This window comes from Punica granatum, chromosome 7 (assembly GCF_007655135.1).
Source record: "Punica granatum isolate Tunisia-2019 chromosome 7, ASM765513v2, whole genome shotgun sequence".
Lineage (NCBI taxonomy): Eukaryota > Viridiplantae > Streptophyta > Magnoliopsida > Myrtales > Lythraceae > Punica > Punica granatum.
Genome location: NC_045133.1, coordinates 18,397,507 through 18,458,454, shown reverse-complemented (window position 1 = coordinate 18,458,454; position 60,948 = coordinate 18,397,507). Strand labels below are relative to the sequence as shown.

Genomic DNA, 60,948 nt, shown 5'->3' with positions numbered 1-60,948 from the left:
TTTATCTTATTTTTTCTCCCCTATAGGTTGCCCACTTCTGCCCACAGATGTAATGCTCGCTCTTCCTTGTACCTTGGAGACCTGTCATAGGCACCTTGCTCGATTGTTTGATAAGCGCCCATCAAATTGCCAAAGCACTCCGCACGGCCCCGACCCGTTCTGCTTCTACATCAGGTGACCTCCGGCCTCAAGCGTCCAATCCTTTGCCATCGACATTTATCCCCGCCCAGGGAAGCGCTTAGCTCCCAACCCCGCTTCGGTGGTCTTTGTCCCTTTGCAAGACTGTTACAGACACGCCAATGACACTCCCGCCTTCTACTTGCCCGCTTCGCTTTTCCTGTTGGATCCTGCCAATGTTACACCCACTTTACTGATATTTTCTTGTCGAGCCCCATCCCGAGCGCAAAGTTGCCCCCTTTAGTGACTCACTACCTGCGGCCTGTGGTCCTCCATCCACAATGCAGTCCTTTACGTCCCTGCCTCATTTCCTCACCCTGGTGCTCAGCCGTCTCCTCTAAACTGCCGAACAGAGATTCCAATCTCCACTGATCATGCCTTCTCGCACACATCAATTTGCTACAACAATGAGAAATTCCCCCTTGCTTTCTTTTGCACTATCCTTCTCTGCTTTCCTACTTCATCAAAATTCATGTGCGATTTTATCCCTACGAAGTGGTCTGCAGGAGGCCTCTATCAGATCATTTGGATCGTTCATGCATGCTTATCACATATTGTTACTTCATCTGACCGTGATTAAGACACACATATGTGAGTGTTTGAGAGTAACCATCTAGTTATGCTTCGTTCTGATTTGATTCAACGTAAACTTGTTTTTAGATTAAGTGGTAGGGATTGTGCCCTGCTTTGGTGAACCCATGTACACCAATCCATTTGTTTATGCTTATATATATATTTTTTCGCGATTGGAATATTAATGCAATTTTTCATACAAAGCATGTTGATTATGCATCTCTCCGAAAAAAAAAAGTATGTTGTGTTAGAAAATCGAATTTCAAAAACCCCAAAATCGCATATGCTAAATCATCGAGAGATTTACCGAATTGGAAGCGTACCTGAATTCGTAGTGTGTAGATCGTGAGCAAAGGACGGGTATGTGATCTTCCAAGTCAATATAGGGGCTGTGTTAGTGAGTAATGGAGCCTCAGAAGACTACCTATTAACGTACGATTTGTGGACCATAATCTCTTAATTGCATCTAAGTGCCTGAGATTATGTTATTTTTTATTCAGCCCATCATAGAACCATAAATTATGTTGCAGTATCTGCACATTAATTCCCATATATAATTACGGCCCATTGTCTTAAACTTTATTAGATCACTTAATCGAGCCTACAATTAGATAATCCATAATACATAATGATTAGTACATATGTCGGTCCCACATCGTTGAATAAAATTCAACAATCTCCCACTTGGACCGACATATATTTCACCGAAGAGTTATGTATTACAATTAATCTTATGAGTACTCTTTAATTGTTATCCTTACAAACATCTCAAACAATCTGGTCCATTGAACATATCAATATAGGACCAAAACGATCTTCGCCACATATGTATTGCGACTAGACCCATCAATGATCACTTATATTAATATATCCAACGACATAGATCAAATGTGGGTGCGCAACATGAAAATTACATGTAATGTGATCTGAACATGCCTATTTCCAACTGGTCCACTGTAATCCTTAGTGAAATCAAACAGAATTAATCCAGAGTGAAATAAACTGTAAACTATAGTCTGTATAAACTTTATTCTATAAAAAATATCCATAATGTAATATTACAATCAAAATACAACCTCCCACTAGACCATAATAATGTACACTTCAAAGTCTGCCAAATTAGGGAAATCAAGAATTCCAATAGACACAAGACCATATCCATTATTTGGAAATATGGTATAAGCGCTTTTGCCACAAATTAATGGAACTCTCATCAGGTAATTTAAGCTTCGTACCCCATGAAATTGCATGAAAGATTTCACTATATGAGGCAATAGTATTAACCAAATATAGGTTATCACAATCAGATAAAGGACTGGTACAACTAACATTTGAACCAAGAAATAAACTAAACTTGTTATTTCTGAAAGAATAAGAATAACTAGATTTGTTCAATTCAGAAATAGAAGTCTAATTTCATCTAAAAGACGAAACAACATAAGCCTCTTTCAGGTCTAATAAATACCAGTCCTTAATAATAACAAAAACTCAAATTTAACTGATTTATCATTGCCTCATATAGACGTATCTTTCAGCATCAATTGACGCTTGACATTTCAGATAGCCCTGCAAGGACACACTTATGTGAATAGTGATACCTTAATCTATCCAACAAGTGTGTCTAGGTACAAGAGATAAATTAACCATAGAAAAAACCAAAAAAATGAGAAATTTGTCTTTCATACCACACTAGGCATGATACTTAGTAAATTCATTCTTTTTGTGTCCACTAACCTTGCAAAAGAAACAAGTAAAAACCTTATCATGTTCCTTTTGCTGTGAAGCACTCGCAGCTTCCTTATCCTTATTTCTTTTCTAGCGCTTGTCTAGAGAAGTTGATGTCAAGTGAGTAATTTCTATCTTTTCTTACTTCAATATGTTATCTTCTTGCGCAAAACAAAGAAATGAGCTCATTTACTTTAAATTAATTGAATTGTGCAAGAAGATATACTGAAAACCAGATCCACTAGTAAGTCGTCAAAAAACTCTACCTTAAGTGCCTTTAGTATTGAAACAAGATTAGACTTCTCCTCTCTTTTTTTAATGATGTACTCCCTTAAGTTCCCCTTGCCCTTATATGTTATTGAGATAAGATTTGCTAAAAGCATACTCATCTCAACATTTTCGTTTCTCTCGAAACACTTGTCAATAGCAATAAGGAACGAATTGGCAATACCCTCCTCAGACAAAATGCCTCCCTAAATTTTCTTGGAATTATGCACTTTATAATCATTAAATTTAGGCAATCGAAAATGATCCCACCATTCAAAGTCCTTTTTGTCCTCAAGGGACTTGCAGTTGTTAGAGCGACAAATTGTACCGTTCGAAGTGTTAGTTCACATCTATACAACTGAGAACTATCAAAATGTTCTCATTGTAGAACTCAAAACTTGTGCCATTTAGCACCAGGATGAAATTAAGTGCAACATTAATGGAGGTAAATAAGTATCAACTGACCGGAGAACAAATAGGGGAAAAATAAAAATCTGCTCACTCAATCAATAAAACCAAAAATAAAAAGATAAATAATGGCAAGTCTCATTACAAGATACTCAGCACAATATTGACAATCCGTCTATGGACAGAAAATATTAACTTGTAAGTGGTACTCTTTGTGCAGTAATCAAACATAAACAATCAGTCTTGTCAAATAATACGCCTTCCTACGAGCCAACTTACTATTCACATGGAAAACCTTATGATAGTCTCGTATTTATTATCGCAGGGCATGTAAGGAATCCCGCCAAATGGTAACCTTCTTACGGACCGATCACTATCCGCATGAAATTCCAAACACACAAAATACATTTTATATTCTAAACATATTAATCCACACAAGAGAGCTCACTATGGTGAGATGTTGCTTCAACTAACCTATTCAAAATATTAGGTATTCCAGAAAAATTGCCATTAAAATCGGTCATAAATTAGATGTGAAATGCCCAAAATCAGGAATGAACCGAAGTTAATTAATCTGAAATGAATTTAATTGGCCCTAAACTAGACCGAATGGGCTTGAACCGGTTTAAAAAATGAAATGAACCGGACAGATTCTGACCAAATCAATCAAGCTGGTCAAGTCTTGACCACAGAGTCACAGTGGGCTGGATCTTTTAAACTTATAAAGGATTTTCGCTTTTCTTGTGATATAATTTCATGTAATTACCCATGTTATGCAGATTGAATAAAAGGCATACTTCTGATATAGAGACTTGTCATTTTGTATTCGCCCATGATACATAGCTTGTGAAACATTGTCTGTCATCTGGAATATAATTAACTAATACCATATATGGTAACACTTGACATTAAATCTGGACATATACTATCAAATAGCCTTTATCCAATGATTGAACATTCTACACATCATACTACTTCCTTATATCCAATATATTTTAATTTGAAAATTAATTTGATATAGTGATGAAGAAAGATATAGTGTGTAATACATATCAGCAATGCACGCGCAACACACGTGCTATAACACTAGTTTTGATTAAAAAAAAAGGAATACTGACTAAAATAATATATATTGGAGTACGAATCAGAGTGAAACTGTTAAGAAAAATTTTGATGATATTATAATACAGTCAAAATTATAAATATAATCAACACTAAAATTATTATAATGCAATATATTTAGAAAATAAATAGGACATACTCTTTCGGAAATTATTTTGGAGAGATCAAAATTGAAGAGCGAAAAAAGAGATTATTAAATAAAAAGGATAAAAAGTTATAAAATGGATTCTTTTGGAAAATTATTCAAGAACTATTTAGATTCACTTTTGTTTGTTACACTTGCGAGGTTAGTTTAATAATTTCAAGAGTTTTTTGACGATCAATGTACTATTTCAAAATGAACAGATATATATTAGTTATTTGAAAGTATTTAAAAAAAATCCTTAAACAATGATGTAATATATATACATTAAAATAATTATAATCTAACTTGTTTACAACATAAATAGCCCATTCAATTTAAAGTTGACTTTCAAGAAGATGTGCTTGGAAGGGATGAGAAAATCATATGAGAGTTCTAATAAAATATATTAGAAAGAATTAGAGGGATAATAGTAAAAGCTTATTTAAGTTTATAGAGATTTTTTGAAATATAAAAGAGTTCGGGAACTTCTTTTTTATCCTAAGGGAGGACGTGTGTCCTTAATAAGTTAATATGGCCCCCTTTAGTGTTATCACTATAAAATTTTTGGCAAAATATAATAAAAATAAAGAAGGAAAAAATCAAGAAAGCGCCACATGGCTTCTATGTACAAGAGATTTAGTTTATTAAGAGATACTCAAGATATAATCATATTTACACAACTATATGAATTTATGTTGTAATATATGAAACATTTTGCTATTTTATAGAATTGTTGTATGATTTCAGTGATATTAGCTGATGTAGGATTTTCACTGAGAAAATATCATCACATATGGGTGACCTTCCCATATTAACACACAGAGGGAGATTTCCTATAGGGAAGAAATATACATTATACATATATAGATTTATTTATAATACGTGTTACGTCAGATTGTATGTTTATATGAATTAATATTATTTATAAAATTACTTGCTATTAAAATTATTAAAATCTTTATAATTTTCTACGTTTGCCAGTGCAAGGTGCGAATTTTTACCTAATCTTTTTAAAAGACACGTTATCAATATGATGTGATATATTTTCAAAAATGAGAATCAATATTCATATGTTAGAATGACTAATATTTATGTTTTTATGAAATAATAAATTAATTTGAAATATTTAGTGACGAAAAAAGTAGTCAAGGATCAACTCAAAGTAAAACAAATAAATGGATGAATATAAGAAGTTATAATATCAACGTTTTTCGGTGAGACTGCAGGGACATCAACTTACTAACAATCCCATTGAGGAATTGATTTGACCCTAATTATGAGAAATTAACATCGAATTTTCAAGTATGTGTAATCATGGCTGAACCCGGACAAAAAGAAAAAAAAAGAAAAAGAAAAGAAAAGAAAAGAGAAAAAGGGCAAAATAAAAATAAAAATAAAAGAGGCCATGGTTCTAGGAGCAGCTTTTTTGCTGGCAAAAGAATTCTAATGGGCTCTTTGTCCAGTTTGCCTATTGAAGCTTCGGCCTATAGGAGAACTTAAGGCCCATGAAAGGCACCCTTCGTTTATTACTTCCAACCAATAAAAAGGAAAAATATTATGAATTCCATGTCATGAACATAGATATGGAATGTACAACATAATGGAACTCGAAGGTTCGTTTTGTGCTTGGAGATTAAAAAAGTTATAAAACCCGACCGGATCCTGTCAAATCAGTACATGTTTCTGTTAGCCACATTTTATTATGGAAACTCGAACCAGCAGCTTCTCAATTAAGACCGAGATGAACTGGAGCTGAACTTAATTTGGCAAACGAGACAGATTTGTGGGCATAGCAAGAGGCTTGGCTTTTCTTCACGAAGAAAAGTGGTCGAAGTGTGTACACAGAGACATTTAAGCGACCGTATACTGCTTGACAAGAATTTCAACCCCAAAATTTCAGTTTCTGGTTCGGCCAACAAGTGAATGAGGATATAAAACAAATGGTCAGGGGAGAAAACCTTAACATTTCGTTGATGATATTGAAAGACTGAATACGAAAAGTACGTAAAGTTTCAATTGATCCTTTGAATTACATGCGGATACACCCGGTCTTATTGCCAGTGGCATGTTGACGGGCATCAAAGAAAAAATACTAAATATCAGGCTTGGAGAATTACGTTGATTATTTGATCTTATATTATTGAGTCATATACGATGGATCTGACAGTTCTTAGCGGCTTAAACTCATAATACAAGTTAGTTTTCTGAGTAATTGCTTAAGTTCTATTATGTAGGGTAGGCACATTCGAGAACAGCAAGGCAATAGGTCTGATTGACCTGAGGTTGGGACATGGGATTGAACTTCGACTAGGATGAAGTGATGGCTATGATCGATGTGGCTCTATCGTGCACCGGTCTCTCCTGCAGCTGGGCCTTCTATTTCCTTTGATCCCCAGTAGTACGATTATTGGTGATATTGAGAATTCAGATTGAAGCTATGTTGAGGCATTTCATGGGATGACAAAGAGGATAAGCTGCTCAAGACGGTGAACAAAGAAAACAAAGGGGATAACTTTGTAGAGGAACATTTGAGAGCTTCGCAAGTGAGGTGCCAAAGGCTGCTACTCCACTTCCACTCAGGATCTCTAAACAATACTCTTGAATTCTGATTATTGGCAGAATCGGGGCTAACTCCGATTTGTGTTTACAGGCATACATGATGCCAATTGTAACGGCAAAAGTTCGAATATAAACCTTTATCGCATCAAAAGTTATCTCACCATATGTTGTAATGTAATTTGAATTGCTTGCTTATTGTGAAACTCTGTTGTATTTTCGTCGATAAAATTCATCGACCTTGATTTTCCATCATTTGAAAGGTAAGGTGAAATCGATGTCTCCTGCAATCATTCTTCTGTAATTCGAGTTTAGCCGGTACAGTTTTCTGACCTCTGTTTGGAGAGTCTTCTTATCATACGAAGAGATTTAGCCACTTCGATCATGGTCGGCCTCTCTTCGGGATTCCTCATGAAACATCTCCTCACGAGCTCCGCACACTCTTCTATCTGCTGCTGCATACTTCCTCCTCCTGCAATATGAGCTGCAGAGAAGAACTCGTTCATGCTCCGAGGAATCCAATTTTCAGGGTCGTACAAGTCCACGACCCTCCTCGCGGTCAATACCTGCAAGATCACGACTCCGAGGCCGAAAACATCGCTCTTCTCTGAAAAGCGAGCCCCTGTTGCCGATTCAGGGGCCATGTATCCATAAGTTTCCGCCACGATATCCTCCCTGATATGGTCCTCCCCCAGTGGAATCAACTTGGAGAGAACAAAGTCGCCTAGCTTTGCGCTGAACTTGTCGTCCAAGAATATGTTGTACGGTTTTATATCTCCTTGGACGACCACCCGAGACGTCCCGTAATGCAGAAATGAGACAGCATTAGCTACCTCATTCAATATCCTCAACCGGCTCTCCCATGGTAACGGTAGCTCGCTGTCTCTAGATATGTACTGAGACAAGTCTCCATTCTCAGCGTACTCATAGACCAGGAGCGGAAGTTCGGATTCGGCACAGTAGCCCAAGAGCTTCAGGATGTTCTTGTGCTTACCCATCTGCGAGGCGATCGCTACCTCGTTGATTATCTTCTCTAGGACCTTTGCCTTGTCGATCAAGGAAGTGTTGAACAACTTCACCGATATGAACCGACCATCGTGACTCCCTTTATACAGGGTCCACAGGGAATCACGCTTGATGAACCTGCTCTCGTCGAACCCGTTTGTCGCGTCGTCGAGCTCTTTGTTAGAGAAGACGCGCAGGGGAAGGGATTTCCCATCGAATGAAGCAATAAGTTGCCGTAAGATCAATTCCCCGTTCCTGAAGGAGAAGCCTTCGTCTTGTTTATTGAATCCTTTGATATGTGAGTTCCCCATCTCAAAATTGATAGGAGCTGTGAATTTGACTGAAGTATTGAGCAAAGAGAGCCATTTGGCTTGCTTTCAATAACGCGTTTATGGCAGAGTTGACTTGACTAAAAGACATTGTCGACAAAGCCAAAAAGATGCTCCATCCAGAAATACGATGGAATGCAGTGATATACGCGATTACCTAAAACACATTTTTAAACCTTCATTAACATTGATGAATGAGTACTTTGACTACCGTATCGTGATAGTTGGTTTAGATCACAAGTCAAAAGAGGATTATAGTTTGTAACTCTCTATACCCCACCCTTCCATAATTTTTCTTCATCGGTTATCCAAACCAGCGGTTGAGGTAATGGCCAAAGTTTCCTCGCACGTGGACACGTGCCACCTGTCTACATTTTGGTGGTCAACAATTGGCCACGTGACCATACCTTTTGCGTCGGAATCGGCATGAAAGTTTGCCACCACATCGAGAATTGGTTTTTGGTGATTTGAACCTATTAAGTCCGTGTTGAGGAAGGGCAAGCTCCTTGTCACTTCGGTCGATCTCTCGATGGTGACTAAAGGAGTTAAATGACAAGGGCAGACTCACCTAAGACTCCTAGCAAGTGCAAAGGAACGAGAATGGAAAATGGAGAAACTACTGTGATATTATACTTTTACCGCTTTCATATGCGAACCTTTCCGCATCCTCTATCTCCTATTTCGGCGCGTGGTCTGGGAGATTCGATGAATAAAGAGAGGGAGAAGGTGCCCCGATTACCGGTGCGAGTAGATGAGCTTTTAATTGAGAAGCCTGGACCCAGCGTCAAATATGGCCCGGCCTATACGTGGTCCAAGCTCAAATAAATGCACGAAGGGCCACTTCTAAGCCTCCGCACATCCTTTTTATCCATTCACAGCATAAAAGTAAGATAAAAGGCTTTTTTTTTTTTGTCGAGGGAAATTAGAATATAGGTTCTTCTTCTTCTTCTTCTTCTTCTTTCTCTTTTGTTTGGCACCGAGGAGAGAAGGAAACGTGTTTAAAATCACCCACTCAAGCAAATTTGGGTCAACTACTTCATGATTTTTCAAGATTGTCCATCCTACATGAATTCTCACACTCACAGGCAATCGCACCTTTGAAACGTTATGAACCGGGGAGATCACCTAAAATAATGTATGCATGAAGATATCGACATATCGTATCAATATATGGATTCTATACGTTGAGAAAAAGGCGCCATTTTCGTATGTTTATTCATTCAATTTATACCTTGGAGTACTTTGTCATCATATTTGGATACCTAGACAGGTTGACAAGTTCCACAGAGATGGCAATTCTAGGGCACCATGACAATTGTGATATGTTCCATTGGTTGACAGTATGAATACATGACTGAAAATTTCGATGTCAAAATCATATACATAGTCTGAACATTACCAAATTATTGAATGTTTATTGATGTGTTCAATTATAAAATTAAAATTCGAAACTTAAATTTCTTTTTAAGACACGAATATCCTCAACCTATTGACTGAGACTAATCTTATTTCGTTATTGACTTTACCATTTATCGCAAACACTTATCCAATGGACCCTAAAAGTTCAATATGCTTCTAAATCATATCTTCCTGATTAAGTTTCAGCCTCCATATCTAAGTGGAAAAAAAAAAATTAAATTTTTGTTCTGCGAGTAAGAAAAAGGTCCATACTCTCTCTCTCTCAGGTGTCTCACTCTCGGCACTTTGTTAATATCGCCGGACAAACTGGAGTTTCTCATTCATATCACATCCGTTCTTTGGTTCCTCAGCTCCGATTCCCCCCCACATTTCCTTCGATCTCACCGCCCCCCCATTGATTGCCATCCCCAACCCTTCAAATCCTCCATCAAAACTTCATTTCAAGAACCCCAACTCAGCTCCACTCCAAGAAATCAATCAATCATTTCCCCATCCTCCTCCCTCCCTCACTTCCGGGAGCCCAGCTGCTCGTCCACTGTTTAGGGATCTGAAGAGGGTTTCCCCGTCAAGAACCTGCCCTGATGGCCTCATTCACCGTTCCATGTCCCAAATCATCTTCCCTTCTCCGTTTTGGGTCGACCCAGCAGCAGAGCTCCAACCAGACCCACAGAATATCGTTTGCCCGTTTCGGGTTTCAGGTGACTGCCAACTTTACGTGATTGTTTCCCATTATCTGATTTATCTCCAGCTTTTCGAAGCAAATGATGAGGAATTTTTTTTTCCCTCTTTTGGTAATAAAGGGTCATTGATGGTATTGCAATAATGTGTGTAGCGTGTAGAGCTGAGAATGCTTGAACAGTATAGGGCTCAGAATCACCTTCAAAGCTTGTCTCTTGTTGACGTGCTTTTTCGAGAGATGTCTTTTCTCCTTTTAGCTCGTGAATTTTTTGTAGATATATGGCAATGACAGTTGAAGTTCTTTACCTGTTTCATTCTTTTTTCCATGTTGAATCCGAAAGGGGGTCGTGTTCTGTGTAGTACGTAGTTCCCGGCCCTTCGTTCAGCAGTCTCTTTTCAATCAAAATGGATGTTATGGAAATTCTGCAGTCTTTTTGCTGCACGTGTTAATCAGCACTCCGTTACTTGCAATATTGAGGGTCAGTGTGAGTGTGTGAGTATGCCTTTGTACTTTGGAGAGAAGTTAGTTTACGGGGAAAGTTATTGGCTATTGTCGACGGTTTTAATCGTTGGGTGTCCGTCCTATCTAAATTTTTGTTTCATATTTTGGGTTTTTGGTTTGATAAGCTGTCTAGAATTTGTTTAGTAAGTTTTACCAAATTGATTATTTAAGCACGCAATGCCATAGTGTTTTGGGAGACGGTGATAAACTGCTAGCTCACAAGCGGATCAATCTGGAACATTGGAAAGTCTTGACTTTTAGAATATGTTGACCAGGAGATGTTGAAAATTGATATATATATATATATATATATATATGTATGTATGTATATCTAGACATATAATTTCTCCTCTAATCCCACTTCTAATGTGAGTTGAGAATAAGATATATGCCTTTTCCTTTATGAAGCATTCCACATCCTCTAGTTTCTTATTAAACCTTTGCAGAAAGGAGGTCTGTATATGTGTCTGTTCCTCATCATGGAATAGTTTTTCACGGTGTTTCTTAATCCTCCCATTTAGTGACTTGAAACTTAAGCTTATCAGTTGCTATTTTGAAATGAATTGTTCCCACTGATTCATCCAGTTTGCTACTTGAAAGTAAATTTTGGTTTCACATGTTAAGGGTGTATGCTGCAAATATATCCTCTCAGCCTGTAAAGACGGAAATCCGCACTCATGATAGAAATTGGTCATATTCATCTTGTTTGTGATACCACTGCTCATTGTTTGTTATCCTGCAGGGTACTGAGAGGACACAATCTGCTGCCTGTAAGGCTCAGGCAAAGCTTAATGAGGTGAGGTGATCACAGCAAGTTGTCATTTTACATTAGAGTTGTATGTTATAATCATATAATCTCATGTACTAACAAAATCATTTGACATTTTTAACTTAAGGTCACTGCAGAGAAATCCTCTAATTCTGCAGTCGGGGACAAGAAGCAGGATGCTTCACTATCAAAAGAAGCCAATGGCTCAGTGGGGAAGCTCAAAAGTGCAAATGCTGTTCCTGATGCAGCGGCTATCTCGGCATTCATGGCTCAAGTATCTGATCTTGTCAAGTTAGTAAGCTGAACTTTCTGGTTCTATATTTTCACAGGAAAAAAGTACATGTCCAGTTTATAAGTTTTTTGGTTCTTCTGGTTCTGGCCCTCTGGTTTATCTTTTCTAATAAAATTTCATAATTTCATATGAAGTCATTATACTGGCCTCACACTTATTGCGAAGCTTAAGAATTTCATCAACTGGAAACTTAGACCACATTGGAAGAAAAGCTAAATATGTCCTGTCCAATGTTCTCCTCCCTGCTGTCATTATGTCGTGCTGTGACCACCCACATTGGTCACCTGAACAGGTGTTGCTTTCTAGATATATAGATGGAACCACAGGCTTGTGGAGCATGATCCTCTGCAGAGGAGTCTCATTAAATAATTTTGAAAATTTTGAGCTGCCATTCGCTATAAACCAATTTCATCTGCTATAATCAACATTATGGGAACATTCGGTTATTTTGGACAAGAGCCTATATGATTTTTCCTTTAAAACTGTGACACGTGCAATTCATTGTTATAACTGCTTAAAAAACTGATCCCGAGATTTTTGCAATGCTCTTTTTATCGGCTCCGTTTGGGAGTCCCTCTTCAAATGAGAGAGAGAGAGAGAGAGAGAGAGAGAAGCTATGATCGTTCTTTTTCCATATCACTCAACAGACAATGCATTGAGAATTGGTGTTTACATATATACGCTTCATATGATCAGGCTTGTAGATTCAAAGGACATCACGGAACTTCAACTGAAGCAAATGGGCTGTGAGCTTGTAATAAGGAAAAAGGAAGCATTAGAATCACCACCAGTGGCTCCTGCTGCTTCGTTCATGATGCCCCCTAATTTCCAGCAAATGATGCCAGCTCAGCCATCTTTAGCACCTGCGGCTGGTCCTGCTCCAGCTCCAGCTAGCTCAGCTCCTACTCCAAAACCTGCTCTACCTGCCCCTGCAAAGTCTAGTGGGTCTTCTCACCCCCCTTTCAAATGCCCAATGGCTGGAACCTTTTACCGGTCTCCAGCCCCTGGGGAGCCACCATTTGTCAAGGTATGAGTCGCCCGAGTTTCTTGAAATCTATCTACATCTTCCTTTATCATTTTTCCTGTGAGTGGAAAATGCATCTGGCCACTTCTGGTTTTCCATTTCTCAGTGAGAATACAGTCTCCACTTGATGATAGAAGAAGAGAACAATTTTCTGTGCTATTGTGTCGGAAGAGATTTAATTTCCTCAAATTCTTTCAAATTGTTCCAGAGAAACTGACAAGTTTAGTGCTTTCATCGAAGAAAACTTAAATTCTTTTGATAGTGGAGTCAAAGGAAAAAAAAGGACATTAGAGGCAGGAGAAGTTTGCTAATACTTCACTAGCTAAATGTAAAAAACAAAGACTAAATCTCTGGAAACCTGGAAAACTTTAAAAGGCCATGTTCCAACAATAATGGAGGCAAACTACCTCGTGAAATCTGTTTTATTGGCTGCAACTTTACTTGAATAGACCCTATCTGTACTCTTTTTGTTCTCTCTTTCCCTAGTACATTAAAATAGGAAATGATCAAAATTGTAGAAACCTAAAATGCACCTTTTTAAATTAGAAATTACAAAATTCGCCATATTTTTAGTGGAAAGGAAGCTAGGAGTTCCTATGTGACCACAGCACCCTCTAAGATTTGTCTTTGATATGTCTTTCAAGAGCGATCTGCAATTTCCTTCCTTTCGTGGATATCTGGTGTATATGAAATGTGATTTTGGATGTAAATTGTTGAAAGTATAATTTGTCTTTCATCATACCTTTAAGTATAATTTTCCTTTCATCATATTTTAAGTTAGGCATGCAAATATGTAAAAGTCTAATTTGTCTTTCTAAAACGATCATTTAATCAGGTGGGAGATAAGGTGCAGAAAGGCCAGGTCGTTTGTATCATTGAAGCGATGAAGCTGATGAATGAAATTGAGGTAACTCTAGGCTTTTATCCCTTTCTCTTTTGTCATGGTCAGGCTCTACCACTCATCAATTAGAAGAACACATCCCAAATTGATTGCCCAATCTCCTTGTGTTTTCTCAGGCTGATCAGTCAGGAACAATTACCGAGATATTGGCAGATGATGGAAAATCTGTCAGTGTTGACATGGTAATCTCTCTTTTCCTCCCTTTAAGAAAATAGAGAACCTTCGGTGATAATTTCACATTCAATGGTGTATTTGGGTTAACGTCGGGTCTTTTGCTTCATGCAGCCACTCTTCGTCATTGTTCCATGAGCAACAAGCAAGCTATTACCATTTCTACACTTTCTCCGATGGTCGAAGTTTCAGATTTAGTCCCCAAAGTTCTCAACCTGCTGGTGTTTGTTACTACTTTTCATGTGCAAAAGACTAGTAGTTTGAAGTAGTTTGTCCTTTTTTCCCCCCTTCTATTCATTTTGGATTTTTATCCAATAGAGGCATAAGCTTTTTCCTTGGAGAATAGGAACCCCCGGGCATTTTATCTTCTTCTAAACGTTGGGTGACTCAACTTGTTTCCAACTGCAATTTCCATAATCGTGGACGAATCGCAATCGCTTGAGCCTATGGAGATATTCTGTACGAGGCTATCTAAGTCCAAATCTTGACGACGTTATGTGCTTCACTTTTTCAAGTAGAATAGACCGCTACTCCCTATGTCGTACTGCGCTTTCCCTTGCCTAGATGTTCGCCTCTCTTATGTTGCATTGCGCTTTACCTTGCGCAGATGTTTGCCTCCCTAAGTCAAGTAACGGCGACCTAAAGACTCATAAATTGTTGGGTCACATTTGGTTGCTCGGATATGGGGTGTGATAGGAGTTTTAAAATATTAAATTCATATTTGGTGACAGTAGGATGGCGATTGAGTTCAGGATTCATCGGATAGAAATATTAAGGAGCTAATTCCAGCGGGGGATTGGGTTAAGGGTGGATACAGATGAGAATTTGGGCGAAAAGACACAAACGCCCCTGCCCCTCAAATTTTCAAATACTGCCATTGGAGGACTTGTGGAGAGGGAGTCAGAAGAGGGGAGGTGTTGGCCGGCATCAAGCCTTACCGCCCTCGATTCATCCTTGTCCCTTTTCGAGAAGAGGGGAGGAAAATCTGGATTGTGGTGGTCGGATTCAATCGAAGTCATCGGTGATCTCTCTGACCACAGGCAACCTTGACTGGGGCTGTGGTGGTCTAAATCAGGTTGATCACCGGTGATTTCATCTAGGCAGTGGTGGTCGAAATCGGGTTACCACAGACCTAATATGCTTCCTCTCTCTTCGAGTGAAGAGAAAGGCCACTGTGGGACCGTGGTTGCTTGATGTCGACGACCACTGCCCTGGGCGAGGTCGCCGATGACCTCTGGGTCGATCAATGATCTTACTAGGGGTGGTGGTGGCCTGTCTTGTTAATCTCTGTTCTATTCTTTTTTATTTATTATTTAAATTTAAAACTAATTTTTGAAATTAATTTTTATTTTAAAAATTTTAAAAATATTATATTATGGGTATATTGGTCATGTTCTCTTTCTTATACTAATCTCATGTCTTGGAATGAATCAAACACTTGATTAGAATTATGAAAATCCTTGGGATTTTAATTTCCATCCCATCATCCAATAAATCCTATTCAATCTGTGCAATTAAACGTTAACGAAGAACTCCATACTGAGGGTTTTTCAAGTACAATCCCCTTCCCTCCTCTCGTTTCGTTTCCCTCTATATTCAGTGTGACTGTGTTCTTTATTACCTATTAGAATTTTTATTTCATTATAATAAACCCACAAGTCTCCCTTATAATCGGAAAATACATTTTTTTTTCCTTAAAAAATTTGCAACTGATTCGATCCATTAGCTTGTAATCCAATTTTCTTTCCACAAGCAAGCTAGTAATCGGATAAGGGAAAATTATGTTGCCACTCTTTAGTCCTAACCGATTGGTTTGGGACTTTTAGTTAGTAAAAAAGGTCGGAAAAAGGTGGATTTTGGTCTTCAATCTTTACTATTTGGAAAATAGTATTTTTGGTTTCTAAATATATAAATAAATAAATAATTTAACCAATGAACTACACCATAAATAGACATTTTAGCAAGGGGAATTTCTTTCAAAATGTTACGCCTTAAAATCAGACGCTGAGGTCGTGACCTCTGTAAGCTTCGAGATCAAATTACCATAAAAATTCCCAATTCCGGAAAAATATTGAATGTTTCGGAAAAATCCCCAAAAAATTATAGAAAATAGAAAATCCCGATACGAGTTCATACGCGCAAAAATTGTTGAAATCCGATCTCGGAGTGGGCCAAACGAGCTCAAAGAAGTTGCTGGTGCGTGCTGTTGAAAACAGCTCCAGGATGCTCATCGGGCCAACTTCGAAGAGTAAGTTCTCCCTCCACAGACCTCGAAATAACCCACCTAGATTGTCCGAACAACGCTCCTTGGTCATCTTATTGGTGCTTGGCAAGGGCAGGACTCGGTTCTGTTCAGCACAGTGGCGTCCTCGTCATTGGGATTCTCATTGCTCGGTTTGATCAGGAAAGAAGCATGAATATGTAATTCGCAAGAAAAAGCCATCTTGACGAAAAAGGAGGACTCGGACGCGTTCATTAAGGAGAGAGGGAGACTTCCATTCCTCCTTGCTCGACTCAGGCGTTGACTTGGGAACAAGTAGAAGACTTCAATCAATTGGGATGCAAAACGCTAAATAACAACTGAAGATACAGTTGTTTCTCATCTCCTAGTTTACCCCTCTCGATCTCATAATCTGATCGTCTCCTTGATCCTCTCCCCTTAGCGCGGTTTGAGTTCCTCTTAGAGTAGAAAATATATTCGATCCACCTTTCTTAGAGACGGTTTGACAAGGTACGCTCCCTTCCAATAATTTTCCTTCATAAACTAGCTAGCTAGTTATGGCTGAGTTGCTCGCTTTAAGTTACCAGTGTCCGACCAACATTCACTGGTATTTCTTAAATCATACATGTAACTGAGGCAATAATTGGGTATTCTGAAGCTTTATATGGGAGTAGTTGGGATGATAAAAGTATAATAGAGGTATTAGGAGGCAAAGGGGTTCAATTGAACCCCGATCAAGTTCAATTTTCACTAGTTAAACTCCTTTATCTCTATTATAATCATCCGAAAGAAGAAATATATATATATGAATGAAGATACAGTTCATTATCCTAATTATTTGACTGACATGGATGGAGATGAGAAAGAGAGCCAAAGGGATGAGTCCCCCCAATTTTTAATCGTTATATATTTCTATCTTTTCCTTTTCCATCAATTGTTTTGTTTCTATTTATTTATTTATTTTTATTGTGTTCATCATTTGATAATATCATAATTTGCTGAGATCGGTAACATAATAACCCGTTTAGTAAATTTTATTATGAAATTTAGGGCTAATTATCTGCACCATCTAGCTTATGGGAGCAGCTGAGCAATCATAATATAGATGTGTTTTTCCCTTATATGTATAGATATGCACATCCATAAGCTTTACATACGTTACATTACATGCATGGAGTACTTTCTATTGATATATAAATGTGGAACATTCACTTCGACATCAAGCCCCGTTGAAGTCAACCGATCAAGCCCCTTTCGAGTTTATTCAGTCCGCATCGTTACTCTCCAATATTGTGTAACTTCTTTGGCTGTGCTTTCTTCATCTTTCCACGTATATAGCATGGCGGAATCGATACTCCTAGGCTTCACACAGAGCTTATTGGATAAGGTAGCCTCCCGGGTTGCTAAAGAAGTTGCCTTGGCTTGGGGCGTCAAAGATGAGCTCCGTAAACTGCAAAGAACTCTCGTCTCTATTAGAGCGGTCATTGCACATGCCAAGCAACAACAGTCCCATGAGCACAAGCTAAGAGTCCGGCTAGAGGATCTTAAAGATGTCTTGTATGACTCCGAAAATGTTCTGGATGAATTTGAGTGTGAAGCACAGCGAAAGCAAGTCATTAAGCATGGAAACCTGCTCGGAAAGACACACCACTTCTTTTCTTACTCCAGTCCACTTGCCTTCCGTCTTAAGATGGTCCATAAGATCAAGGAGACAAGGAAGAGATTAAACAAGATTACAGCCGAGAAGGATGCCTTCAATCTTAATCAGCAGACCAACTTTAGCAGCGGTTCTCATAGCATATGGCGCGAAACCCATTCACGTGTTAATGTGTTAGAAATCATTGGACGAGACCGGGACAAGGATGTGATTGTCAAGCGCCTACTCTGCCTTGATGCAAACAAGAACCCCTTCATTGTTTTGATTGTCAGAATTGGAGGGATGGGGAAGACTGCCCTAGCCAAGTTGGTGTACAATGATGATAGGGTAAAACTTCATTTTGATTCGAGAATTTGGGTGTGTGTATCTGAAGAATTCAATCTGAAGATTATATTGCAAAAGATTGTCAAGTCAGCAGCTCAGGAGCCAACAACCATTCAGAGCATTCATCTTTTGGAGCTAGAGCAGCTGCAAGCAAAATTGCAAGAACTCTTGCAAGACAAGAAATTTTTGCATGTATTGGATGATGTATGGAGCAATAATTGGGGTCAATGGCTTGAGTTGAGGGATCTCCTTACAGGTGGCACTACAGGTAGCAGTATAATCATGACAACTCGCAGCTCAAAAGTTACATATGCTGAGGGCTCTTATTATGATCACGAGTTAAAAGGATTTCGCAAGGTGATAGAATCTCAGTATTCAAGAAGGTTTTAGAGGAGGGGCATGACAGTATGACTTATCTTGAGCTCTAGGAGATTGCGAGAAATTTTTTTGACAAATGTAGAGGTGTGCCGCTTGTGGTAAAAGCTCTTGGAGGCTTGCTTTGTTCTAACACCGATATAAGATACTGGAGATCCCTCATAGATGAGGACATATTAGCTGTGCTACATGAGGAAGGTGATATCTTGCCAATAATCAGATTAAGTTATGATCATTTGCCGGCTTACTTGAAGAAATTGTTTGCCTTATGCCCACTGTTTCCCAAGGATCATCTATTTACCAACCTTGAGCTAAGATACTATTGGATAGCAAGTGGATTGCTCAACACATCGCATAATAATCAAAAGCCAGAGGAGGCATGCGATAATTACATAAAAGAGTTGGAGGCAAGATCTTTCTTCCAAGACTTTGAGGAGTATGGCCCAATATCCTCATTTAAAATGCATAATATAGTACATGATATTGCACTATTTGTCGCCCGAAATGAGTATCTAGTCGTAAATTCTGACATTGCAAGCATTTTGGATAGAGTCCGACATTTATCATGCTTTGCCAGATTTGACAACCCACTGGTAGGTATTCCAAAATGCCTAAGCCAAGCAAAAAAGTTGCAAACCCTCCTTTATGTAGGATGTGCTGGTGATGCGAGGCTTCCTAAGGAGTTTTTGAAAGCATGCATCTCTAATTGTAAGTATCTGCGAGTATTAAACTTGGGTGGTCTCATTTTCGAGTTGTTGCCTAGTGACATTGATTCCTTGAAGCTATCTAGAGCTATCTGACAATCCCAAAATCAAGAGTTGCAACCTCCAGGGCTTGCAATTTTTATATCTTGATGGATGTGAGAAACTTGAAGAATTGCCAAGAGATATGTGGAAGCTTATCAATCTTCATACTTTGGGTATAATGACGAAAGACAAGAGCTTAAAGAATAGCGGCATAGAACACTTGAAGTCTCCACGAGAATTGAGGAATAAGGGATGCAACAATTTAGAAACTTTGTTTGAAGGGATGAATTTGGAAGGCCTTACTGCTCTTCGCTTAGCATAAATAGTTTCAGTTTTGAAAGTCCTAAGTATTTTCCTCATAAACCAAGAGTCTTCCAATAAATAAATTGATTGATCCATAATGCATGCAACCGTGTAATACCCAGTTGATTGAGTAACAAAGTAACAAAATTGTGGTCATACTTTGGTTTCAACAAAAATGGGGTACCACAAATTGCATAATAATTAAAAGCATTGGGATTAGCATAGCCTATTCCATATATATATGGTGTGCTTTTTTTTTTTTTCCTGTACTGTCCTTCGACTGATGAGCAAATCGTGGTCCTTAGATAGATGACAGGTATGATGCTCATCCAGGCTTCCAGACAATTGATTGTTTAAAACCGATCGTGCCCCGCATCACACAGCCTTCGAGTTTAATAAACTTTGAAAAATCTTATGCAGTTTATATGAATACTTGCAGTCGCATAAATTCTTCTCATATGTAATAACAATGAAGACTCTTAAATATAATTACTTTAATGCGAGTCCTTAAATTACGTAAATTGGCAGTTATTCCAAAGATTATTTCGATTGAGGAGCTATGGATTAAAAAAAAAGGAAATACTTATAGATAAATATATGCTAAACGAGGCACTAAACAAAATTTTTAGTTTAAAAATTACACCCATGCTAAGTCCTACGTTGTGTAAATTATTTCTCTGTTCTGACTTATATTGTAAGATCCGATCAAAAAGACTTATATTACAAGATACTAATTATTTAATGCAATGCATCTTATGTTTGGGTAACTTCAAGGAAACTGCTGTTTTACTTTTGTTATGAATGAGATCCATGAACCTAGATAGGAATTAGGGGAGAAGTAAAGGGAGACTAGGAATTACCATTAGGTATATATACAGGATCTAGTTAATCTAGGATATATTAATTCCAAGTTGAGAATGATGGCAATGAATTGAACCCTCACTTTTTTGTAAACCATTTAAAATTGGTGTCGGACAACCAACAAGGACTATTGGTTCAAGCGGTCCAACGCTTGTTCTCCATAAGTGAGGTCTCCAGTTACGAGTTTGTGAACGAGAGAATTTTACCCCTTAGTGGACCATTCTCGGAGTCCTCGGTGGTCCTCTGTGGGTACCAACGACCTCGGTGGAGGGGTTGGGGTCGCCAATTGTCGGGCCCGACCCCTCCTTCCCTTTCGATTTTCTTTATAGGACTACAATGAAATAAAATGAAAAGTTGAGGATAGGAATCATAAAAGAAAAAGATTTAGAATTAAAATGATTAAAAGGCTAAAGATTAAGGACTGAAAATGAAAAAAAATTAACACCGTAACCCCTTATGTCTAACGGAGCAAACCATACGGGGCTAATTGTCCCAAACAAAAGAGCATGGTGCGATTTGTCTTAATCCTAAACCACAAGAGGGTTTTTGTCTTTTTCCCTTTATTTTACAGATTGGATAGATATATATGTTTTGTTGTTAAATACTATGAACCATAATTTCATGTAACTTCTTGTCTCTTCCCTGAAGTTCTAGTTTGCGGGTCTCTTCTAGAGATAGATGTGTGAATTTGGTATTATTGTTAGTGTTTTTCTTTTCAGATGAACGGAGGGAGATAGAAACAATCATATCATATCATATCTATCTGGCCTTGAATGGTTAATTTCCCTCTGATAACTTGTTATTACCTGTATATCTTGATAAGACTTGGGATCGATAGTTTTATTTCTTTTCTTTCTTAAACTACTCTGTAGATGATTGAATATTCACAAGATATGGTAATCTTTGTGTTGTGTAAGAGGGCGCTGAATATTGTTTTAGCCAGACAGCTAGTAGACGACCAAAGAACATTTGGTATCCCCTCATGAAGTTACTTGTAGTTTACTAAGTAAAATTCCGCTCATACTAAATTTCTATAACAGTATAGTAATTCAATGACACTCCCTAAACCTTGAGCATGGGAATCTTTTTTTATACTTTACAATTGCAGGATTCTGCAATCGGAATGTTCTCCAACCGATTCTACTCCTTTGGAAGCTGCAGTGGAGTGCATTTTACATCGAGCCTCTCAAAGGGCAAGTTTGATATCCACCTTCAGTTTCCATTTGCTGCATTACCTTATGATTTTCCAATTCACTGTCTTAGAATGTATGTTACAATTTCTGTTCATTTCTTGCATGTCCTGCCTTTTATTTTCCTGCTTCAGTTTTTACCTTGTTTAATTATATCTTATCTATAGGGCATATGAAAGATATAGTTGGACTGTTATTTTAGTATATTTCCCTCTTGAAAGAGTTTGATTCTTGTGAGTCGATATTCAATGAAGTATATGCATGTGCATTACACGGAAGACTTTTACTCACACTCTTCCCTTCTCTAATGCAACTTATAGGACTCTCTCTCTCTCTCTCTTAAGTGGCTTCCATCATTATTAAAGTTTGAATAAAATAATGCTTCTCATATAATTCTTTGGTAATCTCTGAGTTTGCTCTTGCTAAATATCATGTTTTTACTTGTTGATTTTTATGTATTTTTAAAGACTTAAGAGTTTTATATCTTAAGAAAGCCTTCAGCCGTGTGTGAAACAAAGTTCCCTCATCAAGACTAGATTGCTCCAATCGATAATCCGGTCAACATTTCTTCGAACACTCAAGGCGTTTGACCATGTGATCAATCCGAGTAATGTTTACATGGTATTTGATAGAGAAAAAAACAAATGTACTTTTTTTGCATTGAAGGAAGAAATATTTCTCGAGCTACGAAAAATGAGATAGCTCTTTTTATGTTTTTCCCTATATTTTGTATCAAGCACGACAAATTTTGATGGTTAGATAAGAATTTTATAAGCAATCTTTTGTTGCTTGTGAAATGTTGTGCCAAAATATTCATCTGTAATTTTTTTTTCTGCCAACCCCTTTTGAGTAGTTTTGTATCTTGTGGAGCATGATTTATGATTATTTTGCCTCCTTTTTTAATGTAAACTCTTATTTGACGGGATCTTTTGGGAAATTCTATAGGATCAACTAATATGGCTGAATCTTGGTATAAAACTGCATGTTGTGTAGAGAGAGGATCCCAGATTCCAATTTCGGTACAGTTTGATATCTCTATTTGTGATAATTATGTGCAGAAACATCAAAAGTTGATTTCGTATTGCAAGGTAGTTTTTGTTGCTTACTATTATTGACGTGATAAAATAAGGATAAATAAACTTAATGGCCCTGCCTGGTTTCTTGATTGATTGGATGGATAAAGCTGAATGAGAACTTGCATTTGCCTTAATGTTTTCCTAAAGCAGGTCAAATACAAGTCTAACGCAAACAACACCATTCTCAAAATTATGGTTCAAACTTGACACAACATTCTCGATGCCTCATACTTGTTGAAATAGATTTCAGTTGTCCCCTTGTCAGCAAATCCCATGAAGGCAAAGTCTTCAATGATATATTCACAGTACTATTGATGGAATGAATACGGTAAAATTTTTAAACTAGAGAATAGGAGCATCCTATCGAAAAAACTCCTCCTTTGGATATTTTTGCAGTTTTGTAAAGGGGATAAAGACAAAAATGATCCTATAAATTTGACATTCGGTCAATTTTGGTCCAATAAGTTTCAAAAATGCAGAATCAGTTCCATAAGTTTGATCCATTAGGCGTTTTTTGGTTTGTTCCGTATTAGGTCAAACGGAATTGTTAATGTGACCTTCTCGGCGATAAGTTTATCCACATGGAAATGTGTTATTGGCTGAAAAAAAAAAAAGAAAGAGGGGGAGGGGACACCTGAAGGGAGCCTCCCACCCCCAGCTACACCCCAGCCGGTAGCTGGGGTTTCCCTCTCTCTCTCTCTCTTTTTAATGTTCTTAATTTTTAAATTTTTTTATCCAATAATACATTGTCATGTGGATAAACTAACGCCGTGAAGTCCATGTCAGCAATTTTGTTTGATCGGTTACGGAACGGACCAAAAACCTCTAACAGATCAAACATATATGATTGATTTGACACTTTTGAAACTGATAGGATCAAAACTGATCGTAGGCCAAACTTATAAGACTATTTCTGTCTTTATCGCTTTTGTAAAGTTATCGCAGTTCAAGCTTCATCTTTTGAATTTTCCTAGAAATCTTATCTAAGTTTTCTTACTATGTTGGTCTAGGACTGATTTTATTTTCTCATTTCACCTTAGAGGATGGAGCTTGAGATTATACATCTATTCGTGTATGTGTTTTTGTAGCATTCTTTAAGTAATTATGTTTGCTTCATTTATAAAGTGACAACTTTTTTATGATTTTATGTCTTAGTGAAGTAATGGGATTAGTGGGAGGAAGTGAATATGGTTTGGTTATATGGGAATCATGATCCAAGACCAGAACATTCAAACCTTTGATAGATGGCTCCAACTTCAGTTAAGAGGGAGCTGAGGAGGAGGATTTCATACAAGAGTGGTGTTTACAATGCAACCATTTAGAGGTAGGAGAGTGGAGCCAGTGATGTTGCTGGATAGACTAGGGCTGCTGTTTTAGAATACGAATTCGTCAGCAAGAAAAGGAGAAATGTGTATCAGGAAGCAATCATAGAACAACATGAATTGAAAGATCACTGAGAAATGGCAACCACATGAGGAGGGAAGAATGAAAATCAACTGTCAGCATCTGAAGTGAGGGACTTTAGAAGAGCTTGTCATGCAGCCTCTGAATTGGGGACTTCGAAAGCTGAGATATGGGCCAATGCAAGAGACTGTAACGGACATATAAATGTATCTTAATTTAACCCCTTTCTATCTGTGTGACGTTAAAAGTATCTTAATTTTGTTCTCAAGAAAACACAAAGTTACGTGAGACCACTTGAGCTTTGACTTGGCGATCGCGAATTCATGAACTTCGAACTCCTATATTACATGAAAAGTTAGTCCACTTAAAATTACCAAGATCTTTTGATTTAATAATTTCTTTATTTGTTAGTGAGTGTGTGGATTCTTCTCACCCACATAATCCACTTTTCTATTTTAATATTTTTTTAGTTAAGAATGAAAAGCCTATTTCGATTAATCATCAATTTAAATAGTCTTATTTTACTAGTGATATTACAACTGTCCTAATTTTATTTTGATGAAACACAAGGTTACCCACTTTATTGGCTGTGACTAATCATCGCTTAAAATTGGCGGGAAATAAGAATGATGGTGCACAATGCTCAATCTTAACAAGGTTGGGGGTATAGTGCAACTTTTTATGATTGGATGGTAATGTGCAACTAGGCCCAAAAGTCAGGGGGGCGAACTGCAGTTTACTGTAGTTATTGTATGAAAAATCATTAAAAGTTTATTTGAAGAAAGAAAAACTATATTGAAAACTTACACACTTTCTCAAAACATATGGAACTTAATTAATTTTCTTACAAATCAGCACCACGCACGGATCTTTACCTATTTTACTATAAAGGCAGTTAAAAGTGCACATCATGTAAGTCCAGTTCCGAGTGTAGAACTCAATGCAAGTAAAACCAAGTGATCAGTTAATCCCTCATTGCTGGAGCATGAAAGAGGATACTCGGCTCGCAATCATTTGTTATGGATGAGGGTTGAGATGAAACCTTACGTAGATAAATTAAGTAGTAAAACACAAGTGTAAATTATCTAAAATCATGAATTTTTATTTTTGTCTCGGATGTATCACGAATTATTTTTTTTTCAACCATAAAATCACTAACTTTCATTTTAGTCTTAAATCTATGATTTTGTTTGATTTTTCGTAAATTTATTGACATGGCTTCATCACATCATCAAAACCTTTAAAAGTAACTACAATAAGATTATAAATTAATAAAATGTGAATTACAAACAAAAGGCCCCAAAAACCCTTGGCACTTACCAAGGTTGTTGGCGAGGTCCCTCTCCCGATATTAAAGAGAGATCGTTAAGAAGAAAAGGAGAGGGGACTCATTGGGACTAGTGACCTCGCAGGCAGCCTACGGACATTAGAGTTAATGGAGGTGTGATAATAGCCAGTAAGGCTACAAGTAAAAACTCATAAATTCGAAACCCGAAAATCCGAGCCGAAAAACTGACACTTGAAAATTAGGTTGGGGTGGTTATGTTCTTTGATTTCAGGTTCCATTTCAGGTTCCATTTCAGGTTTCGGGTTCTATAAACGCAATCCGATGGGCCCCCTACCAACCCGATATAGCCATTAAAAAACAGAAACTGAGGTATTTTAGGCAATATTTGTTTTTTATTTCATGTATTCATCTTATGAGATATGATGTATTTTGTTTCTATTTTATATGATTGTGTTTTTATTCGTGGTATAGCAGTAAACAATAGCTTGGAATGGAATTAGAATAAGAAACACACTTTTTTTTAGTAGCAAATTTAAGTTATTCGGAATTTGAACCAAAAAAATCAACCCTATAGCGGGGTTTAATTATATTAAATGGTTATTAGGCGGGTTTCCTCCCCTAACATACCCAACTCGAAACATGGAAACCCGAAAAAACCTAAAATCCTCACCCGAACAGAACCATTTACACCCTTAGCAACCAGCGGGTTTCCTCCCCTAGCATACCCAACTCGAAACATCGAAACTCGAAAAAACCTGAAATCCTCACCCGAACAGAACCATTTACACCCTTAGCAACCAGCGAGGTCACCAACCCGATAATACTAAAAATCAAAAGAAAACATAAGCAAGAGAATATTCTTTTGCAATCTAATAAAATTTATAAAAGCGATGTTGTTTCGTTAAAAAAAAAGTCAAAAATATTAGTGTACCGTGCTGTTATATTTGTTTACAATTTAACTTAACTTTACTTTACTTTCAATTCAATGCAACAACACAATCATTAATTTTTTATTTTTTTTAAATTCTTTTTCATACTTTTTCTTATTTTATATTACAATTAAATTTTTAACACTAAATCGTCTCAACTATTCAACACTTTCTCATCAATTTTCACATTTTTTTCTCAATTTAACAACACAATCATTTTTTTTATTTAAATTATTTTACATACTTTTTCCAACTATTTTTATCGTTATCTTCTTAAATCAAACTAAATCAAATTAAATCAAATTTAATTTCGTTACTAAATTCAATGTAATTTTTTTCTATAAAGGTAATCTTAACAAAGTTGGCCCATTACATTTTCCCAAAAAAAAAAATCATATGGAAATTTGACAGTACATCATTAAAGTAATTGAGCTGTCAAGAATTTGTGGAAGGGCTTTGACTGAAAAGTCAGAAACGCAAAATATTTCTGATTGAAATGGAAATCGGACAAAAGGCGAGGCGGGAAGTGAAGGAAAGAAGGAATCCCTCTCTCTTTCAGAGCACACTCAACTGAAGTAAGCCAATAGTAAAGTAATGGAGTCGCCGAGGCATTCGTGCTTGAAGCTCGAGCTCCCAAATCCTACCAAGCCCGACAAGATCGAGCCGATTTTCATCAAGGCCACATGGTACGACACCCACTTCGGCCTCTCCATCATGAACGGCCTCGACTCTTGGGTCTGCAAAGGTCAAATTTCATCCTACACGCCTGTTCGATTGACTCCTCCTCAAGAATCCTGAAAATTTTCATCTCCGAGTTTCAACCCTTCGCGGTTTCGCATTCTGGCTTTTACAGCATCGGAGGAAGAAGTGAGGGAACGAGCGGTTCACCGACGCCAGAAACAGGCAGAGAAGAGTATGTGCTTTCCTCCGGCGTCATCCCCCTAAAAATTCTATTTAATTTTTCTGGGATATTTGAATGTTTCTTACAGTGATTAATCAAATGTTGGGCTGTATGGATGCTTTGGTCTGATGATTTTGGATCAAAAAGCTGACCTAGAATTGGGATAAATTTGGGAAAGAGATCTAGAGTTCGTGAAATTTCTTAGCTGATTGCATCAACTAGTGAATTCAACTCGTTTCATAGTTGGGGTAAATTTTCTTGAACATTAACGTGCAAACGGAAGGAAGGGGGATGGAGGGAGCTGACGGGCGCAAATAGGGCCGAGCTTCAGGTTGCATATTGTACAGGGTTTAATTGATTTAGTCAACATGGGCAGGAAATTGGGTGTATGACCCAAATTGATACTATCTTCATAGGGATCATTCCCTGCAGATGATATCCTTGAAACCATAAAAGAAAAATAAAAGAAAAAGAAAGAAAGAAAGAAACAGAGAAAGCACACAAAAGGAAGATGTAAATCGTAGAGCTGAGCTTATACTCTTGTTTGCTAGTTCATTTTTATCCTTGTTTGTGGTGTGATTGTAGAACTTGCCGTAATACTTTTTGTTTCCAATCTTTGTATCTGTACTAGATGAAAGAAATATGTTGTATTTTAAGATTGATATTTTGATACCCTCAGGTTTTACCTTTGGTCTTGTTTTATTAGACGACCTTGCCCTTTATCTGCCTGATCTATCGAGTTTTGCAGTTATCATGGACCTTCGAGAAGGAAGGGACAAAGCTGGAATGGCGATGGAAACGCCAACCATCACCCAATCCTAAAAAGACCAATTCAGGAATCTTGAACTTTCTTATGGACGCAAACATAAGGCTCAGCGTAAGTTACCTAAGATTATAATTGGTTAAACATTATTAGTATAATCTTTTATATGGCTGCTTGGAGAAGGAATAAGTCGTTAGTTTCACCTAAACTATCTGCTCTAGTTTGAAGTATCATTTGACTCACTGGGATCAAAGATAAAATGACTAAAAGGTAAAAGTATTGATTACCTTAACTGTTACACACTACAATGAAACTCTTGAGTTCTTATTTGATTTTTATCTATTAACTGGAAGAAGTTGTCCGAAAAATTAAATCATTTGAGGGGTTAAAAGTGGAAATTGAGAAATGTCTGGCACAGAGTGAAAGTTTCAGCAATGAGAAGACAGAGTTGAGTCTACAATCTATGCAAAGGTGTTTTCTTCTTTCCTTTTATCGTGGGAATAAGTAATATATACAAGCAAAGGTGCTTTTTGTTCTTCTGATGGATATAGCTTCTGATAATTACACACTCTTAAAGATAAATTAGAGCTTCATGACTAATGTTTATCTTTTACTGTTAAAACTATGTGCTTGTTGCAGTTTTTCACTCTAATAACTATGTAATTATTCAGCCTGAAACTTAGTTAAATGTGAAAGGACAATTAGTTTCCATAATTCTGCAACTCGATCAAGAGAAAATGTCTTAAGAATTACGTTTAGCTTATGGCTATAACTCATGTTTTCTACATGATGGATTGATTATATCTTCTCTATGTTGAGGAGAAAAAAAAAAGAGGAAGAAAGAAAAGAAACTAAGATGAGAGGAAGGGCTTGAAAATTCTATTTGTTGGGTTAACCAAGCCAAATCAAATTGATAATGTTGGGTTTTTCTTGTCCAATTTGGTTCTGGTCATGTTATAATTCACTGATAATCCACGACTGAACTTATGGTAAATGACGAAGACCGTCTAACTTGTTGCTGGCATGTGATTGGAGCACTTGATGAATTGCAGTTGAATATAATGAGCAACCTTTAGAATAACATCTCAGTCACGAAATTGACTTCGGGCTTATTCTTGGATGTAGTTCCTTAGTATCTTAAATTCGAAGAAAGAGAAACTAAGGGAGCTTCGAGAGCAACTTTTCAAGGCAGGTGGAAATGGTGGGAAATCACCAGAAGTCGACGAGGAATCCATGGAAAAGACAGATCCTTTTGAGGAGGGAAGTGACAGTGAGGTAGAGACCGTAAAGAGCGGCACTAGGACATCAGAAGATGTCCAGATGGGTAAATCTCGTGGCCGGAAGAGGATTGCATTGAAATGAATAGTTCTTTCACATTGCTGATGGCATTTTCTTGTAGATTCCTCATTTTTTCATTGTGCTGATGGCCTTTTCTTATAGATTCCTCATTTTTGTAATTTCACACATTTGATGTTCTTGAATGTACAACATGGCCTGACGTCCATTAGCAGTAGAAATGAAAATTTTCGATTATGGAAGGACTTATGATATGATTGTCCTGAAATTGCAAAATTTGACGACTATGGTAAATTTTCTAAAGTTGTGTTCGGTGGCGATTTATGTTTATTTACAATAACTTTGACCCATCTAACTGCTTCAGGGAAGCTTTTATGGTCATTTCTCATTATTCTTCCATTAACTTCCCATGTCAACTTTACTTTTGGATGGATGGTAAGGTCTAAGAATTTCATCCAGTGATCTCTATCTTTTTCGCGATGGTTTGTCTTCATCATCTTCTTCTTCTCGTTGCCCTTCCCTTCTCTAGAGATGTAAACTTGATCTTTGGACGTATTCCGACTAATCTTCTCCATTCTTCATTTTTTAGAAAGACAATCTTCACTGCAGCTTGTGAAGGATGGAGAGGAGGGAGATCATTTTCATCCCTTCACCAGGTATAGCCCAACTTGTCCTTGCTGTGCCGCTTGTTAAACTCACACTGGAAAGGATGAAGGATCGAGTGCTGTTGCACTGGGTCTGCTGCTTCACCTCCAGACCCTTCGTGATGAGCAAGGCCTGGACATTTCTGAGTTAAATGGACTCAGTAGTCGAATTAGCTGTCCCTAGCTGTGTCAACCCTATCCCGGCAAAGGTCCTTCCCTCTGTAGTGCTCAAATGAGACTGATCCAACATCCTGCTTGATCAGTTCAGACAGTTCAGTGAAACAGAAGGTATTGCCGTGAATATGTTCTTGGAATTGGAATCACATGCAGTCAGCTCCATTGCAAGAGACAGGAACTCAGGAAAGTACACCGTGGGACCAATATTGGACTTGAAAGGAGATGCTCGCGTTGGATCATGCGGTGCTCAGCTTCATGAGGACCTGATAGCGTGGCTTGATAACCAACCCATGTCATCAGTCATGTTCCCCCATGGGCAGCTTCAGGGAGGACCAGACAGAGAGCCCGGGCTCTGCAGCAAGGCTAGCGCAAACCTATATGAATACGAAATTTCTTGCTCGCATTGGTTTCTGTGGTCCTCAGGCCAGCCACAGCCTAAGGGAAAAATGGAGTACCCTAGTGACTACATGAACCTCAAGCATGCCCTGCCAGAAGGATTCCTGGATCAGACAGCTCCGATTAGGAAGGTGATAGGGGGCCCCACAGGAAATCGGACAAAAGGCGAGGCAGGAAGAGAAGGAAAGAAGGAATCCCTCTCTCTCTTTCAGAGCACACTCTCACTGAAGTAAGCCGACAGTAAAATGATGGAGTCACCGAGGCATTCGTGCTTGAAGCTCGAGCTCCCAAATACTATCGAACCCGACCAGATCGAGCCAATTTTCATCGAGGCCACATGGTACGACACCCACTTCGACCTCTCCATCATGAACGGCCTCAACTCTTGGGTCTGCACAGGTCATATTTCATCCTACTCGCCTGTTCGATTGACTCTCATCATGAATCCTGAAAATTTTCATCTCCACGTTTCAACCCTTTGCGGTTTCGCATTCTGGGTTCTACAGCATCGGAGGAAGAAGTGAGGGAACGAGCGGCTCAGTGGGACCAGCCAGTGGCAGATTACATTGAATTGGCTGAGCGGTACTTAGGGTTTCAATAGCCCGGTTCTGTTTACAGGTTCACCGAAGCCGGAAACAGGCAGAGAAGAGTATGTGCTTTCCTCCGGCGTCATCCCCCTATAAATTCTATTTAATTTTTCTGGGATATTTGACTGTTTCTTATAGAGATTAATCAAATGTTGGGCTGTATGCATTCTTTGGTCTGATGATTTTGGTTCAAAAAGTTGACCTAGAATTGGGATAAATTTGGGAAAGAGATCTAGAGTTCGTGAAATTTCTTAGCTGATTGCATCAACTAGTGAATTCAACTCGTTTCATAGTTGGGGTAAATTTTCTCGGACATTAACGTGCAATGGGAAGGAAGGGGGATGGAGGGAGCTGACGGGCGCCAATAGGGCCGAGCTTCAGGTTGCATATTTTACAGAGTTTAATTGATTTAGTCAACATGGGCAGGAAATTGGGTGTATGACCCAAATTGATACTACCTTCATAGGGATCATTCCCTGCAGATGATATCCTTGAAACCATAAAAGAAAAATAAAAGAAAAAGAAAGAAAGAAAGAACCAGAGAAAGCACACAAAAGGAAGATGTAAATCATAGAGCTGAGCTTATACTCTTGTTTGCTAGTTCATTTTTACCCTTGTTTGTGGTGTGATCGTAGAACTTGCCGTAATACTTTTTGTTTCCAATCTTTGTATCTGTACTAGATGAAAGAAATATGTTGTATTTTAAGATTGATATTTTGATACCCTCAGGTTTTACCTTTGGTCTTGTTTTATTAGATGACCTTGCCCTTTATCTGCCTAATCTATCGAGTTTCGCAGTTATCATGGACCTTCGAGAAGGAAGGGACAAAGCTGGAATGGCGATGAAAATGCCAACCTTCACCCAATCCTAAACAGACCAATTCAGGAATCTTGAACTTTCTTATGGATGCAAACATAAGGCTCAGTGTAAGCGTCCTAAGATTATAATTGGTTAAACATTATTAGTATAATCTTTTATATGGCTGCTTGGAGAAGGAATAAGTTGTAAGTTTCACCTAAACTATCTGCTCTGGTTTGAAGTATCATTTGACTCACTGGGATCAAAGATAAAATGACTAAAAAGTAAAAGTATTGATTACCTTAACTGGTACACACTACAATGAAACTCTTGAGTTCTTATTTGATTTTTATCTATTAACAGGAAAAAGTTGTCCGAAAAACTAAATCATTTGAGGGGTTAAAAGTGGAAACTGAGAAATGCCTAGCACAGAGTGAAAGTTTCAGCAATGAGAAGACAGAGTTGAGTTTTCAATCTATGCAAAGGTGTTTTCTTCTTTCCTCTTTTATCGTGGGAATAAGTAATATATACAAGCAAAGGTGCTTTTTGTTCTTCTGATGGATATAGCTTCTGATAATTACACACTCTTAAAGATAAATTAGAGCTTCATGACTAATGTTTATCTTTTACTGTTAAAACTATGTGCTTGTTGCAGTTTTTCACTCTAATAACTATGTAATTATTCAGCCTGAAACTTAGTTAAATGTGAAAGGACAATTAGTTTCCATAATTCTGCAACTCGATCAAGAGAAAATGTCTTAAGAATTACGTTTAGCTTATGGCTATAACTCATGTTTTCTACATGATGGATTGATTATATCTTCTCTATGTTGAGGAGAAAAAAAAAAGAGGAAGAAAGAAAAAGAAACTAAGATGAGAGGAAGGGCTTGAAAATTCTATTTGTTGGGTTAACCAAGCCAAATCAAATTGATAATGTTGGGTTTTTCTTGTCCAATTTGGTTCTGGTCATTTTATAATTCACTGATAATCCACGACTGAACTTATGGTAAATGACGAAGACCGTCTAACTTGTTGCTGGCATGTGATTGGAGCACTTGATGAATTGCAGTTGAATATAATGAGCAACCTTTAGAATTACATCTCAGTCACGAAATTGACTTTGGGCTTGTTCTTGGATGTAGTTCCTTAGTGTCTTAAATTCGAAGAAAGAGAAACTGAGGGAGCTCCGAGAGCAACTTGTCAAGGCAGGTGGTAATGGTGGGAAATCACCAGAAGTAGACGAGGAATCCACGGAAAAGACAGACCCTTTTGATGAGGGAAGTGACAGTGAGGTAGAGACCGTAACGAGCGGCACTAGGACATCAGAAGATGTCCAGAAGGTTAAATCACGTGGTTGGAAGAGGTTTGCATTGAAATGAATAGTTCTTTCATATTGCTGACGACATTTTCTTGTAGATTCCTCATTTTGTCATTGTGCTGATGGCCCTTTCTTGTAGATTCCTCATTTTTGTATTTTCACATATATGATGTTCTTGATTTTACAACAAGGCCTAGCGTCCATTAGCAGTAGAAATGAAAATTTTGGATTATGGAAGGACTTATGATATGATTGTCCTGAAATCGTAAAATTGACTACTATGGTAAATTTTCTAAAGTTGTGTTCGGTGGCGATTTATGTTTATTTGCCATAACTTTGACACATCTAACTGCTTCAGGAAAGCTTTTATGGTCATTTCTCATTATTCTTCCATTAACTTCCCATGTCAACTTTACTTTTGGATGGATGGTAAGGTCTAAGAATTTCATGCAGTGATCTCTATCTTTTTCACGATGGTTTATCTTCATCTTCTTCTTCTCGTTGCCCTTCCCTTCTCTAGAGATGTAAACTTGATCTTTGGACGTATTCTGACTAATCTTCTCCATTTTTCATTTTTTAGAAAGACAATCTTCACTGCAGCTTGTGAAAGATGGAGAGGAGAGAGATCATTTTCATCCCTTCACCAGGTATAGCCCAACTTGTCCTTGTTGTGCAGCTTGCTAAACTCACACTGGAAAGGATGAAGGATCGAGTGCTATTGCACTGGGTCTGCTGCTTCACCTCCAGCCCGTTCGTGATGAGCAAGGCTGGGATGTTTCTGAGTTAAAAGGACTCAGTAGTCGAATTAGCTGTCCCTAGCTGTGTCAACCCTGTCCCGGCAAAGGTCGTTCCCTCTGTATTGCTCAAACGAGACTGGTCCAACATCCTCCTTGATCAGTTCAGACAGTTCAGTGAAACAGAAGGTATTGTTGTGAATATGTTCTTGGTATTGGAATCACATGCAGTCAGCTGCGTTGCGAGGGACAGGAACTCAGAAATGTACACCGTGGGACCAATATTGGACTTGAAAGGAGATGCTCGCGTGGGATCATGCGGTGCTCAGCTTCATGAGGACCTGATAGCGTGGCTTGATAACCAACCCATGTCATCAGTCATGTTCCCCCATGGGCAGCTTTGGGGAGGACCTGAGAGAGAGCCCGGGCTCTGGAGCAAGGCCGATGCAAACCTATATGAATATGAAATTTCTTGCTCGCACCGGTTTTTGTGGTCCTTACGCCAGCCACCGCCCAAGGGAAATATGGAGGACCCTAGTGACTACGCGAACCTCAAGCATGCCCTGCCAGAAAGATTCTTGGATCAAACAGCTCCGATTAGGAAGGTGATAGGGGGCCCCACAGGTGGCAGCATTGGTGCACCCAACAGTCGGAGGTTTGTGTCGCACTAAGGGTGGAACTCTACACTGGAGAGTTTCTGGTTTGGGGTTCCAATTGTTTCGTGGCCCATGTACACAGAGCAGCAGTTCAATGTGTTTGAAATGTGCTCAGAGAGCTTGGGCTTGGAGTCGACGTGAAGAAGGATTACAGGAGCGATGTTTGCAGGTGAGCAGGATGTGATTGTGGTCTCATTGGAAGAGAGAAAGAAAGCTATTGAGGTTCTGATGGAGACCGAGACTGGGGAGGAGTTGAGGAAGAAGGTGAAGGAGATAAAGGAGAAGTGCAGGGTAGCTATTAAGGTTCTTCCTGTTATGCATTGAGTAAACTTGTTATCGAGCTGTTGGAGAATTGATGATAACCCTCATGCAGTAAATTCAGTAGGGAGAATACATAGATGAGATCCATTAGATAGCACTCGTTACTCAAGCATGGAAATTTCAAAACGCAGAAGAGTTAGCCAACACTGCTACACAAAATATCAGGCTGCAGGCAAAACCTCTACTATTACTGCAATATATGAAATGCAACAGAAGATATGTATACTGATATTGTATATGCCTATCGGTATAGTATAATCACCAGCCTGACAATCCGACCGAGAGGAAGCAAGGAGAAAACAGTACCAAAGAAAATGCAAATATTACAAGATCCCTGCACGGGATGGGTTCCATCATTAATTATAAGTAGCAAAGAAACTATATACAATATCAAAATTTCACCAACTCGAGTCCCTCAAATGAACTTGTTGCGAACTTGGATGTGAATTTAGACTGCAGCTTAAACGTGAAACTGCTATCTTCAGAATAAAGATCAACTTGTCCAAAGATTTGCTATTCCGAATGAGAGAGTGCAGCAATTGTACGTACTAAGACAATAAATATATCAATACCTTTAAATGGGCTAAAGAGGAAACTTTTACGAAATCAAGCCTCTCAAATTGAACAATTTTCCAAGATTGATCTCCAAAGAATAATCAGGCATGTCGGATCTTCGAGTGGATAAACCTCTAGAAACTTGCTTCATACTGGGACGAGACTCTGGCCTATAGCTTAAGCATGAAAATGCTATATCTAGGACAGAGATCAAATCAGCCATAATTTCATCTTTGGGATATGGAATACGCCGGTCCAATATCTCCTTGAGTTGCATATGATAAACACTACTAATAGAGGATGATATGAGATCCCCCGGATGTCTTCCCATGATTAACTCCAGGATTACGACTCCAAAACTGTAGACATCGCACTTCTCGTTTACCTCCATGGTGAATGCGAGCTCTACCAAAAGCAGAAAGATGGACTTATGAAAAACTTGGGCCACCTATTTGATTTGAAGTTATAGAAACTAGGCAAAACCGTGGGTTGCGCGGAAAAGATTTTTAATATTTTTAATATCAAGTGAATTTTAATATTTTTAAATAAATTACTCCGAAGAACTATTCCTAAATAAGATTCTTACACGATCTAGATAACTATCTTAAGAACGTAAAGCAATTGTAAAGTTCCTATATATATATATATATATATATACACATTTCAAACTGGAAAATAGTTAGATGAAAAAGAGAGAGAAAGTGGTTTGTTTTTCAAGCACAGAAAACAAAAACAATCTAAGATAATTATTTTAATAAACTAAAATAACTGAAAAAGTAATTATCAAGATACTTATATGTATCCTAGGAAAGAAAACTATTTCCTCCATGATTATAAGGAAATATTATGACCTGAAATTGATAATTTCAATTCAATGATATGGTAGCAGTTGAAGATGTAGTCTAAGATAACTGTATTAGGAAACCAAAAAACAATAGAGAAAACAATTATACAGTATAATCATCTCTTAAAGAAACAATTGACTCTTTCTTTAATCACTAATCCCATTGTGAAAATTGTTAGTTTCAATATTATGCATTGTATAAATAGACTACAATAAGTAAGACCATAAATGTTAATTTATTTTATCTATTAACATGTTTATTCGATAGTGTACTGTACGTATTGAAGAGAATTATATAATGAATTATTAAGAAAATCAAATATCTACCGAATCATTTGCATGTGGAGGAAATTTTTCGAGAAAGTCTAAAATAAAATTAAATATTTTTAAATTCTCTACATGAAAGTAATGTTAATAGAACACTGATTCAAAAGCTATTTTGAAAAAATAAATATAAGAAAAATCTAATTTGTCCAAAAATTTCTAACTTCAAAAAAAGATTTTCTTGATTCTAAAGAAAACGTATTATTCTACAAAGGAAAATTGAAGAAGTACAAATTATATAGTAAATCTCTAAGTGAAAATTAAAAGTGGATTAATAAGGAGTCGTGTGGACATAATGAAATATATTTTGTTTTTTCAAATCTGTAAAGTTTGACTAATGAAAGAATGGAAAAAGATCAATACTCGCCAAGTATCATTAATGTTAAACATAAGAAAGAAAAAGTATTGCACAATTATGAATCTTTAAATAAAATATAAAAATTAAAGAGAATCATAGGGGAAAAAAAAACTTCGATAGTTACAAATTAAATGCATTACCGGATAATAAAAACACTCAGACAAAATTTGCCTAATCATATTCAATAAATGAAGATAGAATGGAGGTGATATATATGTATATATATATATATATATATATATACATGACCAAAGAAGGAGAATCCAAGTACAATAAAAAAGGAAACATAATATTGTAAACACTATAAGAATATCCACATAATAATTCAAAAATGAGAATATATACATGTACTATGTTTAAATAAAGAATATATTTTAGAGACACTAAGATATACGTATATATATTATATAGAAATATATTAAGATACTATGTTGAAAATATATTAGATAGTATATTATGTAGAGATATATAGGGACATTTTTTAGATTATATTAAAAATCTTGATATAATGTAATTACCGCTTATAAGTTTTTGAAACATTGACATGCCTTTTTGAACTATGTTGGATACCTTCTAGCTTTTAATTGGAATAAAATAATATTACTCGAATATATATCACTTATTTAAATTATTTCGAATATTAGCTAGTTTACTTAATTAAAAGGTTTACATGTTTAGGTTAAATATCTAAAAACGTCTTTAGTATTATATGATGACGTGACGGTGCAATATGTTGTATAAATAATCTATATGTTGCGCAATGTATATAAATGTATATAGTTTGCTATATATTTTGTTCCCTTTATATATTTTGTTGGACTATGTACATATAATCTATATATTCTATTGCAGAATTGATAATAAAAGAATATAAAATTTTTCTTAATCCATAAGTGATGACGTGACAACGTGAGAGAACTCAATTTTAATTTTATATTTTTTGATGATGTCCTACAATTATTGGGGAAAGAGTCCTTACTTGGAGCAGCATATCCAAATGTGCCGGCAAAAGAAGTCCAGTTTGATGAATCTTGTTTCATAAATCTTGCTGTCCCGAAGTCCGAGACATGGGCCTCATACTCCACATCGAGAAAATATTTTTACTGGAAATGTCGCGGTGAATTATAGGCGGAGAACAGTCATGGTGCATGTAGCACAATGCATCTGCCACGCATTTTGCCACATTCCTGCGCTCGAGCCACCCAAATCCTGCTGCAGTCTCATGGTCGCTCAAAAGATTTTCTAGGCTCCCACCTTCCAAGTACTCGTACACAAGAAACGAGTGCCTCGACGATGAGCAAAATCCATATAGTTTGACAATGTTACGGTGTCGGATCTCTGTCAAAGCACGAATTTCACTCCTAAAAGCCTTCTGCCATGACATCTCTGTGACCAGAGAGGTATGAAAAAACAACATCATCAAAAGAGAAATAGCTTTCTTCATGCTTCGACATGTTTGTAAGAATTATTAATTGTTTCATAAGTCTGTAACAAATAGTTTCTTTCCTAAGCACTTAGAAGTTTTACCGATTTTTGATAATGCATAGCCTAAGCTATTTGCGAAATGTTAGGAGAATTTTTATGTTGAGAACTCACCAGTAGTGCCAACTATGTCTCCATCTGGCGAAACATGGAATTTTTTCACCGCAATAATGTGATCGCTCGACAGCCTTGCCTTGTAAACACTTCCGTATGCTCCAGAACCAATGCAGTACTTTGAGTCGAATCCCTCGGTGGCTTCGATGATGTTCTCGTACATTATTACTCCGTCATAGCTCCATATTGCAAACAAATTCTCATTGGTAGAGACCAATTGGTCCTCGGCATTTCTTTTGGTCCGACCAATCATAGTGTACCAAAATCCAAAAGTGACCATAAAAAGAAGCAGAAGAGCAATTATAGGGAGCAAAATCACCAACAACTTTCCGTCTCCCTTCTCCAATGGACATGGCTTAAGACCCACAATTCCTCCGCATAAGCCTTTATTACCTCTCACAGCATCGATTGAAGCATTATGGAAAGCTGCACTATTAGGTATCGGACCCTCCAACTGGTTATAGGAGAAATCAACCGTAGTCAAGGCTACCATATCATTGAAAGTGGATGGAATCTCACCAGAGAGATTGTTGTGTGAGAGGTTTAGGGTCTGTAAACTCTGCAACTGCCCAAACTGCTTAGGTATTTCTCCAACCAAGGAGTTTCTACTGAGATCGAGGCTTTCTAGAGATCGTAGACTGCCTATCTCGATGGGAATACTATCACGCAATTCATTACCACTTAAGTTCAAGGACAATATGCCAATGTAATTCCCAAATTGCTTAGGGATGCGGCCCACCAGTCTATTCTTAGAGAGGCTAAGGTTTTGCAAAGTCAAAATCATCCCAATCTCAGGAGGAATGCTCCCCGTGAGTTCGTTATTTTCCAATAAAAGTTTAAAAAGTGCCTTCAGGTTTGCAAGGCCTTTTGTTATCCTTCCAGAAAGATGATTTGTCGAGAGGTCAAGGACATTAAGCTTTTTCATGTTTCCAAGCTCAGAAGGTAAAGCCCCAGAAATATTGTTGTTGGAGATTCTCAAGAAGGTCAAATTGTTGTATTGCGCAATTCTTGCAGGAAGCATTCCGTGGAGCTTATTATAACTCAAATCAAGATAATTTAGATGAGGGTATGTGCCGAGGGCATCCAATATGTCTCCAGTGAGTTGGTTGTTCTCAAGCCTGACTCTGAATAGAGTTGAGCAATTCTTCAAACTTCGTGGAATTGGACCCATGAAGAAGTTAGAGTGTGCCGTAAAATTTTCAAGCAGACCACCGCTACATACATCAGGAGGTAGGTTGCCAGCGAAATTATTTTGACCCAACTGCAAAGACTTTAATTGCGTGAGATTGTTCATCTCTATTGAAGAGAGCCACCGAACAGATTCGTGTGCAAATAGAGCGCACTAAGCTTACTCAAGTTGCCAATGGTGGAAGGAATATGGCCAGAGAGCTTGTTCTCAGAAAGTTTTAAATCAGTGAGTGATTTCAGCCTCCCGATTTCTCTTGGAACTGAGCCATTGAACAGATTCTTGAACAAATGTAGCACACTAAGCTTACTCAAGCTGCTCATGGTAGAAGGAATATGGCCAGAGAGCTTGTTCTCGCTAAGATCTAATTCAGTGAGTGATTCCAGCTTCTCGATTTCTCCCGGAATTGAGCCACTGAGCTGATTCTTGTACAAATATAACTGCTCAAGTTTACTCAAGTTGCCAATGGTGGAAGGAATATGGCCAGAGAGCTTGTTCTCTCTAAGATCTAATTCAGTGAGTGATTCCAGCTTCTCGATTTCTCTTGGAATTGAGCCACTGAGCTGATTCTTGTACAAATATAACCGCTCAAGTTTACTCAAGTTGCCAAGGGTGGAAGGAATATGGCCAGAGAGCTTGTTCTCAGAAAGTTCTAAATCAGTGAGTGATTCCAGCCTCCCGATTTCTCTTGGAACCGAGCCATTGAACATATTCCTGAACAAATGTAGCACACTAAGCTTACTCAAGCTGCCTATGGTAGAAGGAATGTGGCCAGAGAGCTTGTTCTCGCTAAGATCTAATTCAGTGAGTGATTCCAGCTTCCCGATTTCTCCCGGAATTGAGCCACTGAGCTGATTCTTGTACAAATATAACCGCTCAAGTTTACTCAAGTTGCCAATGGTGGAAGGAATATGGCCAGAGAGTTTGTTCTCATAAAGAGCTAAGTTGGTGAGTGATTCCAACCTACCAATTTCTCTTGAAACTGAGCCACTGAACAGATTCCTATGCAAATGTAGCACACTAAGCTTACTCAAGCTATCTATGGCAGAAGGAATATGGCCAGAGAGCTTGTTCTCGCTAAGATCTAATTCAGTGAGTGATTCCAGCTTCCCGATTTCTCCCGGAACTGAGCCACTGAGCTGATTCTTGTACAAATATAACAACTCAAGCTTACTCAAGTTGCCAATGGTGGAAGAAATATGGCCAGAGAGCTTGTTCTCAGAAAGTTCTAAATCAGTGAGTGATTCCAGCCTCCCGATTTCTATTGGAACTGAGCCACTGAGCTGATTCTTGTACAAATATAACAGCTCAAGCTTACTCAAGTTGCCAATGGTGGAAGGAATATGGCCAGAGAGCTTGTTCTCAGAAAGTTCTAAATCAGTGAGTGATTTCAGCCTCCCGATTTCTATTGGAATTGAGCCATTGAGCTGATTCTTGTAGAAACGTAAATACTTAAGCTTACTCAAGTTGCCTATGGCTGAAGGAATATGGCCAGAGAGTTTGTTCTCATAAAGAGATAAGTTGGTTAAATTGCCCAACTTTCCGAGTGAATCAGGAATCGAACCTACAAGTTCATTGTGAAACAAACATAGCTCCGATAAGCTGCTCATGTTCCCAATTGAAGAAGGAATAGTGTCGGCGAGCTGGTTGTATCCTAAGTAGAGAAATCGAAGAGATCTCAAAAGACCAAATTCTCTTGGCAAGCTTCCCTCGAGATTGTTATCGAAAAGATCGACATAAGACAAGTTGGCGATGTTTGCCATGCCGGGTGGGATATTACCGGAAAGGTGATTATAGGACAAGTCGAGGAGGTTGAGCTTGGAAAGGTTACCAATACTTGGAGGGATGGTTCCGGACAGAGAAATATTGATGAGCACGAGAGTGGTCAAGTCGGGTAAGGAGGAGAAGTTGAGGTTTTGGAGCGTACCGTTAATAAGATTATAGCCAGAGATGTTCAAGCTCACGATTCTTCGAGAACTATCGCATGATATCCCCACCCAGCTGCAGGACGGGATGGTACTATTCCACGAGGACAAGAGCGGCAGGCCTTGGCCTTTGAGACTGGATTTCCATTTCAAGAGTGCCTCCACCTCACCCCTAGCGGCAGTTCGATCATAATTTCCGATGAAACTACTGCTAGCGGTGACAAAGGAATGCCCGACAAGAGGATGAGAAGTTGCGAGCACGGAAATGAGGGCCAGGATGGGACGGAGCAGAAGAATGGGTAGTGGTGACATGATGACTGAGCTTGGATGTATGTACTGAGGAATATGGCATATATGGGTGTGGAATTTCAAGAGCGCAAAGCAAACATACTTATAGGGAGCGAGGGAGGAAAAATAAGTGAAATCTTCGAATTAGTCAGTTGATTTAGTCAATATGCCTTCATCCCCCATTCTTTTCGCTAAAGACTTCAAGGAAATTAAATCTTCTTGTCCTTTAGCCCCATTCTTTGCGGTGGTCATAACTCATAAATGCATGATAATTGACAGCACTGGAATTATTATTATTATTATTATTATTCCGTACTTTTCATTCATTAGCTTCATGCAATTGACTTCGTCCTCATAGCCGGCGCTAAACTATAAGGTGCTTTTCTTTTCTATTTCTTTCCTTCGATCGGTAGAGCAGCAATTTTTGGTCCTTAATTAATTAGATGACATCTCTATAGATGATTGTGCCCCCGCATTAAACGGGCCTAAAAATTTAGTAAAGTTCGAAAAATTTTATATGTAACTTATGCATACATACTTGAATAATTAACGATCAGTACATGTTCTCTCATAATGCAAATAGCAATGAGGGCGAGCCCTTAGGGGGCAAAAGGTTTTCATGAGTTAATGGGCGAATATAAGTAATTTCACTAGAATTAGAAGAAAAATTTAGAATTATTTTCGATATGCACCATGAAGCCCAATAGACTTTCGACTAATCCAGTTGAGTAGGGCCAATCCACTAAGACAAAACTCTCCTAGAATTTAGATGTTTTAATTTTGCTTCTCATCAATATAGGACTTTCCATACTCTTTTATATTCTGTTCGCCTCCTTACCATACCCAAAAGCCCCCTTAAATACCGCAAAAATGAATTCTAAATTTTCTTTATTTTTTTGGGTTACAAATGAAGTTCATGGATCATAGAAAATGGAGGGGAATTATAAGGAAACAGAACAGGTGAAAATCGAATCCACGACCCGTTGATCTCAAATTGAGGGCGACGCCACTATAGCAAATTCTGAATTTTTGTCATGTACGGACTCAGAAGGATGAAATTTGTTTCTCCCTAGAATAGAATACTTGGGCCGCTTATGACCGTTCCTTATGATATTGAAATATAAAAAAGAATTTATCTAGTATTTTTAATAAGAAGAAAATCATTACGATGTGTCAAGACTCGTTATATAGCTTGAAAATTAGTGTTATAGAAAAATTATAAACTGTACCACAATTATAATATGATTATTGACTAAATTTCTTGATGAAAAAAAAATATAGTTGCAAGTGAAAAAATTTTTAGTGCTAAAAAAAAATTGAAACTCATTCTAGGAAATTTATTTATAAAGGATTAAAATTTTACAGGGAAAATGGGAAAATTTTCTAAAAAATTATTTGATAAATGAGAAGGTGAAAATATTATCACTCGTTACTAGGTCGATCCTTCATAAACATGAAGTAGTGGAGACCCTTGAGTTTTTGAATATTGGATGGCTATAAAAAAAAACAAATTGGCAACATTTTTAAAATTTAAAATAATTAAAAAAATAACAATAAAAGGCAGCGGTTGGGAAAAGCTTTCCAACTCGCCGCCATAGATAGATGGACCCTTTTTATTTATTAGTATAGAATATGATATGATATGATATAAATCAATTAGTTGGTTAATTGATAAAGTAAAAAGTCACGGGGATGGAATATCTAATCAAATACTTTGCAATCAAATATAAAAATATGCAAGGAATGGAAAATTAATATCGAAAACTCAAAGAAAGGAATGTTGAAAGACAATTCATATTCATATTCATATTCTTCATAAATAATATAAAACTGGTTCATCAAATAAATAGTGCGAGTTGGGAATATTTCCCCAACCGCATTCTCTCTCTCTCTTCTTCTTTTTTTCTTTTAATTTGGCTCTCTTTTTTCTTTTGTTTAAATTTTCATTTTTTTTATTTTTATTTTTACCTCTTTTGTCTTTTTTATTTTTTCTTTGTGAACTATCTAGTATCCAAATACTTAATGGATCATGACTATTACATATTCGAGTTGGGTCGATTCACTAATGGGTGAAACTCGCATTAATTCATAGATTTTTCTCCTTCACACGACTCAAACTCAAAATATTATTTACAGAGAAGAGGTGCCAAACCACCTAAATCAATCCACGTTGTTTGTCTTATTTAATTTTATATGAAATAATTCAGAAGAAATTTACATCAAAACGGCAACGTAGTGAATGACGCATAGCCTTGTCCCATTCCTTTAGTCGTTATTATTATTTTTTTTTCTTTGTTATATTTTTCATCTTTCTATTCTTTCTCATCATTTCTACTATCTCTTACAATAAGGCAGGCATGGGTGTGTGCAATTTCAAGAGCAAAGCAGGCATACTTATAGAAGAGGAAAGTAAGTGAAATATTCGAATTAGTCAATTGATTAACTGAATGTGCAATTATATCCTCTCTTATCTAGCAAGTCGACACCGGGAAATTTGCTCTGATTGGTGGGATAAGATATCTCCCGGGACCACATGGTGCCTTCATCCCCCCATCCTTACTTTTATTAAAGACTTCATGGAAATTAAAATTTTATCGTCCTGATTTCAGGGCCCCTACACAGTACAATTGACAGCCCTGGAATTAGTATTCGTACTTTTCATTCATTGACTTGGTCCTCATTAGCCTAAACCATATGATAACATAGATTCTTTCATTTGTATTAGGTATTGGCCTCCTTTATAATTAAAAATATAATAAAACAGATAAATAAATAAAAAGCATAAATAATTAAAAGAGAATGTAGTGTAGTGGCGCATGCTCTCGTCTGTTGATCTAGAGATCATAGGTTTCGAGATCTAGTTGGACTATCTGTATCCCTTTATTAATTATTTAGAATTTCTTTTTCATTGTACTATACCTCAAGTCTCCTTTATAACTAAAAAAATGAAAATAAAAATATGATCACGCTACCTTTGTTGATTGGTCAATGTCATCGATTATCACCACCTCTAAGATCATTGCTAACAATCTATCTCTTTTCGTAGGATTTGTAGATGTGTGGAATTGAAGCCACAAAGACAGAAGCTTGAAAAAGAGAAAGGCTTAATAGATAAGAGAATATTCTGAGCATTCATATAAACGGGTAGTGTGTAGTTGGTTCCTATCGGTTAGTGCAAGATCGTCAGGGAACGGAACTGAGTCTGAGCTAAGTTGAATTCCGGGGACAGTATTGCACAGCTCCCTTGCACATTGAGGGAGGCATCGACTATTTTCAAGAGGTAATATTGCACCTCTTAGCCTGGATTTGAGAAATTATATTTTTTGGTGTATTTTACCAACACTTCAGGCCTTCCGCAACGAGAATTGGTTTGGCTCCATCTCTCACCAGTTTGTGTCGTTTGCTCCTTTAGAAAGGCCTGTGTGCGAGAGGATGCAGAACAAAAATTAAACTTAATCATCCGCTATCGCTTCGATATACTTAAAGAGTTTCGTGACGAAAATTCATGGCTTATCCTACTGACATTTCAAGTGTTTTGTCGGCTTTATCCTCATCCATTATCATATTTCAGGCTTTGGTGACTTTAATGGTCAGAGTTTAGAAGAACAGCTATGTTCAGATTGATCAAACTTAATCTTTTGCATGAAATTCGCGTTCGTGTTAAGTGCAACGTTGTATAATTAAATTATTTCCCTCTTATGCCTTATATTTTAAAATATTGCTAGTGCAATCTAATTCATGGTTTTTTTTAAAATTATAGGAAACTACTCTTTTTTTTAAAAAAATATATTTTTGGTCCTATAAGTTTGGTATTTGTCAATTTTGATCTTATCAATTTTAAAAGTCCCGCTTTCTCATAAACCACTTTATGTTGGTGTCTGGTATAATTGAATGTGAATTAGGATGTGGGTCTCATAACATGGCTCCTTGGTGATGGTGGCTGCTTAAGCCCCCATTCTTTACTTCGAAGACTTCATGGATGAGGGCATTGGGGTCCTCTTTTGATGAACTGGGGCCCTCGAGTGAGAAGCCACACTCCTTTTTTTTTTTTCCCCTCCCCCTCCTCCCCCCACCCACGCCAACCCCCCACCCCCAACAAAAAGAAAAGGATCGGCAGGATGTAAGGGCATAAATGATAAGGCCGTTCTCTAAAGTAAGTCTAGATCTCTACGGAGGAACAAGAAGAACGAAATGCACCTATGCAAAAAGTTGAACAAGTCCAAGTTAGGGAGACAACTCAATTTAAACAAATCATAAATACAAGAAAGAAAAGTAAAACTCTAATTAAATGCCATCAAATTGACAGTACTACGGTTGGTGTCAATGTGCCAATCCAGAAGATCCTTTTCAGGCCTCATAGCTCGAAGCTCACTTGGGTCTTCAAAAAACAATAAATGTAGTCCTCCTTCTCCTCTAGAGTCCGAAAAAAGGCACTTTAAATCCTTAACCTTTCGTGCTTTTGTAATTTTGATTCTAATTTTTTTTTTGTTATTTTCACTCTCAATCTTTCTCGTTTTTGCTATTTTAGTCTTGACATCAACTTTTCCCTTAAATTCTCGTGTTGATTTTCTCATGAATTTTAGACCACTATATCAAGGAACTCCTAGCAGAGGAGTCACTTATTCCGAAAAACATAAAACACTTGGATTTACGAAAATGTTTAAGCTGTCACCGAGTTTAAAATTTCTAAATTAAGATTATTACTTCATTATATATTGGTTATTATTTTGGCTTTTTCCATGTTTGTGATTTGTTAAGATCGTATGAACAATAAATATCGATGGCACATTATCTTGAGGGATACGTTTGAAGAACAGTATTCTATGGAGAGATTTCAAGTCCGGTTTTGTAGAGAGGGATGTTAATGCAAGGAAAATGACGTATTATATATATATATATATATATATATATATCTTTTAGACCTCTCTCTTGATTGGATGAATGGTTTCTTGTGCGTTAATGTTGCGATATATCTAATGATAGCACGCAAGTATGCGTATCGCGTAGGTAATATAAAATGAGTATCGTTCCCCGAAAATTGATCTAGACTATCACTAATTACCAAGATTGAAACAGTAATTTTTATTCAAACAATTGATTTTTGACTGATTCAACTGAAATTAATTAAAACTGGAAATAGTCAAAACGATAAATCAATAAGGATACGATACCTAAGGTACACAATTTTCCCTACAACTAATCCTAGTCTGATCCCTCTCTTCACCTGCTATTGAATGACCTCTTTGCTAAAGTAAAATTTGATATTTTCTAGCGCTTCTTCCGATAGCTTCAAGAACGTATCCCGTGTATCGAATTAACTACTCTATTCCTAGGCAAATGACTAGGGATAACCCATTAAGAACGAACCTCAAATGGCTGCCTAAGGTGATTGGATTATTACTAATTGCACGTTGACTTAATCAATTGACTATAATGAATCAGACCATGCTAAACGAGGAACTAAACACAATTGAGTTTGAAAATTTTACCGACGCCACGATATTAACATATTATTTAATGCAATATTGTATCTTATTACTGAGAAAAAAAAACACAATGTAACTTATATCTGTGAAAATTGAAGAAAAGACCACTCTTATTTTTTCTTTTGTTACGAACAAGATTTATGAACCTGAAACGGGAAGAGAAAATAAAGGGACACGAAAAGTATTACTTTGAAGGATCTACTAAATTAAGAAGATATATATTAACCCCAAGTTGAGAATGCACGACGTCATAGCACTAAATCCATCTTCTTGAAGTATGATCTCTCTTCTTATACTTCGTAGAACTGTTCTTCAGCTGAAAATAACAAATAAGCGGTTCCTTCTTTCTGCGTTTTTTTTCTCCTTCACTTCCTTGTGCTGCGGATCAATAGATTTTTCTTCTTGTGTATAATTATAGGGCAAGATCAGTTCAGGTTAACATAAGATTTAAGCAAAAAATTCACCGACCATATAAAATTTATGGACGTGACAATGCCACTCCTTAAAATAGTTCTAGATCTGTATCGAGGAAAGGACAAGTAAAAAGTATGGTGCAAAGTTGAGCGAAGTCCAATTGAGGGGGACAACTCAATTTTGAAGTGAATCATAAATTACAAAATAAAAAATTCGTGGGTCCTATATATATATAAATATATATAGATAACAAGGATTCTAAAAGAAAAATAAAACTAAATAAATTATTATGACGAGATGAAATGGAAGGCACTGAACCAAGCAAAAAAAAAAACAAAAAGAAATGGATGGCACTGAGCCGAGCAAGAAATTGGACAAAATTATCGGCGTCAAGTGCATTCGTTACCATTCAAGAGTAGAAATTCCGCTAGGCAGAAGATTTACCAACTCTGCTTCTCAAAATATCTGGCTGTAGGCAAAGCCTCTACTATTACTGAAATATATGAAATGCAATAGAAGATATGTATACCGATATTGTATATGCCTATCGATACATTATAAGCACCAGCATCACAATCCGACCGGGAGGAAGCAAGGAGAAAACAGTGCAAAAGAAAATGCAAAAATTACAAGATCCCTGCACGGAATGGGTTCAATCATTAATTAAGTAGGAAAGAAACTACACACCAGATCTAAGTTTCGCGAACTCAAGTCCCTGAAATGAACTTAATACTTCTCCTAGATTGATCTCCAAGAACCAATCAGCCGCAGTGGATCTTCGAGCATGTAGACGTTAATAAACTTGTTGCGAACTTGGATGTGAATTTAGGCTGCAGCTTAATCATGAAACAACTTGTCCAAAGATTTGCTATTCCAAATAAGAAAGTGCAGTACCTATACGTACTAAGACAATAAATATATCAATACCTTTGAATGTGCTAAAGAGGAAACTTTCACGAAATCAAGCATCTTAAATTGAACAATTCCCCAAGATTGATCTCTGAAGAATAATCAGGCATGCCAGATCTTTGAGTGGATAAATCTTTGAGAAACTTGCTTCATATTGAGACGGGACTCCGGCCTATAGCTTAAGCACGAAAATGCTATATCTAGGACAGAGATCAAATCAGCCATAATTTCATCTTGGGGATATGAAATACGCTGGTCCAATAACTCCTTGAGTTGTATATGATAAACATTTCTAAGAGAGGATGATATGAGATCCCCCGGATGTCTTCCCATGACTAACTCCAGGGTTACGACTCCAAAACTGTAGACATCGCATTTCTCGTTTACCTCCATGGTGTATGCAAGCTCTACTAAAAGAAGAAAGATGGACTTATGAAAAACTTGGGCCACCGATTTAATTTGAAGTTATAGAAACTAGGGGAAAACCCGAGGGTTGCACGGGAAAGATTTTAATATTTTTAATATCAATTGAATTTTAATATTTTTAAATAAATTATTCCGAAGAGATTAATATTTTTAATATCAATTGAATTTTAATACCAACTATGAGATTAATTTGAAATATATATTAATAATAATTGCGTAACGGAATTAACTGATCTCTAGCCATTGCCTTGATGACGTCGATGATTTCCACACGTCTCACGATAGACTTGTAAAACAATTAAGACCAAGAGTGTCTTCCGGCTCCTAACCTCTTTGTATGGGATGTCTAGATGGAGATATAAACCCTTTTAAATAGGCAGAGCTAGAGATTCCTTAGAATATTATTTCCTTTTATATCCTCCCATCAAAAGGATATTCTCTGCAATCCACAAGATATGAAAGATCTCACTCAAATCATGAAATATATTGTGACATGAGGGTCACCTAATCGAGAAATTATTTCCTTAATTAATGCAAATATCTAATATATTCTACAAAACAATAAAACAAGAACTCTAACATCCAACTAAAAGGGTACAAATAGTTACACCACAAAAATCAAATATGAAATCTCTTGATTACAGTGCTACATCTTCATTCCTTGAGGTTGGTTTCGTGGGGTAAAGAACATAGATTGAACAAATTTTTTTACAAATGTAACACTTTGGTACAAAACAAAAAAATTGTAGTAATGAGTGCAAATCTTTTTCATTCATAACAATGTTGTGCATTCATAACAATGTTGTGCATTCCATCAATTTGAGGCTGACAATGTTAATGTTTGCTGATATGGCTTCGTGCGTGACTTTTGACAAGTCAAATATTGTTTATGTAGCTCCAACGTGGCATTGAAAGGTTGTTTTAAATTTGAAATTACTCAATAAAAAATACAAAATGAAAAACCAAAATAATAAATATAAAAAATTAAAAATATATTAAATGTTTCCAAAATAAATAAAAAAATGTTTTTAAATTAAAAAATGATATTAGATAAAAATTAAACTAAAGCTAAATTTAAAATATATTAAAAGTAAAATAACTAAAAAAGTGAAACTATTATTAAAATTAACATGGAAGAAGAAAGTAACATTTTTTCTTATCTAGAAAATTAAAAAAAATCTAAAATTGAAAAAAGAGGAAGAGAGAGAGAGAGAGAGAGAGAGAGAGAGAGAGAGAGAGAGAGAGAGAGAGAGAGAGAGCGAGCAGTGATTGGAGACGAGGGTGGGGGAACCCCAATGGCGACCACCCCGCTGACCCTCTGGCAACCATCCCCCAACCCGACGGAGGACACCCAAAAACCTTCACTTCAAAGACTTCGTGGAAATAATTCACCAAAAAATAAAAATATATAATTCACCAAAAAAAAAACTAATCCAAAAGGGAAAAAAAATCATGGAAATAAGCGGTCCCTTGACAAATCACCGTTCCATGGGGCCCTCTTGTGAGAAACCACTCTTAATTGTGATTATGAATAAGCGATGCAATGGTTTGAACATTGAATTGCCAAACATATTGAATTTAAGCGCGTGAACAAGAAGGTCATTCTTTAAAGTAACTAGACGAACGGGCCAGAGTACATGCGCCAGCACGGTTTGCGACAATTAATAAAATTATTATTATTTTATTGGATATCAATAAAAATACTGTTGTAAATTCTATAAATCTTCATTACTGTTCTATTAGACATTTGGTTTACTAATATTGTATATTTTTTTTCGAGAAATCTAATATTTTCGTGAAAGTGTCTCAACTAAAATGTAAATTACCCTGCAAAGTATAAGTAGTTTAATAAATCTACTATATTAATTTTTTCATCTTCCATGATTGCAATAAATATCGGTTTCATGAAACGACGTAGTGACACAATATTGTGCCACTTGTGGCATTACTAATGACGATCAGACGAAGGGTCACGCAAGGAGAAGTCCACTTCCTCCTATGTAACGCTTTTTAATGCTTTGACTCGGCTTTTAGTATTATATAAAGATATATAGATATATAGATAGATTCTAGATACGCATGAAAGAGTGAAATGTGCCGATGCAAAATTGAACAAGTCCAAGTTAGGAAGACAGCTCCATTAAACAAATCATATTATAAGAAAGAAATGTAAAATTAATTAAATGCCGTGAAATTGACAGCAGTGGGATTGGTGTCATGTGCCATCAGAAGATCCTATTCGGACCTCATAACTCAAAGCTTAATGGGAGTCTTTAAAAAAGAAATAAATTTATACTATTTAGTCGTCGTGGTTGTTAAGATTCGTTTTCTATCTTGATTGGAAATAAGCGGTCCCATAACAAATCACCGTTCGATGGGGCCCTCTTGTGAGAAACCTCTCTTAATTGTGATTTTGAATAAGCGATGCAATGGTTTGAACATTGAATTGAGAAACATATTGAATTTAAGCGCATGAACAAGAAGGTCATTCTTTAAAGTAACTAGACGAACAGGCCCGCATATATGCGCTAGCACGGTTGCGATAACTAATACAATTATTGTTTTTTCTTTTTGTTGGATATCAATAAAATTGCTGTTGTAAACTCTATAAAATGATTTTTTATCTTCATTACTGTTTCTATTAAACATATTGGTTGACTAATATAGTATATGTTTCTAGAAATCTAATATTTTCGTGGAAGTGTTTCAACTAAAATGTAAACAAGTGCGCAAAGTATAAACAGTTTCATAAATCTATCATATTAATTTTTTTGTCCTCCATGATTGCAATAAATATCGGTTTTGTGAAACGACGTACTAACATAATATTGTGCCACTTGTAGCATTACTAATGACGATCAGACGAAGGATCATGCAAGGAGAAGTCCCCTTCCTCCTACGTAGCGCTTTTTAATGCTTTGACTCGAATTTTAGTATTTTATATAGATATATAGATAGATTCTAGATACGCATGAAAGAGTGAAATGTGCCGATGCAAAATTGAACAAGCCCAAGTTAGGGAGACAGCTCCATTAAACAAATTATATTGTAAGAAAGAAATATAAAATTAATTAAATGCCATGAGAAGATCCTATTCGGACCTCATAGCTCAAAGCTTAATGGGAGTCTTTAAAAAAGAAATAAATTTAGACTATTTGGTCGTCGTGGTTGTTAAGATTCGTTTTCTATCTTGATTGTGATTATGAATGAACGATGCGATGGTTTGAAATTTGAATTCTCACTTAATTTGGTTATAAAGAAAGCTCATGAGTTTAATATAAGGAAATCAACAACCTAGTTAATGCTTAATAAGAGGCACGGATATTCCCGTAACGGAGAATCAAATCCGAAACCTCTTAGATAGTAAGAAAATATGGCATCAAAGATATTGGAGATATATGAGAGATAATTAGGGAGGGAATATCTTAACTAGAGATTGTTATCAGTTTGGTGCATCAAGATGGGTTCATGATGATACACTGGGTTGATAAGTCGGGCCAGTTTTCTAGTGCCTAACATAAGCCCCCACTCCTGTGAGCTCAAGAGGTCACGGGAATAAATCAGGATCCATCGTGTTGTAAGCAATGCCCTTTAATGGGAAGTCTTCGTTCGCATTATGAGTGAAGTTTTTACTTCGAAAAGGTTTTTCATCGCGTTATAAGCGATAGCCTCGTTATGAAAGGTCTTTCAACGTCGTGTTTTGAGCGATGACCTTGTTATGAGAGGGTTTTTAAATGTCGCGATACAAGGGAAGACCTCGTTATGAGGGGGTTTTTGAGTTGCGTGGACAAGTGGAGGTTGAAATAGATCATGCTCTTGTAAAAGTCATGCAATGAAAGCTGAAATTTCATTCAAGAGTCAGATAACTATAGCATAAACGAAAACATCCTAGGCACTTAAAGATAAAATTCCTAAACGAACCTAAAGCATTAAAAAATATTCCTTTCTATGAGATTGTTCAAGGAATGACCCTGCCGGTAAAATCCCATCGCAACGAAGGCTTCAAGCCTTGTCCTCGCAACCTCCCTTTTGGATGAATGACCTTAAGTGTCTAACTTGAATAAGCCTTTCTATCTCCACCTTTAGCTTCTTGCAATCCTCAGTGTCATGGCCCCGAGCTTTATGCTACCTGCAGTAACTGTTGGGATCTCTACATTTATCCCCTTTCTTCTTTACCCGTGGAGGTGTCACCAAACCGAGAAGCCCTATCTCATTAAGAACATCTGCTTTTCATGCTTTGAGAGGTGTAAACTTCTCAATCCAGGAAGACTGCCTTCCTCCTGTGTGGTCATCCTCCCTCGGGTGATCTTTTATTTTCTCACCATCATGCTCTTTCTTCTTCCATGCCGAGATGGATTCCTCAACTACCATGAACATTCGTGCAAGGGCCGATACATCAGCAAAGCTATTAGGTGGTGTGATGATCAATCTCTTCACGAGATCCTCATTCCTTAAGCCCCTTTGAAAGGCTGCCACCGCCTCACGTCGCGTCAGGCCTTCCACCTCAGTCGAAGCTTTAAAGAACCTATCATAACAGTCGCGAAGGGACACCTTTGCCCCATGCACCAGGGAGAACAACTCAGTGATAGTCCTCTTTGCTTGTCATATGCTCACGAACCTTTCCAAGAATAGCTCCTTCAGTTGCTTGATGCTTGTTATCGAACAAGGTTGCAGGGAATGGAACCAGTCCACTGCGATGATCGTGAGAGTCCCCGGGAACTGGAGGCATTGTACTTATTCTGACACACCGCTCCCAAGGAGCGAACCAGTGCGACAGCAAATGTGGTTCACTGGATCAATTTTCCGTCATATAAATTGATCTAAAGAGGAGAGAACTTGCAAGGGACCTTAGCACGAAGGATATCCTTGCATAGGGTCGACTCAGAATTCTCCTCAATATGTGGAAGCCCCGGTTGCTGTCGCTCTGCAGCCTACATCAATCTTACTACCCGCTCCGCTACCAGGCGTTAGATGTCCCCACTTGTGAGACCTGTCACCTATGTTGGTGGAGTCAGAGTTTGCTGAGGTTTGTCTTGCGAGCTAGAGGCTAGCCCCCAAGTATACTGTCGAGATATGTGATTGCATATAATAAATAATGGAATATCTAACAAAGATATTAAGCAGATATTATGAAAATATAACATCAAACATATTAGAGATATATGAGAGATACTTATGAAGAGAATATCTCATCTAGAAATTATTATCGATTTGGTGCATCAAGATAGGTCTAGGATGAAAAGTTGGGTCGATAAGTCGAACCAATTTTCTAGTCCCAAACAAAGCTTATTAGGCTTGGTCATGATTTTTTTCATCATGTAATTCTGGAATGAGGAGGGTCGGGAGTCTATTTTGTAGGTGGTCCTTGGGTAATTCTAGGTCACTATCTTTCTTTTCGTCCTTGGGTCCATAACTTGAGATCATCAAAGGCACTTTGGATCCTTATCTCTGAATTCCCTATGAAATTCTACAATGGTCTCTGCTTACGGTATTGTCTGTATAGAGTTTTTAAGTCCCGACCGACATAGAGATGATTATGTTAGATTTGATCGTGAGCTTGGGACCCGGAATTTAGAGTCGCCACTTAACCATTTTTATAGGCCAGTTAGCCACCTATTTAAATCACTAAGTGGTCAAGATACTAACCACCTAGAGTTTTATTTATTGGTCTTGAGCTAGTGATCCAAGTTTGAGGGCCCTAATACATGCGGGTAAAACCTCTACGCCCAAGTAGGTACCTATCTGTCGGTTTAATTTCCTAACTTGTCTGTTTTACCTTAAGTCCAATTGTTTGCACATTTTTGGTCGAGTCTCGAGTCTTGTACGTGCTAGAGTTTTTTACAAATTTTAAGTTTGTTCTGGGTTTAAGAATTTATTACTTGAATTTGTATTTTTGAGAAAAAGGACAAATAAAAATTACAAGTCATGGGTGGGCTTTATACACACTTGCCCACATGCACATCCATATACATACATCCATTATCGGGCCAACTGAGTCTAAAATGAGCCTAGAGCTTTATGAGTTGTTTCCCTAATCCCGTGAATTAAAAGCCTAGACCCCTACCCAAAAAATCTAAGTCCAACTGCCTAAGTATAACAAGTTTTATTTTCAATTTTTCTTATCTTCCAATTTTATTAAAGTCATGTTTACGTTATTTGCAAATTTCCCAAAAATCTATAAAATTCCTAATACCTCAAAATCAAATGACCTACTTATTAAACCTGTGACTCTTTGATGAGTTGTTTCCCTAATCACGGGAATTAAAAGTCGAGTTTAAGTGACTTAACATTTCTTTAATTCCTTTAATCGATTTATCCCACAAAAAACTCTCCGTTTTCTTCAATTATGCCACATTAAACCGAAGGATGGACTTATCTCGATTATTTTCCCGATCCTAATGATCCTACCCTCAAGACCTTGAATCTTCCGATTTAATCCTAGACTCCTTAATTCGTAAGTGCTTGATTATTCCCAATATTTCTTGATTAAAAGTGTACGTGATTACTCGATTTGGATTTCCAATTGACCAAATTAATTCCAAGTTAACACTTGACACCAAAAGTCCTATTCGGCCACCCTCAAATGAATTTCGCAGATCCATTATTTCATCTCTTCCTAAACAATTTGTAATCCAATTAATCCCTTGTCATCTACGTGACCGAACCTTCCTGACACCAAATTAATCCATTTTTCCGAACAATTAACAGGTTAGACTCAACCAGTGCCTAATTGACCTTAAATCCCACTCGGCCCTAATCTAACGAACATCACAGAATGCTCCAAATCATGATCTCATGGCAAAATTGAACAAAATTAGTCGAACCAGACACCAAAGCATGCATAGCCCAGAGTGAACATGAAATATCTACCAATCATTTTCGATTTGAAGTCCTAGTGAGCATGCTTAATCCGTTTTGTCGGCTAATCTAGCAAATCGATCCTATATCGCCGAAACCATCATGCATCAATCGAGTTTATCCTTTTCATGGTTATGGCCACGTGAGCACAATTAACCGATTTGGAACATTAATTTACGTGACCAAGTGCGTAGCCAATTTATATATAATATATAATGCAAATACGAAGGGAGAGAATGAATGTGTTTTTGCCAAGTATTACTCTTGGCTTCATCAAAATCCGCCATGTGTCACCTATAACTTCTCTAAATCTCGCTACGTGGCATCTTCTCAACCCTTACTAATGCAAACAAATTGATTTCCATGTGGCATCTTCTATACACTCTTTAATACAAGAATTGATGGATCATGAATAACTATAATTTTGTAAATTCAATTTATTAATTATTTATATTTCCCAATATTTGGTTTAACACGTAAATCGACATTGACTAGAATATCCAAAAACAAATTCGCCAACATAATATAAACTCAAAGATTAAACAAATATAATACAAATAAATTGATTGAAGAATTCATATAATTTAGAAATAAATATAATCTTGTCAAATTCAATTAAATAAATTATTTTCTTTTTCTAATTTAGAATGTTACAAATACTTGGTTACATTTTTGAAACCCTAAATGGAATATTTAAAGGCTATTACAAGTTTTATGTTAATATTAAATCCACTTAGAAATTAAAAGTGATGCTTATGAATTTATTTATTAAATATGTATATTGAAATATTTTTCAAAATGGATATTGAAATATTCTTGAAATCAAATTTAATTTTTCAATTTGAAAAGGGTATTGAAATATTTTTCAAAAATTTTCATGCAAGTAATTTTACTTACATTATTGAAATCGCAAAGAAAAAAATAATACAAAATTAATCTAAGAATTCATACGATTTAGAAATAAATATATCTTTCCGAAATCAGTTAATCATAATTGGTTTCTTTTTTCATTTTCCATTTCTACAAATGCTTAATTATACTCTTGAAATTGTAATTGGATTGTTAGTGCAAAAAAACAATGTTGAAATACATTTTGAAAATTTTTCACGCAAGTAGTTACTTACAAAATCGATATTTTAAGGACTTTTAGAATATTCAACAACCATTTCATGTTCTATACGAATATTAATTACATTTAGAAATAAAAATGATGCTAAAAAGAATTGATGCTTAAAATGATGCTAAAATGGTGATAACTCTTTATATATTCGAGTTATTCTATTCCTAATTGTGCTTGAATTCGATGCTAAGTCTAGGTTGTGTTAGTATTTTAGATAGTTTTTAGGTCAAGTTAGTTATCTTAGGAAGACTCTAACGTTTAGCTTGTATTTGTATAATTTTGGTTCTCATGGAAATGTATATTCGTGTTTGATAGGAGTATTGGAAGAGTGGATCATTGGGGCAATCGTTGGACTTGCAACTTCAACAATCTGAAGTCGCAACTCAGCTCTAGAGCCAACAAAGGGCAGAAGGTTTCAAAGTTGCAACTATTTGATCCAGAAGTAGTAATTTTGACCGGTCTGTCACCTTCTCACACAAGAACCGACTTCGAGGACGAAAATTAGCAAATGTGGGACGTTCCAAGCAAAAGTGGGCATATCTTTTCTAAGTTGAAGTCTCAATTAAGAAGAAGAGACAAAGAAGAGGGCTAGTCATTCATGCATGAGCCAACTTTGGAAGAAAAGAAGACTTCAATTCAAACTTTTCTTCCATACTTGAGCTGCAACTTGGAATGAAAGAAGAGGAAGAAAAGGCTGATGACTTCTCCTTGAAGAAAAGGAGGTGTGCTGACTTTAAAAAGAAAGGAAGGGGGGCTAGTTTTAGAATAAGAGGGGCAGAGAAGGAGCAAAAAATAGGGCTGAACAGAGTTGAAAGAGGAGGAGCTGAACATCGAGCCAAGGAGGAAGAAAACTAGACAATAAGTCGAGACATCAACTCCTTCAAGTTTCTTCTTCCCTTTTCACTCTTCTATGCTCTTGTCTAACATGATAAACTCTTTTGGAATGATGTATTTTGAAGCCATGAGCTAAGTTATTGTTAGGGCTTCGATGGAACTCAATGTTGAACTAATTTCACGATGCTCTCTTAATCATATTGTTGAATGAATATATGCACTTATTTCATCATGTTCTTAATGCTTGTGATTGTTTGGCCATCAATCTCATTGATCGAATAATCTTATCAAACTCAACGGAGTAAGCCATGGTTTAGATAGGGGATGGAATAGCCTTTGTTCGATCCAAGCCAGTTCTTAGACAGGTAGTTTCGCGGGTATCGATAGAAATATACGTGCTCGTCTTAGGCAACCATAATCGGGAATGGAACTTAATGAGTTTATTTAGACTTCAACTCTCTTAGACAAGTAGAGACTTTGTTTAAATAGATATATCCTCTATGCAATTCGAAAGATATCTAGGAGAGAACTTCGAATCACTGGGTAGTACATCCGATCGTTCAAGAATATGAGGAGAGTGCAAGTGAAGCTAAGACAACATCAAGGGAAATCGAGACCCTAGGCTTCTTCATCATTGGTTTCCTTTAGTCAAATTATATATTATCGTGTTAGTTATTTCGTTGTCTTTAATTTTACATCTCATAGAATCGATTGACTTGACTATTATTAAGGTGTGATAATATTAGTGATTAGCAAAATTATTAGATCAATTCCTGGTGGGAACGATACTTTACTCATTACTCTATTACTTGCACTACCCGTATACTTGCGAAAGACAACAAATGGTATAAATTTAGTTTCTATGTTTATTAAATTTACTTAAATTTGAAACATTTAAATTCTATGAGCGATTTACTTTTCAATGAGGTATGAGTGATTTATTTTTGTTTCTAATTTTCAATTACACAAGCTTAAACATATTCTTGAAATCAAACTCAATTTTTCAGATTAAGAAGGATATTAAAATATTTTTCAAAAATTTCCACGCAAGTAATTTTACTTACATTATTGAAATCACAAGGACCTTAGAAAAAAATCATCCAAGTAAATTACTCTAAGAATTCATACGATTTAGAAATATATATATATATATATATCTTTTCAAATTCGATTAATTAGAATGAGTTTCTTTTTTTAATTTTCCAATTTTACAAATGCTTAACTATACTCTTGAAATCATAATTGGATTATTTAGTTCAAAAAGGATGTTGAAATACTTTTTAAAAACTTTGCACGCAATGAATTACTTACAAAATTAATTGTAATTGTAAGGATTTTTAGAATATTCAATAACCATTACATGTTTTGTATCAATATTTATTACACTTAGAAATAAAAATGATGCAATGAGAATTTGATTTTTTTTTTGTTAACCTTGGCATCCGGAAGCTCAATTGGGTTCGACTAATCTAGTCAACCCAGGTCGGCCCACTATGGGGTAAAACTCTTATAGTGTGAATTTGCTACATTCACGATGATTCAAATACGATATATTATTTAAGCGGAACAAGCGCTGAACCGTTTAAACTAACCCACGTTGGTTAAGAGAATTGATTTCTTTAGAGGTTTCTAAAACGAATGGAATAAATTTAGTTTCCATTTTTATTAAATTTACTTAAAGTTGAAACATTTAAACTCTATGAGCGATTTACTTTTTAGTGAGGTACAAGTGATTTATTTTTATACAAAAATATACATCCAAATATCTTCTACGATATCGATATTGAAAATTAAGATTCTTTTTAGAAAAAGGTTTAATTATTAATCTTAATCAAATTAATATTGTTCATGCTTTTACTAATCTTATCTATAAAATATATAAATTCATACTTTTTAAATAAATGATATAGTTTCATATATACATATGATAAATTTAACAATTTTATTTATTGTTATTTTGACAATCATCAAAGATGTCAACACCCCATTTTGGTCCACCAGCTCTAGAAGATGGCATCGACTGCACTTCTAACAACAACCCTTGAATCGCAACAGAAAATCGTCAGGCAATCATCAGGTTACTATTCATAGTCGAGTCAGGTTGACAGCTCCGGGAGCGATATGCAGAGGATCGCAGCACAATAAGAATTGAAAATCGACAACCCAGCCTAATCACAAGGGGGAAGGGTAAAATTGTCATTTCCATTATCCATCGGAATGAAGTATTTTTTATTAATTGCCCAAACATTCACTGCTTTTAAACTAGGGGCATTTTTTAATTTAACTTTAATTTTATGTTTTTTAGAATAATATCCTACAGGACGTTCGCAAGCCTTACGCACATCAAATTCCAATTTGAACTCAACAGTGGTCCCAAAATATTTTTCGGATATCTGATTGAAAAGATTAAATTTCAAAAATAATGAGTAATTACGATCAATGTGTGACAAAGATTCGATGTCAATTTTTATCGGGATTCGATCTCCGTTGATGCAAATTGAAATTCCCATAAAGCTCTGTGTGTGTGTGTGTGTGTGTGTGTGTGTGTGTGTGTTTTGTGAAGGGAATTTTCTAGGTTCTTATTTATTTATTTATTAATTTTTTTTAAAGATATCTCATCATACAATTTGATTTCTAAATTTTTTAAAAAAAAATTATAATTTGTATAACATAATATATTTGAAGTAAAGGAGAGGATATAATATGTATATATTTTATTTAATAATCTTGAATTTTTAAAATAAACTTAATATTTCATCACATAATTATTAACATCAAAATAAGTATATATTCATGCATAATATAAATATATTAGTA

At 36.7% G+C, this 60,948-nt stretch overlaps 5 protein-coding genes and 2 pseudogenes across 5 annotated transcripts; 5 read left to right on the top strand and 2 right to left on the bottom strand.

Moving 5' to 3' along the window:
* Positions 1-6,509: 6,509 nt before the first annotated feature.
* Positions 6,510-8,363, bottom strand: LOC116215433 (non-functional pseudokinase ZED1-like). The gene has a single exon (XM_031551149.1). The coding sequence runs from the start codon at positions 8,266-8,268 to the stop codon at positions 7,264-7,266; it is 1,005 nt and encodes a 334-aa protein (XP_031407009.1). The 5' UTR covers positions 8,269-8,363; the 3' UTR covers positions 6,510-7,263.
* Positions 8,364-10,019: 1,656 nt separating this feature from the next.
* On the top strand, positions 10,020-14,533 carry LOC116215435 (biotin carboxyl carrier protein of acetyl-CoA carboxylase 2, chloroplastic). The gene is made up of 7 exons (XM_031551150.1): positions 10,020-10,403; positions 11,628-11,681; positions 11,782-11,945; positions 12,643-12,973; positions 13,806-13,877; positions 13,988-14,053; positions 14,157-14,533. The coding sequence occupies exons 1-7, from the start codon at positions 10,287-10,289 to the stop codon at positions 14,178-14,180; spliced, it is 828 nt and encodes a 275-aa protein (XP_031407010.1). The 5' UTR covers positions 10,020-10,286; the 3' UTR covers positions 14,181-14,533.
* Positions 14,534-17,602: 3,069 nt separating this feature from the next.
* On the top strand, positions 17,603-18,634 carry LOC116214459 (disease resistance protein RGA2-like). The gene has a single exon (XM_031549863.1). The coding sequence runs from the start codon at positions 17,603-17,605 to the stop codon at positions 18,632-18,634; it is 1,032 nt and encodes a 343-aa protein (XP_031405723.1).
* An 8,376-nt stretch (positions 18,635-27,010) lies between these two features.
* On the top strand, positions 27,011-29,442 carry LOC116214458 (DNA repair protein XRCC4-like). The gene is made up of 5 exons (XM_031549862.1): positions 27,011-27,161; positions 27,270-27,329; positions 27,903-27,910; positions 28,024-28,194; positions 29,206-29,442. The coding sequence occupies exons 1-5, from the start codon at positions 27,011-27,013 to the stop codon at positions 29,440-29,442; spliced, it is 627 nt and encodes a 208-aa protein (XP_031405722.1).
* On the top strand, positions 28,202-35,368 carry LOC116215434 (annotated as a pseudogene).
* On the top strand, positions 33,998-34,702 carry LOC116214457 (UDP-glycosyltransferase 71A15-like). The gene is made up of 2 exons (XM_031549860.1): positions 33,998-34,071; positions 34,117-34,702. The coding sequence occupies exons 1-2, from the start codon at positions 33,998-34,000 to the stop codon at positions 34,700-34,702; spliced, it is 660 nt and encodes a 219-aa protein (XP_031405720.1).
* A 60-nt stretch (positions 35,369-35,428) lies between the features above and the next one.
* On the bottom strand, positions 35,429-42,201 carry LOC116215441 (annotated as a pseudogene).
* Between the last annotated feature and the right edge of the window lie 18,747 nt (positions 42,202-60,948).

Coding starts and splice junctions, on each gene's coding strand:
- LOC116215433 (XM_031551149.1), bottom strand. CDS start 8,268: ATGGGGAACTCACATATCAAAGGATTCAATAAACAAGACGAAGGCTTC.
- LOC116214457 (XM_031549860.1), top strand. CDS start 33,998: ATGAAGGATCGAGTGCTATTGCACTGGGTCTGCTGCTTCACCTCCAGC. Junction 34,072..34,116: donor GTGATGAGCAAGGCTGGGAT/GTTTCTGAGTTA, acceptor AGCTGTCCCTAG/CTGTGTCAACCCTGTCCCGG.
- LOC116215435 (XM_031551150.1), top strand. CDS start 10,287: ATGGCCTCATTCACCGTTCCATGTCCCAAATCATCTTCCCTTCTCCGT. Junction 11,946..12,642: donor CAAGTATCTGATCTTGTCAA/GTTAGTAAGCTG, acceptor TCATATGATCAG/GCTTGTAGATTCAAAGGACA. Junction 12,974..13,805: donor GGGAGCCACCATTTGTCAAG/GTATGAGTCGCC, acceptor TCATTTAATCAG/GTGGGAGATAAGGTGCAGAA.
- LOC116214459 (XM_031549863.1), top strand. CDS start 17,603: ATGGCGGAATCGATACTCCTAGGCTTCACACAGAGCTTATTGGATAAG.
- LOC116214458 (XM_031549862.1), top strand. CDS start 27,011: ATGGAGTCGCCGAGGCATTCGTGCTTGAAGCTCGAGCTCCCAAATCCT. Junction 27,162..27,269: donor CGACTCTTGGGTCTGCAAAG/GTCAAATTTCAT, acceptor TGGCTTTTACAG/CATCGGAGGAAGAAGTGAGG. Junction 28,195..29,205: donor ACGCAAACATAAGGCTCAGC/GTAAGTTACCTA, acceptor TCTTGGATGTAG/TTCCTTAGTATCTTAAATTC.